At 43.2% G+C, this 72,089-nt stretch overlaps 1 protein-coding gene across 2 annotated transcripts; it reads right to left on the reverse strand.

Moving 5' to 3' along the window:
• Positions 1–7,892: 7,892 nt before the first annotated feature.
• On the reverse strand, positions 7,893–55,314 carry LOC147884927 (uncharacterized). 2 transcript variants are annotated; one of them, XM_087397614.1, is made up of 6 exons: positions 54,982–55,314; positions 32,485–32,584; positions 10,017–10,118; positions 9,595–9,708; positions 9,205–9,337; positions 7,893–9,096 (listed from the first exon to the last, which is right to left on the reverse strand). In XM_087397614.1, the coding sequence occupies exons 1-6, from the start codon at positions 55,102–55,104 to the stop codon at positions 8,208–8,210; spliced, it is 1,461 nt and encodes a 486-aa protein (XP_087253740.1). In that variant the 5' UTR covers positions 55,105–55,314; the 3' UTR covers positions 7,893–8,207. The 2 variants fall into 2 exon arrangements, with proteins under 2 accessions (XP_087253740.1, XP_087253739.1); XM_087397613.1 differs by having other exon boundaries at positions 9,885–10,118.
• Between the last annotated feature and the right edge of the window lie 16,775 nt (positions 55,315–72,089).

Consider the following 72,089-nt stretch of genomic DNA (forward strand, 5'->3'; position numbering starts at 1 on the left):
ACAGGTCATTACTGCGGCTATGATATCTTTTATGCTGGAGAGCACTCTTTCTCAGGTGTAGTCATTTTGATTAAGCATGAGCTTCAGCCAGTTATTGCTTTAAATGACAATCAAGGCAGATGGATTATTCTTCAATGCATCCTTCAAGGCGAGGTGTTTGAATTTGCTTCTGTATATGCACCTCAATCTTCTCGAGATAAAAGTGCAATTTGGGATGACATACACCGATATCCATGGAGATATCAGGCCTTTATATGTGGGGATTTCAATAATGCTCCGCAATAGGGTGATAATAAATCAGGAAATACTCATATGTTAACCTCTGAAAGGATGCATGGTCTCAATTTACTGATTCATCTTGATTTGGTTGATCTTTGGAAGGAATTGCAGCCTTTGTCACCTGGATACACTTTTCAACATAATGCCCTTTCTTCTTACCAGGCATGTCTGGATCGCTGGTATAGTGTAGCCCCGCAATAAAATGATGATTTTACATGCAAAACGTGGGTGGACTATGCCTTTGTGCATTCAGATTATGCATCGTTATGGTTGAGGCTATCTTTTCATCATATCCCAGATGATAGACTACCTCAAAGGCAACATCTGATTGTGAACAATAGCTATTTGCAACATGTTACTTTCAAGGCAATGGTTACTAATGCATGTCAATCTCTATCTTCTCAAAGCCACTTTGATAATGATAATGCATGGGCTTCTTTTGTTTCCAAAATGCAAGTTGTAATTAGAGGTTATGGCAAGTCTTACATGAAGACTATGAGGGAAACTGTTGCTCATGCTAAATTGACTTGCCAAGACCTCACTGAACTCAATCACTTTCATCCTTTGTTCTTGCATGAGCAAACAAGACTATGCCGAGCTAAACATTGTCTCCAAATCAATGATCACAGGAAACTTGCCAAATGGGAGACCAGAGCAAGACAAAGAGCTTTCATAGATAAAGGTTGTTCTTCCAAACAATTTTTTAAAAGCTTGCATCAAAAGAGATTAAAAACAAACATTTGTAGGGTGCTTATGCCTGATGGTTCATGGACTACATCACGGTCATAGCTTGCTTCTGTTTGTGTACATCATTTCTCTCAGTAGTTTGGTTATGCAGATCCTCCTTCACAGCAGGTTTTGTCTCCAAGAAATTTGCTTCTGCAGTATGTTTCTCCTATTATCTCCAATACTCAGGCTTTGGAATTGGAAGAACCTTTTACTGAAAGGGAATTGTCAGATGCAATCAAATCCTGTGGTAGATGGAAATCTCCAGGATGGGATGGTCTTACAATTGAGTTTTTTTAGAATATTGGCTTCTTTTGAAGCATACTTTGTTGCATATGGTGAATTCTGCTTGGCAAAGTCAGAAAATGCCAGACACATGGAAGAGAGGTCTTGTTAAACTCCTTCCAAAAAAGCAACTCTATGAATCCTCAGCTGATTGGAGGCCTATCACGCTTATGTCAGTTATTTAAAAATTTACTACCAAAATGATTGTTGATCGGATAAAAGGCTATTTGCATGATAGGTTGCATCCTGCGCAATATGGTTTTGTTCCTCGTAGGCATATCACAAACAACATTGCTAATGCCTATGTTGGAATAGAATATGCCAAATATATGCAGCATGATGTTTTGCTATTGCAAGTTGATATTGCCAAAGCTTTTGATACTGTCTAATGGGACTTTATTTCACAAACAATGCAGGCCTTGGGATTTAGCACAAAAATGCAGCAAGTTATCAATTGGTTGTGTCAAGATAGTAAAGCTGCTTGCATACTTTCAGGGGATATTTCTACAACCTGAACTCTTGGTTGTTCTATTCGGCAAGGCTGTCCCCTCAGTGCTTTACTATTTGCCATAGCCACTCATCCAATGCTTCAATATATGGACCACCTTTTGGACATTGGCATGTTGCATGGATTGGAAATTCTTGGCAACTGTAGCATGATCGATCAAGCATATGCTAATGATTCTTTCTTTACCCCGAAAAATACTCATAGCAATCTCTCCTTGATTATGCAGGCTCTTTCCACATATGGCTTAGCTACTGGTTTTCATGTGAATTTTCAGAAATCCAAGCTATTGCCGTTGCATGCTAAAGACTGGCATAGGCTTTTGTGGCCTGGGAAAATTGTTCCACCTTCTCAATTGATTCGACATCTTGGCTATCCTCTAGGTTGAGGGCTCACTCATTCTCAACAAACTGATTGGGTGCTCACAAAGTTGAGGAAAAAACTTGAATATTGGAAGCTTGCAACTTGGCCATTATATGTTTGTTTGTGAATAACGTAATCCATTTTGATAGCATACATCCAATTTTATCTGCCCCTCATTATGTTTACTAAGGCAGATCTGGTTTCCTTTTTGTCTGCTATCATGGAGATTTTCTGGCGTTCAAAAAATGGCAAGAAAAGTCTCAGATTACTCTCTATGCATCGTCTCTATTCTCCAAAAATGCACAGGGGTTTGAACATACTCAATATTCAAGTGCATATACTTGCTCACAAGGGAAAAATGATGTTGCAATTTATGCAAGGGGATCAGCCTTGGGCTTTCATGATCTGCTCTCTTTTGTTGCATATTGATACTTCTGCTTTTGGGCATTAGTAGCCTACACTGTGAGATTTTCTATTTGGCTCTATTCAAGGCAAGATTAGAGGCTGCCCTTTTGTCTCTCGTTTGCTTCTTGATTGGAAGCATATTTTCTCCCACTTGGAATGGAATGGCAAGGATTCTTTATTGGGAGATTCCTTGAGGGCTAAGAATATTTATTGGTCCAAAGTATTCCACCCTCCTTTGGCTATACAAGAACCCAGGCGTTCTTATTTTCTATCTTTCAAAGGTGTTGCTTTTGTAGCGGATATACTTCAAGATGATGGCACTCTTTTATCTTTTTCTGTGGCTGCTAGCAAGCATGGTTTGGGAGCTCATTATTGTTCTTTATGGCACAAAATTTCAGAAATGCTTCGACCTTTCTTGCCAATACGTCGTTTGGAACTTCAGGATAGGCTTGAGGATTGGACTCTCCATTCTTGCTCTTCTTTGAAGCTGTCACATATCACAGTGCCTTCTCTATATAAAGTGTTGTTAGTAGTTACCTCCGTCTTGGGTTTCTGACAAAGCCAATTCTATTTGGCATATGGATCGCCCATCAAAGTGGTAGAGAAAATGGATGCGTCTCCTTTGGCATTATAAAGTCCCTCTTCGGCAACAGCTTTTCCTCTGGCGAGTCCTACTTGGCATTTTTCCATCTGGGTAGTTACTCGCGCATAGACATATTGCTACGGCTGTTTGCCATCGATGTCTACATTCTACTGAATCTATGCCTCACATTTTCTGGCACTGTCCACATACTTGTGACTTCCTCACTCTCATTCGTCAGGGGCTTGGAGTAAGATTTCCTACTATTACTTTTAGAAGGTTCTTCTGGTTATTTGGTTTTCATCCCGCTAGATAGGGGCTACTGGGCACTTTGGACTCTATGGATGGACAGAAATCATAGTCTTTGGTGATCCTACTTTTCCATCTTTCATTTTTTTCAAACAATCTATGCGGCAATCATTTTATGATTGCTTTCAGAGTCATTTGATTGATCATGATGTATATATGGCTTATACTGAGATTTTCGGTTGAGTAGTAATTACTCTGCTTTTTATGAATGTAATTATTTCACAGCAATAAAATATTTCTTCACTAAAAAAAAAAGTGTGCGCGCGTGCGTGCGTGCGCACGCACGTGTACGTGTGTGCATGCATGCTAACGCGCCTGCACATTAGAAAAAAGGATGGGCATATGAGATTGAATAAACCAGATATAATGATCTGAATAGGTGGAGCCACTATGCGTTCAAGGCAAATACAAACAAAATCGCATATACTAAATATATGTCCCATTGGAAGGATGAAAAATGTGCAATGTGGCATCATTATGGCAGTCCTTTGCATGTTGTTTGAGGAACCATGTCCACCCAAGTGGTGAGATTCGATAAGAGGCTGGTGAGAACCAAGTCCACCAGGCTAGTAAGAATCGATAAGAGGCTCTTGGTAGAGACAAGCTTCGATACTGATAGGTGTTGTGATGGCATGAAACTGGTGATAGAGCACTTAACGTCAATTGCTTAATGGTTGCTCTCCCCATCCAACAAGTTGCCTTCGACTGTGTCCTTGGTTTAGCAAACATGATGGGAAGATCCACAAGCCTCATCTGTGCATCCACACACTAATGGATCTATTGTGCCTCTCCCTTTGGGCCTCAACTATGTCACCTCCTTGGGGACTACTAGTCCATGCTATACGACTAAAAGAAATAGCTTATTAGGCTCTGGATATCTGGATGAATCCCTTGATCTCGTCCGTGTGTCATGAGCAACTAATATTTGTGTCATACAGCCTCATGAAAGATCGCTAAACATCTCTACTGATTTGGGTGAACAAAGAGGCTTGAGAGGGGCCCGTATCTATCTCTGAAAGGATAGTAGAGACGACCTTCAATCTCATAGCTGATAGGGCATCTGAAAGTAAAGTGCTCCTCTAATTCAATCTCTTGTAGATCGCATAGGGTGCAGATGCGGCTCTCTCTGTATATGCCTTTAGCTCGTATAGTCTCAATACTTAATCGGTGAGAGGAAGCACAGAATTTCCTGATCAAAATTCTCAAAGAGTGGGGGAGGCGGATCCATGTGTAGCCTAGTGGATTGATGAATCCCTCCTCTAATATTCATTAGTAGTTACCTCTATAGATGCTGAGCTTCACAAAAAGTTTGTTAGGGGCTAACAAGGTCATATATGTGTGTAGTTGTATGAAATTCTCTTGAATGAGTTGATTAGCCTTGTGACAGGTGAGCGAAATAGATTGGGGATCAAGGCTGTATTGAAAGGGACACAATTGCCCATGTGGAATCCCAAACTTGTAAACCATGTGCATGTACGAGCATACAACACCTCTAATCATCCTTAGCTGTTGCTAATGTTATGGATGTGGATAAGCCCAACCATGGTAACCTACATCAGCTTGAGGTAAAGGAACCAAAATCCTTGACTCAGTGGAGATACGTGATCGACTAGAGTGTTGTGTCAAGCGAGAGTGGGAAAATCCCAAACTCATCAAAAATGATATGATGTCGATCTCTTGGCTTAATGTGGATGATCTTTGCCATTAAGAGAACCTAGAGATTCTCTACTCGAGCTCGGTCTACCTTTGATAGATTAAGCCCACAACATGGGCTACAAAGAATCGACCTAAGGATCCTAGAAGTGAAATTAAAAGCATTATTGCTCAAGCTTAGCAAGTGTGGTGTATTCCTTAGTCACGCTTGCATCATTGGTCTCTTCCTGAAAATCAAGCCAAAGCAAAGAACTCCTAGATATGTGTGAGATGCGACGACCTTCACCAATAATGCATGAAGGGTGATTTGCTCTTTGAGCATCACTGCCCTGGATGTGTTGAAGATCATAACCTTGGTTTTACCAAGGTTGACCTTCAAATCATGTGTCTCGTAGCAGAAGGTATGGAGCGCATCCAAGTCTCATTGGAGGCCCTCATTTGAAGAGGAGAGTAAGACCACGTCATCTACATAAGGAGGATTTGAATCAAGGAGCCAACAATAGATGAGCATACACTTCCTAGTGTCTGATGAAGGTCTCAAGCTCATCGGTATAGAAGCCACATAGAGTTCATGATAATGGACAACCTTGTTTGACCCTGATAGTGCTCTTGGTCTCCTCTGTCCACCCTCTAGCCATCTGAACCTTCCCTAAGACCCCCTATAACCTGTCATGACTACCCAAATGATCTCCAAACTAAACCCTAGATCCTACAAGCATCTCGTGAGGCAATCTCTTGACACTATATTAAAAGCCTTAAAGAAATCCACAAAGCAACTATAAATCCTCTGTCTCGGCACTCTATCCTCCACCTTGAATTGTGAGGACATGATCTAGGGTCACCACATGGTCAACTCGAAACCTTGTTTAACCATCAACTCCAAGTCCTTGGAGCTCTCTAAACTGGATAATGTGTGTATCAAGCACAAAGGCATAGATCTTGGACATAACATGCCCATTTATAATAGTTTTTCCAAGCTAATGGGATCCCCTATGTTTTGAATGTGACAAACATATAGAGCCAGAAAGAGAGAGAGAGAGAGAGCATCTATACAACATGTGTGTGTGTATGCGAGCGCGCGCGTGTGTGTGTGTGTGTGTGTGTGTGAAAGAGAGACTATGTCTATAGATATAGATATAACATATTCATTATATCTATATCTATATCTCTATTTATATTCCCAAAAAAGTGTTTGGGACTATGTCGATGTCTACAAATATAGATATAGATATAACATATTCATTATATCTATATCTATAGACATAGATAGTTGCACACACATGCATGCATGCAAGCGTACACACTTTTTTTGGGTGAAATACTGCCATTATGTTACAAAGAACAGTCCCAAACAAAAGGACAACCAGCGACAAACATCAAAATATGTCATTATATGACAAGAAGGCAAGATAATAGATCCCGTGCATGTAGACAATCATAAAATGATTGTTGTAGAGATGATTGGAAGAACTGATCTTTAGCCACAGAGGGATCACCAAAAACCCAATGATTGTGGTCAGTAACGAACCCAATAAAAAAGATCATAGGCAACCCAAAATTCTTGCCAAAGGAAGCGCGGACGCAAGAGAGAGAGAGAGAGAGAGAGAGAGAGATTTGGTAAAGTTTTTTCAATACAGGATATTTTCACCACAAACATCTCCTTGATCAAGAAAATTGGCACCCTTATATCGTTGGTAATTATACCACCAGACATTAAAACAATGAATTGGTTAGATATTCACCCTATAGCCATCTGAACCCTCCCTAAGACCCCCTATAACCTATCATGACTACCCAAATGATCTCCAAACTAAACCCTAGATCCTACAAGCATCTCGTGAGGCAATCTCTTGACACTATATTAAAAGCCTCAAAGAAATCCACAAAGCATCTATAAATCCTCTGTCTCGGCACTCTATCCTCCACCTTGAATTGTAAGGACATGATCTAGGGTCACCACATGGTCAACTCGAAACCTTGCTTAACCATCAACTCCAAGTCCTTGGAGCTCTCTAAACTGGATAATGTGTGTATCAAGCACAAAGGCATAGATCTTGGACATAACATGCCCATTCATGATAGTTTTTCCAAGCTAATGGGATCCCCTATGTTTTGAATGTGACAAACATATAGAGCGAGAAAGAGAGAGAGAGAGAGCATCTATACAACATGTGTGTGTGTGTGTGAAAGAGAGACTATGTCTATAGATATAGATATAACATATTCATTATATCTATATCTATATCTATATTTATATCCCCAAAAAAGTGTGTGGGACTATGTCGATGTCTACAAATATAGATATAGATATAACATATTCATTATATCTATATCTATAGACATAGATAGTTGCACACATACACAAACACACACGCAGAGACACACACATGCACGCATGCAAGCGTACACACTTTTTTTGGGTGAAATACTGCCATTATGTTACAAAGAACAGTCCCAAACAAAGGGACAACCAGCGACAAACATCAAAATATGTCATTATATGACAAGACGGCAAGATAATTGATCCCGCGCATGTAGACAATCATAAAATGATTGTTGTAGAGATGATTGGAAGAACTGATCTTTAGCCACAGAGGGATCACCAAAAACCCAATGATTGTGGTCCTTCCATAGGGTCCACAGTGCCCAGTAACGAACCCAATAAAAAAGATCATAGCCAACCCAAAATTCTTGCCAAAGGAAGCGCGCACGCGAGAGAGAGAGAGAGATTTGGTAAAGTTTTTTCAATACAGGATATTTTCACCCTGATCAGGAAAATTGGCACCCTTATATCGTTGGTAATTATACCACCAGACATTAAAACAATGAATTGGTTAGATATCCTCCAAATCTGCACAGCACTGCCTGACATTTCAGAGTATTTGAAGATTACTTTTTTTCAAAGTCTGGCTACTCTCTTTAGTTCCAAGTATGGTTTCAAAATTTCTACATATTCGAGAAGAATCACGACTGTTGCAAAATCATGCCAATCCATGACAGCACAGGAGTACCTTATCTGCAATAACATACAGTAGAGAAGAAGAGGGGAAAAAGGTAGGACGTAAATGTGTCAAATGGAAGCCGCCTTTTTTGAAGCATAATCTAATCTGGATCTCTATGAAAATACGAGGTGAGACTCCTTTGTCTGCTTTGAAATCCAGAGGCTGCTAAGTTTGAGACCGATTTTGATTCAATTTTGTGTGTCTTGGATGCAGGACTCTTGGAAGGGGCCAGGCTGGCATTAGCTTTTTGCCTCTTCACAACGACACCATCTGACTGCTTACCTGATCCAGGCAGCAAGGCTCCCACTAACTCTTCATCTTTGAACCTATTGGGTGCTTTCCCAACTAACGCAACATCCTCCGTTTTCCAAGCTTCAGAACTACAGCACCGAATACTTCTGTCTCTGCTACTGGAAACGGTTTCGCTTGGTTTACTACCTGCGTCTTCATGGGCTGGCATTAAAGCAGTGTTCCCATTCTGAGCTTGTCCAAGGCTACCACTCTCTCCTTCTGATTGTACCTCGTTGATCTCAGGTTCATGACTTGCTATCAGGCTACGATCCCCAACCTCTGAGATCAAACCTGTCTCTAAAGTTGTAATGTTACCTGTATTAAAAGAATGCGCTGCACATCTCTGACATATTTCAGAACTTTTATCACCCTTGATTGCAGTTGTGGCACCTTGGAAACTGCTGCTTATGCCAATTTGAGATCCTTCATGTCTAAGTTCCACAGGTTTAGCTTCTGATCTTCCTTTTGAAGGAGGAGAAGAAAAGAGCATTGTCAATTTCTTTTGTTGGTGATCCTCTTGAAATCGTTTCATGTTGTGTGAGCTTATTGCAGGCCTAGGATGTGCTGCCAAGGTTGGCTGTTCTTTCAAAGTGAGCATTACAGCAGCATGGTCACTCCAACTTTTTGGGATCATCTTCACAATGTCTGTACATATTACTTGGGACAGGAATCCTTTGTCACACACCGCGTAGTCAATTCTGTGATGATGGGAAAAATATGACATGAAACCAAATACACTATTACAATCTCTAACTTTATCAGAGTTCTGCAATCTGCTAAGTCGAATACATGGACTCCTTGCTCACCTCACTCCTTCATTATGAATCCTTGCTTCTTTTTTTTGGTTCCACACGGAAAAGACATCCTCAACATCTGGATGAAAGTACCGAAAGAGATCCACATACTCGGTGAAGAAAGTGTCCATAAAAGCAATCTCTTCTGCAACAACAATCCAACACAATATTTTTCGCAGCAAAAAGTATGTTGATAGAAACTATCATTTGCCACAAAAGAGTGAACCATATAAAAGCCCTGGATATTCACAGACAGCAACAAGTGATCACATATATATGAAGATAGTTTCCTTGAAGATCTCACATAAAGTGTGGCATCATAATGCTTAACCCAGCAGAGTTTCCAGTTGACCTTCCAGGTGAATACAACGCATATCATTCCACCTTTCAATATGTCAATACCTGGTGAATAAATGTCCTTGATATTCCATGTTCTGTGTACATCTTTATCCTTGTGTGCAACATTGAAATCACCAACAACCACAACATGCCTCCCCAAGCAAACAAGCTGATCACCTGAAAGTTGAATACTCCAAGTTGAATACAAGACAAATCTCTGTAGGAAAACTTGTTGGAATCACAATTCCTCCCACATCACTAAAGTTCATAGGTAAGTTCAGTTAACCCTAAAATTAAATAACATTTCTATCTTAGAACAAATCACATCCAGTAAATAAGTACGCTGTGCTCACACTTTCGTTTCAGGGCTTCTAGAAACTTAAGTTTAAAGCCAAGACGAGGACGTCCCTGGTCCTTTTCACCAGCATTTGGAGCATACACATTGATTAACACAAAACTTCCATGGTCAGTGTCCATTAGGCGACCTTCATTACAAAGTTCTTCAATTGATGGATCGACAAAATCACCCAAACAGTCTGCTTTGGCATCCAAAGGTGAAAATTCCTCTTTCACATACGTGACAACACCTGAAACATAAACGTAACGGTCATCAGAGAACTCATTCAAAAACCATCGGTGCAAGCTTACTCATCATGCATACACGAACAAATGCATGTATGCATATAAAGACTAGAATATATCCAATCTTACAAATTAAGTTTTTTAATTTTATAAAACAATCAAAATAACAAAGTAAAGAAGGGAGTTTGTAAGAAACCTTAGGCAAAATTATGAGTAAATGAGAAAATCAATTTAAAATTTTAGTAAGCAAAGCTATGCTTATGTTCTCATCAGTACAAAAGCATAAGCTGCCATCTAGATTTCGAAGATTCCAAAATCTCCCAGTGCTACTAAGCTTTGAAATACCAATAGAACGACAAAAACTTTGATGCAAAAAGAAAGAAACAAAGCAAAAAATAAGAATAAGAATGTGAAGAGAGAGACAGAGAGAGAGAGAGAGAGATGTAGATGTATTAACATTTGCGGGAGGCCTCGCGGGCCTATGAGACAAAGTACAAACCAAAAGTAACTCATACAAGCCGTTGTCAACTGGGCTCACTAAGGCCCTTGCCGAGTGCTAGAGTGCTAAACTAGTAACAACAAAATAGCAAAATAGCATCAGGTGCTCAAAGCAGAGAGAGAGAGAGAGAGAGAAAGAAAGAAAGAAAGAAAGAAAGTTTATTAAAGTCTTCGGAAGACTGATGGGTCTATGAGACTAAAAAACCTGATACAATGAGTTGTGGTAGTGGAGCTACTAAACGAGCATCCACACCAATGCAGAATGCAAAAATGCAAAATGGCAGCACTAAGTCTTAAGTACAATCATACGGTCGAGCCTAGGAGGGCTAAGGTGCCTAATATTGCCAATTATAGGCCAGAAAAGTATCTGGTCGGATGTCTGACCGTAGTTCCGATATCATAGAGACCTGGTTACACAAATGGGACGAGGCCTTCGCCATTTGTGAAATCAGGAATGATATGAAGAAAATCCGCGAGGCCACCCATATGTTTAATGAGGAAGCGGATAGGTGGTGGATAAAACAGCAGAAAGATGGAGTGGCATCCACTACTTGGGAGGGGTTTTAAAAAGAATTTAGAAAACACTTCTTACCTCCTGACGAAGCATCCCGAGCTTGGGATCAGTATCGAAACCTTCGTCAGAGAAATTTATCAGTGGCAGAATACACTGATAAGTTCAGAGAAAGTGTAATGAAAGTTTATGAACCTCTACCTCAGTCAATCCAAGTAAAAGATTTTATCTTTGGATTGAATTATCGGATCAAGATGGAAGTTCGGGCTAAGTATGCGAGCACGCTAGATGAAGCAATTGCTATAGCCCTGAACTATGAGGATGCAAAGGGGAACAGACCAAGTGGGTTTATGCAGGTTGGGACTCGATATGAGTACCTGAAGAAAACTGGGTTTAAGAAGTGTCGGGATTGGGTAATTTGCGCGCCTGCTGCCTTCCTTGGATGTGGTAGCCGTTTCTCAGGCTCCCTCTCCGGAATCGAACCCTAATTCTCCGTCACCCGTCACCACCAAGGGAGTGTCTCACAGCCTAGTGGTCAAGCCAAGCACGCGAAACCAGTTGAGACTCCTAAATCAAGTACCACCTTGGAATGAAAAGAAAAGTAACACCAATGGCAGCCCGGGCTTGGTTGAAGTCTTCTTTAAACCCACAGAAAAGAGAAAAAGCGAGGAGAGAAGGCTTGTGTTTTGGATGCCTTTAGCCTCATTAGTGGAAAGATTGTCCACGAAACAAAGATCGTCGGATGGCTGAGATGATGATCTCAGAATGCGACGTGGAAATGGAGGGAAGTCCCAGAGCAAATAGATGCAAATTCAGCTCGCAGGATCTTCTCAAAGGTCAGTACCTGTTTTGTTATGTGTGTCTGTTGCTAAGCTAGTAACTAGTGCACCTGATAATGTCCTGTCAAAGCCCGCAGTAACGGGTTATACAGCCTTTAATGATGCAAAGTTAATTAAGATGAAAGGGCAAGTAGCTAATCATGATGTCATTGTGTTGTTTGACTCAGCGTCAACGCACAATGTAATTAACTCCAAGCTTGTAAAGAGGCTGAAACTAAAGACTAGCCCATCTGACTATGCATATATAGTCAGAATGGCAGATGGAAGTTCAACTGAAGTATGGAACCAAAGGGTTACCCAGTTGGAGCTTCGAATTCAGGACTATGCTAAGAAGCTTAATTTTGAAATGACAAAGCTTGCTCATGCAGACATAGCCCTGGGAAAGGCTTGGCATTCTAGGAAGAATCCTGCCATAGATTGGAAAAAGCACATTTATCAATTCAAGATGAATGATGTGCTGTATGTCTTACAAGGTGAAAAAGATATACCTCAAGGACCGTTGGTTTCCGTAATGGAAATTCGAAAAGCTCAAGAAGAGTTTTTGTTTCTTTGTACAGCATCGGTAGAGCCAATTAATGATTCTTCGGCTACACTGATGTTGCCCAAAATGGAGAGATGGCCAAGCGGGTTGATCAAATAGCAGAGGAGTTCTCTGATTGTTTTAGGGATGAGTTACCTTATGGGTTACCTCCAGAGCGGAATGTTCAGCATAAGATTGAACTAATCCTGGGGGCAAAACCTGTAAATAGACCTCCCTATAGGTTGAGTTTTACCGAAGAAGCGGAGGTACGAAGACAACTGGAAGAATACCTCAAGTTGGGGCAGATTCAACCAAGTTTCTCACCTTTTGCTTCGCCAGTGATATTAAAGAAGAAGAAAGATGATACTTTTCGCCTCTGTATAGATTACAGAGCATTAAATAATATCACTATTAAGCACAGGTATCCGATGGCTCGGATCGATGATTTGCTAGATGCGTTACATGGGGCCGTAATTTTCAATAAGATAGACCTTAAATGTGGCTACCATCAGATCTGTATTAGAGCCGAGGATGTGCATAAAACCGCTTTTAGAAGCAGGTTTGGACATTATGAGTTTTTGGTAATGTCCTTTGGACTTACCAATGCTCTAGCTACATTCGTCATGCTTATGAACGATTTACTACGTCCGTATATCGGAAAGTTTGTAGTACACTTTATTGACGATATTCTTATATTCAGCAAAAGTATTGCTGAGCATTACGAACACTTACGAATAGTGTTCAGTACTTTGAGGAAAGCCAGTCTTTATGTAAATAAAAAGAAAACTATACTGTGTATGGTAAGACTTGAATATTTAGGATTCATAATTACTCCTGAGGGGGTGGAAATGAATCCAAATAAAGTCGCTGCAATACTGGGATTTGTCCAATTTTATCGAAGGCATATCAAAGGATATTCCGAAATAGTATCGCCATTGACTGATCTCACCTCAGATAAAGTGGCTTTTATATCAACAGGAAAGTTTTAACACCATAAAACAAGCTGTGGTCTCAGGCCGGTTTTAAAAATAGTTGATCCCCAGAAACCGTTTTTTCTTGAAACCGATGCAAGTGGCATTGCGATAGAAGCAGTTCTGCTCCAAGAGGAAAGGCCAGTAGCCTCTGAAAGCAAGAAGCTTTCTCCCTCTCAACAAAATTAGCCAACTCATGAAGGGTTGTATGCTATTGTCCATGCTCTGAAAACATGGAAACATTATTTATATGGGTCAGAGTTTTACGTTGATGTTGATCATGATACTCTGAAACATTTTTGTAAACAACCTGACCTGAGAGGCCGCCAAGCTAGGTGGGCAGAACTCATGCAGGAGTTTAACTTGACGATTCGGTACCGAAGAGGGAAGGATAATAAAGTTGTTGATGCGTTGTCATGCATTATGCATAATATGAGTTTCACGGTATTAGAGAGTGCTCTAATGACCGAGATTAGAGAAACTCAAAAGGTTGACAAGTTCGTCCAGTGCCTTTGGCCTAAGGCTCATGTGTTCAAACCCGGGGAAAAGGATGACCTGGCATCCAGAAAAGACCAAAATTATGCAAGATATGCCATAAGGGATGGTATGCTGAAGAGAAATGGCAAGGTAGTAGTACCTAATCAGAATTATCTCAGGCAGAGAGTCATTCAACAATGCCATGATAGCCCATGTACGGGACATCCAGGAGGCGAGAAGACATATGATCTCGTGAGACGAGATTTCTTTTGGCCAAAGATAAAAAAGCATATTCATGAAGATGTGACACGTTGTTTTTCCTGTCAGGTAAGTAAGGCAGAGCAGGTGAAGCCACCCGGACTTTTACAACCCTTGGAAATACCACTAGGTAGGTGGGAGAGCATTTCCATGGACTTTATTGTAGATCTACCTACGACACAAGGTGGATATGATTCTATCCTTATAGTGGTTGATCGTCTTACCAAGATGGCTCACTTCATTCCAACTACAGAGTCTGTTAGTGGCAGATTTGTTTATTAGACATATATTTCGTTTGCATGGATTACCCAAATCCATAGTGTCAGACAGGGATGTCAAATTTACCGGTCATTTTTGGACTGCGGTATTTGAGACACTAAGGATTGAGTTGGGAATGAGTAGTGGGGATCATCCAGAAACGGATGGTCAGACGGAAAGAATCAACCAAATTTTAGAGGATATGCTTAGAGCATATGTGTCATTGAGGCAACATACATGGGACAATTGGTTGCCATTGTTAGAATTTGCCTACAATGATAGAAAACATTCCTCTACAGGGTTCAGTCTGTTTGAACTGAACTATGGTTATAGACCAGCGAATCCAACTATAGTTGGAATACCTCAGAAAGTGCCTAGTGCCGTGAACTTTGTGGTTCAGATGCGGTAGATGCTAGCACTTAAGAGAGCTAACATCCGCCAAGCTATGGATAGAGCTAAGGCGTATGCGGATGAAAATAGATCCGTTAGAGAATTTAAGGAAGGAGAAAAAGTTTTTCTTAGAATTCCTTCGCACTCTAAGTCTTTGACTGCAGGAGAGTGTGCTAAGTTATCACCTCGATATTGTGGGCCATGGTTAATTCTAAAAAGAATAGGCAAGGTAGCCTATAAATTAGAATTGCCATAGGGTTGTAAGGTACACCCAGTGTTTCATGTTTCTCGTTTAAAGAAATTTTTGCATACAAGTGACTCACTAATCGAGGGTGTTGTTTTGTTTCAGGAGATAGAGGATAATGCAAGACGCAAACCAACAGGAATCCTGAACCGAGGAACAATGCAAGTACGCAATCAGAAGATACCCACGGTGTTGGTTGCATGGCATGGTTTACCTCTATCAGAAGCTACCTGGGAATCCGTATACCAGTTACGGAGAGTGTTCCCAGACTTTATCATCGAGGACGTTGATGCCTAAAGAGGGAAGGAATGTTACGCTCAAGTTGAGGTAACATGATCTTGGAAGAGTCAGTCGACATTTTCCTTTAAAGGATCAATGTTTGTATTATATTTGTTTGGGCTTCATGTAAATTATCAAAAAGGAATCAAGGTCAAGGTCCTTGGTGAGGGTAGACTAGGTGGATCTAAGGTTAAGGAGCCTAAATGCATGTAATGTGCCAAGGGGGAAATGGTTTCAATGATATCCCAAGAGAGGGATAAATGATGCATTTAGGAGGGACCCTAGAATGAAGACATGTGGCATACTAGATCCATCTAGGGAATTTTGGGGCTTGGTGGAATTTGTAAGCAGGAGCCTTCACGTAGCGAAATATATAGAGAGCTTACTACCACCAAGGGTGGCTGGGAGGATAATCCTTGTGCCTATGCCCGTGATTGAGTAAAAATTTAGGCGTGGGATAGAATTTCACGTATCACACCATATAGAGAGAAAGGAGATGAGGGTAGAGAGAGAGAATGGAGTAAACAACCGATTGGGTCCCTGTACCCATTGAGGGCCCCCTCCCCAAATTAGAGGAGAATTTGCTTTATACTTGGAGAACTAAAAGATACAAATAACACTATTTGAGAGAGTACGGAAACACGCTTTTGAAGTGTACACTGTGCACATGTATTGCAGACCCAAAGACCTGAGAGGCAACTCCAACCAATACTGAGACCTTGATGCTGTTCACATCGACGATGTAGGGCAATTCTGCAAGGCAAGGAAGAGGCTTGTGCTGTCCACCGGTATATGGGGTTACTACGTGAGTGAGAGAGTGAAAGCTAGGAGTAATAGATTCTAAAATAAAGCTGAGATATGATTGAGATATAGAGCTGAGGATTGAGCAGTGCACAACTATAAAGATCTGCTGAGACAGTACCCAAACCTTACTCCGTTTGCCGGTCCAAATCCCTGACTGTTGTGCTACGCAGTCACCTTCCAAGAGGGCTAAACTGAGGCCAAGAGCTGAGGCTGATCAGGAGCCAATCTCTGGAAGTGTCAGGGCTGCACAAGGGAGCTGAAGAGGAGTTTGTAGGAGTGCTGAAGGCTGGGAGGCTGAGTGAGAAATGAGGGCATGGAGCCCCCCTTTATATAAGGGGCTGGAACTGAGCCAACCAGCCCCAAAACTCGCCAACTTTTGGGTCGGCTATTTTGGGCTCTTGGCCCCATAAATGCCTCACTTCTATAAAGGCATCCCTTCCCCAACCCATTCCTCTTCAAATGTTCCAGCTCTGAGGGGACCCAAAAGGGCTCCTATCCTAGGATGGACCTAGACCTACCTAGAATCCTAAGATGGAAACCCTACCCTACCTCCAGTGGGTACCAGTGAGCAAGGACTGATGTTCGACTTGATCTAAGGCTGAAAGACTGACCTACGTAGCTTGTGCCTGGCTGTCCATCGACAAGGGGTCACAGCATACAACAAAATCTACTATTAGGAAACTATAAAGCACTTGTCGATGTAGCCAGTGTGTCACCTTGCACCCAAGTGTAGGGGTGCATGTGACATTCCCTCCTCCTTAACTTGGCAGTAGGTTCCTTGCCTCCAAATAGTCTGCCAAAAGTTGTGGGAACTCCTGGAAAAAGTCTTCGTCCAACCACCAACCACACTGCTTCATGGGTACCTCAATCACGGAACTTGGTATAAAACTCCCGGATCCTGCTGACCCATGCTTCCATTTATGAAGAAGGATCTGCTCTGGCAGCAAAACTTCAGCTTCATCAAGGACTTCAGGTTGCTCCTCGTCGGAAATCTCAGTAAGAGGAGGTCCAAAATACGGCTTCAACCAAGCTACATGGAAAACATTGTGCATGGTCCAACTGTCTAGTAGTTGTAACGTCATGGAGACATCATTGATCTTTTGGATAATAGGGAATGGTCCAAAGCTCGTGAAAGACAGCTTCGGGCATCCCTTTCCCATCTACTTCAATCTTTGCTTGATGATTCTTAAATACACCCATTGGCACTCTTTATACTGGACATCTCGTCTGGACTTGTTGGCCTGGCACATATCCAATGCTTGGGCTTTGGTGATGCGGACTTTCACTAACTCCGTAATCTTTGCCATTGATTCAGTGGTTTTGTTGGCTTCCAGAGATGCAGACACCATCCGGGTGAGTGATGTAAATCGCCTTCCAAACGCCGCTTCATACGGTGTGCGACCAATGCTTAATGAATAGATATTGTTCAAATGGCCTGCACAAGCGGAAGAAACTGCTCCCACTTTCCCTGAGCATCATCACAATATGATTTTAAAATATCAAATGCCATACCATTATACTTTTCCGTCTCTCCGTTCGATTGTGGATGGAATGCACTGGACATCTATAGCTTAGTACCAAAATTATCTAACAGGGCTCACCAAAAATTAGATGATCCCTGTCGGATGTGATGGTCCTTGGCAACCCTCCAATGGGATACTAATACTTTATGAACAAACGAGCTATGTCTTCAGCGCTCGCTATCTGCTTGCAGGGAATAAGCATACAATATTTACTAAAGTAACAAACAATAGTAATACATTGAGTGTTACACGTACCTGTGGACGCTGGAGGTGGTTCCACGAAGTCCATACCTATGTCCTGGAAAGGACCATCGAGTATTGACAATGGCATAAGTAAGCCGGCTGCCTCTTGTGGGAAGCCTTGACCTTTTGGCACATCTAACAATTCTGAACATAGCCGTATACACTTGGCCAATAGAAATAGTGCTCTAACTTCTCCAAAGTACCATTGGTAAGGGCGTCGTGGGCATCATGGAGAAGCATCTTGGAGTACACATAATCTTGAAAAGCCAACCATTCTCTAATGAGTAATGGCTTGGTTCAAGAGTGGTGGAGAACTGGAACTGGGTGCCAAACTCTGTTGAATCCGCATAGTGTGCCTTCATACTATCTACATCCTTTCCCTGGATTTCGAGCACAATGGCCTTCTCAATGGTCTGGATTCAACCTTTCTGACTTAGAGCGTCGAGAATGGGGTCGTTTTTTCTGGGGATGTACTCAATCATTTCCCCAAACTGCTGGAATATCTGGCTCCACCATTCCTACCAATCACTCCATTGTGAGCTAAGCATCGTATGAAGCCACTTAAGCGCTTGTTGATCTGTTTTGATTGTGAAAGTCCATCCGTAGAGGAAAGGCTTCCAATGTTTTAATGCCTAAATGAAACCAAAGATATGCCACGGGCCTATCCTCTTACTGTAAAACTGCCCCGATGACAACATTACTTGCGTCTATGATTACTAGAAATGGACCATCCCAAGAGGCGATCTTCATGACTGGTGCTCTTGTGGCCAACCTTTGCAACTCATGGAAGGCTTACAAAGCTTTGCCAGTAACTTGAATCTTTTGTCTGCATGTCTTTATCCCCTTTAATAAATCCGTAAAAGAGGTTGCGAATGTTGAGAATCCATCCATATGAGAGCTATAGGCTTGACACAAACCTACAAAGGACCGGATCTCTTAAACTGTCGTGGGGATAGCCCAACTAGTGAAAGCTTGAATCTTCTCTGGATCTAATCAAATACCTTGAACACTGATATATCTCAGATACTGGATCTCCATCAGTCCAAACTCACTTTTCTTTGCGTTGAGATATAGCTGATTATCGCGCAATAGCTGTAGGGCACATCGCACATCCTTAATATGCTGCTCTGCAATAGTGGAAAAGATAAGGATATCATCCAGAAAAATGAACAAGCACTTTCCAATATAATCTGAAAATACCAGAGACATCATCTTTTTGAACGTGGGTGGTGCATTCTTCAGACCAAATGGCATGACGAGGAACTCGATGATCTCGCTCTATTCGAAAATCCATCGCTGGGATGTCAGCTTCAGAAATTCGCACTTGGTGGTAGCCACTCTTGAGATCGATTTTTGAGAAAAACTTTGCACCATTGAGTCTTTCCACGATATACTCGATACAGGGCATAGGGAACTTGTTACTTACTGTAAGTTTAATGAGTGCTCTGTAGTCCACACATAATCGTGCGGACTTATCCTTCTTTGCCACAAAAAGAATAGGTGTAGCAAATGGCAAAGATGACGGTCTTATAAACCCAGCGAGCAGTAACTGAGACACCTGCTGCTCTAATTTTCCCTCCATAGACTTGGAAAGTCAGTAAGGAAACTTACTTGGAGGTGTGGAGTCCAGAATCAAATCAATGTGATTGTCTTCCGGTCTATGTGCAGCTAGGTAGCCGAGGTGGCAGATCATCCCATAGCATAATGTCTTGGAACTCCTAGAAAAGATCCACCATTGCTTCGAAGGAGCAGTTTGAATTGAAGAGATATGACACTGGACATAAACAAGTGCACACATTATGCCTTTGCAAACGACATAACCTGCTTGGATATGTGACATTAGCGGAATCCCTGGTTTGCTCAAATCACCGCGTATCACGGCATGCTCAGGTAAACCTTTCACAATCGTGAAGGTGTCTTGGCTCCTTCCACCAATCAGGCATCGGTACATGCTCACGGAAACACTAACTCCCAAGGATCGTGTCGCACCCCATCAAAGGTGTTAGTATTAAATCCCGTGTAAAAATGGCCTTTTGAACTGAAAAAGTAAAATGGATGGCCTTATGTGTGATCTGTACGTGCAAGCCAGGTGTGAACCCATCCACTGCAAGCTCATGAGGCACCAAAGTGCACCCCACTGTCTTGGCAAATTAAGGGAAGATGGCATCTTCTGAACTTCCCATTCTAAACAAGTGGTCTACAAATTCGTGAGCCAGCTGAACAGCTGAAATATTTGTTTAGTAGGTAAGAATCTAGCCATTTTTGTCAGACAGTCGACTATGACCCAAATGGAGTCATGACCCTTGCGCGTTCGAGGCAAACCAGTAATAAAATCCATGGAAATACTTTCTCATTTCTTACTTGGAATCTGCAATGGCTTTAATAAACCTGCACTTCTAAGGCATTCTGCCTTAGTAACCTGACAAACCCGGCCACCTACCACATAGTTTTCAATAAATGCACGCATTTTAGGCCAATAAAAGGTATGCTTCACAAGAGACAAAGTAAGATGTATACCCGGATGTCAAGCACTAGGAGCATCATGACACAGCCAGAGAATCTTGGATCAAAGTTCTAGAACATCTGGCACACAAATCTTTCCATTCCCGAACAGCAAGCCGTTCCTGATCATCCACTGACCTCCCGCCGCCTGTACCGTAGGTGGCACAATCCCTAAGTCCTGGTCAACCATGGAGCTCCCATCCTGGACTTTCTGCCAATAAGAACTGAAATGACTATCAATTGCGCAAAGCCCTCTCAAGGATTGAAATAGGTCCGAGGATATTTCCGTAAATGACATAGCATTTACAAACTTGACTCGACTTAAGGCATCCGCCACACTATTCAACGAACCCTTGCGATAACGTATTTCAAAATCAAAATCTTGCATTAATTCTGGCCATCTAGCTTTCTGTCCCCTCAATTCAGACCCATCACACACATACTTGATTGACTGATGATCGGTTAATACAAGAAACTTCAAACCATACAAGTAGTGTTTCCAAACCTTCAGTGCATACACGACTGCATAGAGTTCTTTTTCTAGTGTGGGCCAACGATATTGGGTGTCGTCTAGCTTCTTACTCTCAAAAGCTACAGCTCTGCCCTCTTGGAATAAAGCTGCCCCAATCGCAAAATCACTCGCATCGGCCTCTAAAACATAAGGCCAGGTAGGATCGGGTAATGCAAGAACGGGTGCTTCCTTGATAGTTGACTTCAAGGTTTCAAAAGCCTTGTTCAATGCGTCATTCCAAGAGATCAGTTGGGTAGACCTGCGTCCACGACCTTTCAATATGTTTGTCAGGGGTGCCGTGATGTGTGAATAATCACGCAGACTTCCGTAGAAATACCGTAAATCCTAGGAAAGAACAAAGTTGTTTCACAGTCCGAGGGATAGGCCATTCTAAAACCTTCAAGATACGATCCAGATCAATGCTAATACCTTCAGAAGAAATCTTGTGTCCTAAATAAATGATCTCCTTCATAAAGAAGTCACATTTACTCATCTTGGCATAGAGCTTATGCTATCTTAGAATAACTAAGACAATCCGGAGGTGTCCTATGTGATCCTCTAGCGTTCGGCTATATACCAAGATGTCATCTAAGAACACTGCAATGAATTTGCCCAAAAAATCTCGGAACAAATCTTTCATCATTTGCCAGAAGGTGGCAGGAGCATTGGTCGAACCAAAAGGTAATACAAGAAACTCGTAGTGGCCATACCTCATTCGGAATGCGGTTCTATCTATGTGTTTAGCATAGATATGGATTTGGTGATAACCCATTCGCAAATCAATCTTAGTGAAATACTTCGCTCCGGCCAAACGGTCCATTAGATCATCGGAACGAGGTAGAGGGTATCAATTCTTGATTGTCACTTTATTCAATCGTTTCTAATCTATACACATTCTCCATGTAGAATCTTTCTTCTTTCTTAAGAGGACAGGTGCTCCCCAAGGTGATTTACTTGGGCGAATCTAGCCCATATTCAAATAATCATGTAGCTGTGAAGCTAACTCATCCTCCTCAAGTTGGCTCATCCTATAAGGTGGAACACTAATAGGTTGAGCCCCAGGTACTAAGTCTATGCGATGATCTACTACCCATTCTGGAGGTAAACCTTCCGGCAGTTGAGCAGGGAATACATCCATGAAATCATCTAACAACATTCTCAATTCACGGTATTCAAACACACTTAAATCATTCTTGTTATTAACAGAGACAACAAATGAAGAAAGCGGAATCAAAACACACTGATAGACATCATAATGAGAAGTGTTTAATATATTTCGAAGCTGCATTGCAGATACAATAGGTCCCTAAGAAGAAGGAATATTATCACACGGAATACAAAATTGGGTGTCCTTTTCCAACAATGTTCCTTCCATCCAATCCGAATATCATGGGTTTTAAACCACTCTATTCCGATTAACAAGTCCACATGCTCCAAGTGCATGACATAGCACGTAAGAGCCGCTGTGTATTCTTGAATCCGGATAGAAAGGACTTCAATCTTGCGATCCCAAAACTGCTTCCCAGCTGGAAGCTGCACCTCATAGGTGTGATCGCTAGGTATCGTGGACAGCCCCACCTTCTGCACAAGTTTGTAATTAACAAAGTTATGAGAGCTGCCCGGGTCAAAGAGAATGTGAACTCTTTGGTCCTTAACTTCTCCATAAACTCCGAAAAGATCATGGGAACCAAATAACGAAGTATTAAAAGTGCAATTACAAGAAAGTGGGCAGGTAATGACATTTACAGAAATACTTGTCATCGAAACCTGATTAGCTCCCTTAGCTTTGGTACCCGGACCTGCCTGGAGCTTCGGTCCCGGCGCTTGCTTCTGGTTCTTGCGCTTAGGACAATCAGTCTTAGTGTGGCCCCGCTCCTCCCAGAAGAAGCAACGTCCATTCTTCTTTAGCTTCAAGGTACGAAGGAAACAGACACGACCATTCTTCGCCTGAGTCAAATGTTTCTTGGAGGCGTTGTCTATAGACTTCGTCTCCCCGATACCAGTGGTAGACTGGAAGAACTTCCGCTTGTTCTTCCCACCCGTGTCGGCAACTGTGGTTCCCTTTGCACTGGCCATGGTATCACCATAAATACGTGTGTAATTCATGGCCTCTTGCAACGTGGTACACTTGTTGTTCTTGATCTGTAACTTGTACGAGTCAGGCAAACCATCCACAAAGAAACCTAACAAGGTCACTGGATCCATCTTTGTAGCTCTGGTTTTGTAGCTCTGGTCTGCAGATTCCGAAACCTCTGAAGATGAACCGCAAAAGTCAAATTCAGCTTGGACATATCGAGGGCTTTGAGCTTGCCTACGATATCGTAATCTTCCTCCTCCTTCAGAAACTCTTTCCTGAAAACCCCTTCGAATTCTATCCATGTTGCACGCTTGGGTTGGAGTTCCTTCCACCACAATAAAGCCTTTCCTGACATAAACCCGGCTGCAAGCTGTATTTTCTTGTCATCTGTGTAAGGGTGAAACTGGAAGTGTACTTGCCACTTGTGCAACCAAGTGCCAACAACCTCCTTGGTACGAGACTTATGATCTCCGGGAAAGGGATCTGGAGTGATGTTCGGACCTAACACTGAAGCCATGGCATCCACATGCGTGAGCGCCTGAACAATGCTAGTCAAAAGTGTGAGTGTAGTCTGAATCCCTTGGAGTTGCTGTGTCAACCCCGTTTGATTCGTGTTAACTTGCTCAAACTTTCCATCAAGAGCAGTGGTGAATTCACTGAAGGCTTTTTTCGTAATCAGATTATCATAGAGACCCTGGTCATCCTCCGCATGGTAGTTCAAATCCTAGTCTCCCATCGCAAGCTCAGGGTCTACAGAATCAGCCATGACTGAAATCTGATCTAAAAAGAAGATAGGCTAGAGAAGAGAAACAAGCAGATGGCCTCGGAGCTAGGAGGTAGAAACGAAGTGAAAGCTGGCCAAGGAGGCGATGGAAGAAGGGAAAGCTGGTCGATGAAGAAGGTAAGCTGGCTGAGCTGAGCTGACAATTCAGCTCAGATTCTTGAACCTGGGACTCCGCTCCTGGCTGTCCGTACGAAGGACTGTAGCAGGCCGTACAAGTATTTTGGCTCCCGAGCGTGAAGGTGTAGAGGGGCTGGAATTCTGTGCAATCTACAAGCTATGGGAGAAGGCAATGTGGCCGTACTAATAGCGGGAGAGCAGGCTTTTAGTAAAGCCCTGCTTTTCCAAAAGCTCACCCTCCAAAAACGGAGGGGTAGCGCTTTTTTAAGCCCCCAAGCCCCCCCGAAAAGCAACTGGCCTAGTTGCAATCTAACCCTATCCTGTTGCGCACCTTCCTACGCTCCCCTTCTACCTGCCATCACAACCCCTGAGCAGCCAGCCGACATGCGGTATCCCCTTTGGTTCGCCCCAACTCTACGCTCTCTCCTGACTCCCTTCTGACATCTCTACCTAGACCCCACTACTTCCTCCTAACTACACCTCTCTCCCTCTCTCACTTCTTGCAACGAAATCACCCTGCACTCTCTCTCTCTCCTTCCTTCTATCCCAATCTAAAACCACTTCCCTTAAGCGATGAACCAGCAGACACTTGCAGGGTTTGAGCACGAATTTTGAAATTAGGACATACCTGGAGAAAGAATCGTCCAAAATTTTCGCAACAGAAGTTCCTACCTTAGGAGTTGGCTCTGATACCAACTGACACGTCCCCAGCACTCCTGAAACCTCTGATCTGAAAGCAAACACAAGAACACACCAACGTGAGGAAACTGAGCAGGCTACTGCTCACCACCCAACCATGACATCTACGGGATGTGATCCCGAATCAGGAGATGTCCCCTCCGAGCCACGAGCTGAGCTACTCGCACGAACTCCCAACCAGATCCTAACCAGCCTGGTGTCCCATACCACCAGATGGCGCTGTGAAGCCTAGGATCTGATGCTGGGCCTTGGGCTACGCTATGATGCAGGCATGCGTCCGCAATCCAGGATCAGACCTAGCACCTGGGAACGAAACTTGCTCCCATCGGCTTTCCTAAGAACTAAACCTCTAGGCCCCTTATATAGACTAGGGCCCCAAGCGCCAAAAATAGCGAAGATATCTAACTGGTTCGTACCCTTGCCACTCAACCTGAGAATCAAGCCTGCCTAGCTCTAAGCCTCCCAAGGCTACCTGAGCTAGTCTTGTGTACCCAATACACACCGAATACCAATCCGTGCACATGACAGGCGGGGGTTACCGTTGGAGGAAACCTGCTTGCAGCCAATACCCTGCGCACCCTTTGTTTAGGGCTTCTTGCACCCTTTCTTGGTTCCCGTGCCAGCCCACACGCTCTCACACTGCAACTACTCGCCCATACTCTCCCGTTTTTTTCCCGTACAAAATCCATTTCCTCCCTAGAAAATCCGTACGAAAATTCGTACAGTGCCGGAAAATCCGTACGGAAATCTGTACAGTGCCAGAATTTTTGTACAAAAATCCATCCCATGTCAGAATTTCCATACAAAAATCTGTACTTTGTCATAATTCCATATAGTTTCTCATGTCCGTACTGTTCCTACTGTCCGTACTGCCCATACTGTTCCTGCTGTCAATCTGTCCTCTTTGTAAAGCCTTTCTGCTTCCAAGCCTTCTCAAATGGCGGATTATTCCTATGAGAAAACCTTTCGCAAAGACAAGTTGGTTTCCAACAAGAAACAAAAGCAGGTTATGGATTCAAATGATTCCCTTCATGACTTTGCTGAGGCTCAGCTTGTTTATGAGGTTATGCATGAAGGGTTTAAAGACACCCGCAAGGGTTGGAAAGATCCACTTCCCACCACTGGCATTATGGTGGAAGTGGATGATATATTTGATCCAGTTAAGGAGTGTGCAAAACATTTTCTTCCCAGGACGGATGCCTACTGCAGCAGATGTTGGGAATTGGTTGACTCGAACCCTGGGTGGTCCTTATCATTATGCAGCGAGGGATTTTTTTGAGATCATCAAGGCTGATGAGGAGCATCGTCGGGTCTTGTTGGAGCACTCTCCTCTGTTTGGGTGGAAGTTGTGGATTTTCCTCAATGCTTGTCTTCTCTTCTATCTAAAATTGCACCTTCCCTAGGTAAGGTGGTATGTCCACCACAACCCAATGGAAACTTGAATCGCTTCGGCATTTTGTGGGACACAGATCATCCCACTCCAACTTCATATTCGGTTACTGTGAATAATGTTTCCATGGGCAGTGCCTTTTACAAGCTCAAGTGGGGGCTGTTTGCAGGTGCTTGCTTTGAATGCAAGCAATTTGGGCACATGGCTTCACAATGCCCTTCCCGAGTTCCACGGATGCCAGTGCAAGCTGAAATGGTTCAGCCTTTGAATAGGAATGCAAATGCCTCTTCTGTGGTCAAAAACAAAGGGGTCAAACAACTTTTCTCTGTTCGAGACAAAGGCAAAGCCCCAGCTGTCTCAAATGGTAATGCTTCTCTTCCTGTGCCTTTGTCCTCCCCACCTCAGGGGAAGGAAAAAAATTTGACTAACAGATGGCAAACTCCTCGCAAAGTGATCTCCCCCAAACGACCTTTGCCTTCTCGGACTTGGAGTAGTGCATCCTCTCATGGGAAAACACCTACTAAAAACTCTGGTGTTGGCTTGACCTGGGCTGCTCTGACTGCAAATTGGACCTTGTTTCCTGAAGAGGAAGTTGCTGCACTTTTGTCCTCTCCTCAGGCCGATGCTTCATCCCAGGGCAAAGGCCCGGACATTAAGGTGGAAATGCAGACATAGACAGCCCATTAGTTGTTGTGCATACCTATCCCATAACTGTAAATATGCTTGATCATCTGAAGTGTGTTACTCTCAATGTACAGGGAATGTGTGATGGTCGCAAATGGAAACTGGTCTGGATGTATATCAGCCAATTGCAGCCTGATATAGTTGCTTTGCAAGAGCATAATCAACATATGTATGCTGGTCAAATAGGCCATTTTGCTGGTTATGATATCTTCTATGCTAGAGAGCACTCCTTTTCTGGCGTGGCTTTTTTGGTAAAGCACGACCTTCAACCTGTTGTGGCCCTCAATGATCGCCATGGTAGATAGATTATTGTTCAATGCCTTGTTCAAGGGGAAATTTTTGAATTTGCATCGGTTTATGCCCCCCAATCTTCTCGTGATAGAGCTTTGATTTGGGCTGCCATGCATAGCTATCCATGGCGACAACATGCCTTCATTTGTGGTGACTTTAATAATGCCCCTCAATCAGGTGATAACACCTCAGGCCACACTCATATGTTGGCTTCTGAAACACAGGCATGGTCTAATTTTTTGCTTCGGTCGTGCCTAGTTGATCTCTAGAAGGAATTACAGCCCATGCTTCCGGGCTATACCTTTCAGCATAATGCTCGATCTTCTTATCGGGCACGCTTGGACAGATGATATCAGGTTGATCCACAACATTGTGATGCCTTTACTTGTCAAATTTGGGTTGATCATGCTTTCACACATTCGGATCATGCTCCTCTTTGGTTGAGGCTTTCCTTACATGAATTTCCCACTGACAAATTGCCTTGCCGAAGGCTTTTCCTGATTAATAATAGTTGCCTGGAGCATGCTGACTTTAAAGCCCTGGTCTCTAATGCTTTTCAGCCTCTCTCTTGTCAGATACGCATTGGTTTGGATTACGACTAGCAGGCTTTTGTTGCTCGGATGCAAGCAATTATTCAAGATTATGGCAAATCCTATATGCAAGCCACAAGGATGGACTGTAGCACATGCCAAATTCAGAGTTTGACTGAGCTTGCTCATCTTCACCCTTTGTCTTCACAAGAAAGCATGCTCTTATGTCAGGCTCAATTCTCTCTTCAATCCAATGATCGCAGAAAGCTTGCTAAATGGGAAACCCGATCCAGACAACGGGCTTTTTTGGATAAAGGCTGCTCTTCCAAGCAATTTTTTACAAGCTTACACTACAAAAGACAAGCTGCAAATATCTGTCGGATCCGGATGCCTGATGGTTCTTGGTCAACATCTCCTTCAGAGCTTGCTGATTTATGTGTGCAGCACTTCTCCACTCATTTTGGGCATGTGGATACTCTTTCTCCTCAGGTCGTGTCTACACGTCAACTTCTTTTGCAGCATGTTCATCCAATTTTGTCTGATGCTCAGGCTTTGGAACTTGAACATCCCTTCACTGAAAGGGAATTGTCTGATGCACTGAGATCCTGTGGCAGATGGAAATCTCCAGGATGGGATGGTCTCACTGTTGAATTCTTTCTTGCTTTCTGGGATCTTAAATTCACCTTGCTACAAATGGTAAATGCAACATGGCAAAATCAGCAAATGCATGTGTCATGGAAAAAGGGTCTTCTCAAGCTGATTCCAAAAAAGCAGCTATGTGATTCACTTGGTGATTGGAGGCCAATCACGCTCATGCCAGTCATTTACAAGATCATTGCCAAAATGTTGGTTGATCGTATTAAAGGTTATTTGCATGGCATCCCTCCCAATATGGCTTTGTTCCACGTCGCCATATCACAGATAACATTGCCAATGCTTATATTGGGACTGAATATGTCAAATACACATAGCAGGATGTTCTACTCTTGCAGGTAGATATTGCAAAAGCCTTTGACACAGTTCAATGGGATTTCATCTCGCAGACTATATGAGCTTTGGGGTTTGGACAAAAAATGCAGCAGGTTATTTACTGGCTTTACAAAGATAGCAATCCGGCTTGCATTCTTTCTGGGGATATCTCTGATGAGTGGACTCTTCGTTGTTCGGTCCGCCAGGGATGCCCTCTCAGTGCTTTACTGTATGCCATTGCTACTCATCCTATGCTGCAATATATTGATCATCTTGTGGCTACAGGATCACTTCATGGCTTGGAATTGGATGCTAATTGCACATGGTTGCTCAAGCTTATGCTGATGATTCTTTCTTTAGCTCGAAGAATACGCCCCATGATCTTGGTGCCTTGATGCAGGCCCTCTCTGTTTATGGTTTGGCAGCTGGTCTTCATGTTAATTTTCAGAAGTCTAAGCTGCTCCCTTTGCATTCCAAAGACTAGCATAGTCTCTTATGGCCCGGGGATATCATTCCACCCACTCAGTTTATTCGTCATCTTGGTTACCCTTTGGGGTGGAAACTCACTCGCCGACAACAAACTGATTGGGTTTTGCCTAAGCTTCGAAAAAAGCTTGAGTATTGGAAACTGGCAACCTGGCCTTTGCACGTTCGTCTTTGAATAGTGCAGTCCATCCTTGTGGCATATATTCAATTTTACTTGCCATTGATCATGTTCACTAAGGCAGATCTTACATCTTTCATGTCTATCTTTATGGAAATCTTCTGGCAATCCAAACATGGCAAAAAAAGTCTTAGGCTGCTTTCGATGCATCACATTTGTTCTCCCAAGATGCATGGTGGATTGAACATCACAGATATTCACGTGCATATCCTTGCCCACAGGGGGAAAATGTTGCTGCAATTTCTGCAAGGCGATCAACCTTGGGCTCTTATGATTAGATCTCTAGTTACTCATATCAGTATTTCTGTGTTTGGTCATTGGCATCTCAATCAAAGGGATTTCCTTTTTGGCTGCAATGATGGTGCTTTGCATGGCTGCCCTTTTGTCTCCCACCTGCTTCTTCACTAGAGGCATGTTCTTTCTTATCTAGAATGGAATGGTCGACAGTCTTTGCTTGGGAATTCGTTGAGAGTTGAAAGCATTCACTGGTCAAAAGTCTTTCAGCCTCCCTTGGCTTTACAGGAACCTCGATGTTCCTACTTTGTCTCGTTTAAAGGCATCAGCTCGGTTGCTGATGTTATTGATGATGGTGGTATTGTGCTTCCTTTTTCTCTAGCAGCCACCAAATATGGATTGGGCTCTCATTATCATCCTTTGTGGCAACAAATTACTTCTATGCTTTCGCCTTTTGTTCCGATTCCTCCTTTGAAACTTCAAGACCGGCTGGAAGATTGGACTTTGACTTCTCCAGGGTCCTCTTCTCGTCCTTTGAGGCTATCTCAGATTACTGTGCCTGCATTGTATAAAATCCTTTTGCCTCAACCTTGGGTTTCAGAGAGAGGTGATTCTGTTTGGCGGATGCATCGCCCAGTCAAGTGGTGGAGAAAAAGATTACAGCAACTTTGGGCCTATAAAGTACCGCTTCGGCAACAGGTTTTCTTTTGGCAAGTTCTTTTGGGAGTGTTTCCATCTGAACAGCTATTGGATCATTGACACATTGCTCCTGCACTTTGTCACAGATATTATGCTTCTTCGGAGACTCTGCCTCACTTGTTTTGGCATTGTCCGTGCTCTCGTGAGTTTTTTGATCTGCTTTGACAGCGCCTGCGAGCGAGATTTCCATCTGTTCCGTTTGGGAAGTTCTTCTGGCTATTTGGGTTTCATCCATCCAGACCGGAGTTTCATCTTTTCTTTGTTTGGGTTCGCTACTGGGCACTATGGACTTTATGGACATATAGGAATTGTAAAGTCTTTGGTGATCCTACTTTCTCTCTGTTTGGCTTTTTCAGGTGTTCTCTACGGCAATCTTTCTTTGATTGCTTGCAGACCCGCTGCATAGATCATGAGGTCTTTTTGGCATATACTGAAATTTTCAGTTGATGTAATTGTAGCACCTTGTTTTGAGGTTGCTACTTATGTAATATAATCAATCAAAGATTTCACCAAAAAATGTGTGTGTGTGTGTGTGTGTCAGTTTTTCCGGGCATTTCTATGGCAATCGCTTTATGATTATCTACATGCACGGGATTTAGCTTATCCCACTTTCTTGTCATAAAATCTTATGATACTTGTAACTGAAGGTCCTAGCTTTTGGGACTGATTCTTGGAATATAATCTTCAATGGATTTCACCCAACAAAAATCTCTCTCTCTCTCTCTCTCTCTCTCTCTCTCTCTCTCTCTCTCTCTCTATATATATATATATATATATATAGAGAGAGAGAGAGAGAGAGAGATTTTTGTTGGGTGAAATCCATTGAAGATTATATTCCAAGAATCATATATATATATATAGAGAGAGAGAGAGAGAGAGAGAGAGACAGAGAGGAAGAAGTTTATTAAAAGTCTTCAAAGGACCAAAGGGTCTATGAGACTAAAAGAACTTGATACAATGAGCTGAATGGGTGGAGCCTCTAAGTGGGCATCCACAGCCAAGCAAATACCAACATAACCATAGAGATACTAATACATCTAAGCGATGCAAAAAAAATTTTGCAATCAACTGATCCATAAATTGATGGAATTGTTATCTTACAGGAACTAATGGAAAATGCAGCACGCAAGCCAGCAATGCTAGATCAGGGAGAGATGATTGTTCCATACTGGAAGATACCTACAGTGCTGGAAGGCTAGAAGTATTCTCGGGACGGTAGTCTTCCTCTATTTGAGGCTACCTAAACATCTATTTAGCAGATTGCCAGATTTTCATCATCAAGGATGCTAATGCTTGAAGAGGAAGGAATGTTACATTCCAATTAGAATGTAGTAGGACCTTGGATGCAAAACGTCCTTAAAGAGACCAATGGCGATGTATATAAATGTCAATAGTTGGTTGTTTAAGTTGTGTTTAAATGTTTCTGTCCAGGGTTTGTGTCTCAACATCTTTGATGACGGGGTTCGATATGACTAGAAGGTTTTGAGAACCTCATCCAGATTGATGTTGTTAATTTTTTTACCATGCATCTAGCGGTAAGTGCCTAGGGGCAAGATGTGGTTAACAAATTAGTGAAAGTACCAAAAGGGGCTTAAGTTTAATGATGCATGGGGAGGGAAGATTAGAACCTAGCAAGTGGCTAGGAATTGAAGGGAGCCTTCTAGGAATTGGAGTGTATCCTACACCCTAAAAAGAAGGAAAACGGGATTGTAGTCATGAACGTAATACTGAAGCACCCAAGGTGGGTTTAGGCAGTAAGCATCTATCAGGATACTATGGCTGGGAGAAGAATGCTGTACCAAACCCTGTGATGGTTTGCAGGTGCTAGTGATTTGGTAATTTACATTTATGGAGCAGGGGCCTCATTTATTTGCATAGCTGGACATCATGGTTCATTTTTTTGGGGGGGGGGGAAATGCTTAAGCAAGGGGAGTGTCGTGTGCTTCAAGATCTATTATATTTATGGCACATGAGTTTCTTAACTTCAAATGAAACGGCTCCAATTGAAGATAAAGGGTCCATGTACCCCTGAGATGGGTGACTACAGTTAATGTAAAGATGCCCTACACTTAGGACACTAAAAGTGCCAGATGCTTACTTCATTCTCACTTTAACATCTCTTGATATGGAATCCTATATCTAGCTTCCATTAACACAAGTTTATGTGCCTTCCTCACATAAGAGTTGCCAGCACTCTAGCCTCAGGCTTCATCTTCTGAGCTTGATTTCTGCAGCATTCTTCCACCTTGGAGTTTGAACTTTACTACCCTTGCAATGAGGTAGCTTTGCTGTTACAGTGAGTGAGGCATGTGACAAAATATCCCATTGCAGTACACACAGATCATCTTCTCAGTACATCCAACAGTAAAATTGCAGCATGTATTTAGAAAGATAAAGGATCATACCACTGTAGCCTTTTTTCTCCTTACTGAAGGCCCAAAAAGACTCATAGCCAGAAACACAAGCCATCCATTTCTCTAGTTTATCTTCTTGTATCTTTGCCTCCTAAAACAGTGCAGCAGGTAACTTTAATCATTACAGCCTATTTCACTTCACTTTGAGAAAAGATCGAGGAACAACCACAAATCACGGAACTAGTGCTTTCAAAAAAATTCCAGAAACTTTTACACCAATGAGATAAATCCAATTTGTAAGCCTTGCAACATCGAAAATGCAAATCAGGCATGCCATTCATGTCAATTTTTTCAGGAGGGGAGGAGGCAACTGGTGTTAAGTGCTTGGGGAGCAAGAATGACACCTCTCAGTGTCTCATTTTTTACTAACTCTGTTCAAGTCACCAGTACTCCGGGAAAAAAAGTCCAAGACACTATTCAACGAGAATCATCTCCACACCTTATGCACAGAAAAAATACAAGCTAAGAGAACTGAAGTCAATAAATCAAAATACGCAACCAAAACTGATACGAAGAGGGCATGATACTCTTATGCATCCCAACCATGACACCTCTGAATCACAGGTAATACTAGTTTCTTTGGTTCGTGGAGCCTTGAATCTCCTGATCATCCAAAGGGAAAGAAAGGTGAAGCTAACAAATTTTTTAGCAATCCTCCATATAATACTCCACATTACAAATTTAAGATATGGTTGTAAACCAAAGTAGATACTCACACTACAAAGTAGTGAATCAATAGTCCACATTAGAAAATGTAACATGCAATGGTGAATGATCGTGTAATGCACAGCAACACCTTCTCTAAACCTTTGTGTGAGGCGTATATGCACCATAAGAGATAGAGAGAGAGTAGGGTTAGAGAGAGGGTCCCTGTACTCACTGAGGGTCCCCCTCCCCAAATGGGGAAGAATATGCTTTATATCTTGGAGAATTGCAAAAGAATACAACTGACACTCCTTTAGAGAGTTCGAGAGACAACTCTGAGGATGACCCTTCGATACGGAGAGCTGACCCACAAATGCCTGAGAAGCAACCCAAATCTCGGCAAAGACCACGCTGCCCACATGGTAGATGTGGACCGCTGTACAAGGCTATTGAAGAGGCTTGTGCTGTCCCAAGGCATGCAGCGGAGCTGCGTGAGTGTGATACATGAAGGGGAGATGGAAATCTAAGAGTAATGGAAGCTTAGAGAAAGCAGAGGTAGAACCTAGAGCTGAGTGATAAGAGCTGTGAGTGAGCTAAGAAAATTCTCACGAGAGCGTGATTTCTGGCGCATGCATGTTGGCCTGCATGTGGGTAGGACTCTGGGAAAACAAGAGGCAAGGTCAAGGTTTGCTTGATGTGCTAGAATCTCTTGTAGAATCCCATAGGATAGAATAGATACATCTTGCAAGAGGTGTGAGAGCACAATGAAAGAAAGATGGTAGATCTCTATTATGATTGTGAGAGAGAGGACTCTCTCTTATAGAAAGGGGGAGAAGGTAATACCTTCCCTACATAGTGGCAATCAGCCCCTACATCAGTGGGAATCAATCCCTACATTAGTGGGATTGCCTTTGTCTTACATCATCACTTAGGTCACACACTAGACACATCATAGCACTTGATGTGCCTTTACAACACACACAAACACACATGTGACTCCCCTAGATGCACACATGCACCATAGAGCAAGCCCTTGATCATACTTACCCCAACAAACCCCCCCTCAAGGGGTTGCCTCTTGCAGTGTCAAGGATACATCTAGTCTCATAGTTTCTCAAGCCATCTCATGGTGGTTAAGGATTAATCCATGGCTAGGATCTCATGCTAGCAAGGGTTCCCAAGGGTGTGAAGTAATGGGACAGTCAAAACACATATCACATGGCCTACATCATATGGTGACTAGAGGTGATTTACATAACATATTCTTTTTGGAGTACTACTCTAGGCAGAGAACCTCAAAATTTGACCAAGTGATGATAAACAAAAAAGACAAAGTGCCTAAAAAGCATAGTCTTCATTTTCTTCATTTGCTGATGGAGTTCTTCCTTCACGCATATTTGCTTTGTTGTTGAAGTAGTCCTTCTTGTCTTTGATCAACCAATTAGCTTTTTCTTTTGTAGACTTCTTTCCATTCACAACATTCCATATCTTCTTTTTCATAAGCATAAACTTGGCTTTTGTTTGCCAAGTATGGAAACTAGTTCGATCCAACTTCTCAAAAAAGGTCTTAGCTTCCATGGCAAGGTCTTACCCGAGGGCAATGCCTAGTGTCTTACAAGTGAAATATGAGTAATAAAATAATCCTTCAAAGTACAAGCATTTAGTGTAGCAAAGGCTTGCAACCAAATTCCATACTACAAAACATAATGGTTATGATGATTTCAATTGCATGCTTCATAGGGGTGGCTAAATGAAAGTATTCCAAGCAAATCCAGGTATAGCAACTTAAAGCAAAGCTGTAGCCATAGTTGTACTGAAGCTATTCAACACTTTAAAACATCAGAAATGCTAAAGTAGCATCTAATGTAGCATCAAACTCACAACCTTGTCAAAACTATCCAAAACAGAGACGAGAACTTAAAGTGTGCAATTCTTACAGCTCATAGCTCTATTCAAGGGGATTTTTATGCAGGAAGAAAGGCCTTATACCAGAGAAGAGCTACCAGTAAGGAGCGGCGCAATGTTGCGCCAGGTCGCCATAGCCAGGCTTGAGAAGACAGACTGGTTTTTCGTCGTTTTCTCCTCCATCTCTTGTCCAAATGAGCTCAGATTTCAGCAACAGCTTGCCCTCAGTGTCGTCCAGCATGGGCTCAGAGGAATTTGCAGATAGGTAAGTACAGAGGCGGCATTGCACAAAATTTCGTCAGAGAGTGTGAGTGTTGGCATTGCGCGTACAGTCGAAATTTCTATGATTGCTTGCAGCTGGAAGTTCGCCCATACGTGAGGACTTTGCAGCTCAAAGGGTTTGGGCAATGGTCGTTTGTAGGCATAGAACAGAGCTCTCAAAGATTTGGGAAAGAAGAAGGAAAATGGAGAAGATGAGAAACTAGTAGTTTATGCTAGAGATAGCATCTAATGCTAAGCTAGGCTAGATCTAGAACCTAAAGCTCTGACACCATTTGTAGAATCCCGTAGGATAGAATACATGCATCTTGCAAGAGATGTGAGAGAACAATGAAAGAAAGATGGTAGATCTCTATTATGATTGTGAGAGAGAGGACTCTCTCTTATAGAAAGGGGGAGAAGGTAATACCTCCCTACATAGTGGCAATCAGCCCCTACATCAGTGGGAATCAATCCCTACATCAGTGGTGTTGACCAACTACGGCTTAGGGGGCAAACTAAAACATGGGCTGCCAAGTGGCAAGCCAATGCAAGGCCCTCTTTGGAAAGGAAGGCCTTAGAAGGCCTCTTCAAGAAAAACAGCAACGGGGACTTGGAAAAAAAGGAGTTGGTGCCGACAGGAGACAGGGGCTCATGCACAAGATAATTCGCGGGGTGAAGAAAAGCGGGGAAGGACCTGAACCATCCGTGGTACGGCCGCTATACAGTTTCGTGGTGATGGGCTGCTTGTACGGGCTGACAGGTACGGCTGCTCTTGTACGGACTGTACAGACTGTCCGTACGTAGACATTGAAGGCGCTTGTACCGGGCTGGAATTGTACGGAAAGATTATGTTGTTGCAGTGCGGACTGCACAGGTTCCAAGTGCAACGTTTACAGATTACAGGCTACTACATTATGGGCTGAGTGTGTGCAGGCTGTTTTCTGACTGCTTTGTACGGACAGTTACACGTGTGTACGGTCAGCTATGAATGGAGAGTTAGGCTTGTCTTCTAGTTGCTTTGTACAGGCTCGTGGAGGTTGCCCTGGGCTGTGTGCACAAGCACTAGAGCCAAGGTTGTACGAGCAGCGTGGATAGAAAGCTCTCTGGGCGTATACTTGTGCATAAGCTCGTGTATGAGCTGAGTCTATTGCTTTGGAGAACTGTATGGTCAAGTGTGACTGCTGGGAACAGCTTCGGGCTGTGTGTAAGTCTTGAATGCCTTTGAATTGTTGTTGAGGCAGCATGGGAAAGGATGGGAATGCCTTGAATTCTATTGTGGAAGCTTGGACAGCTTAACAAACGACAAGTGCATTGAATTGGATGTCTTCTTCCATGATGATGTCGAGCAGAGGATTGTAAATGTTATGTTTTGGGCTGGGAGGCCTTCTAGGTTGTGAATTACCCATGGAGCAAGTGATTTCAGCCTTTGTGTAATTTACAATGGAGTTGCTCGAGTTGACTTAATTAAAGAGGTGAATGGCTAAGAGGGCACTCTAGGCAACTAAGGGACTCTGTGTGACCAAGTATTGGTTGCTATAACAGACCTAAGCTGAGTGCAAGTGTTTTGGACCTAAAATGGATGTTCTTTAGCTATGCTTGATGGAGGTCACTTTTAGTAGAGATTATGCTTTGGTTTCTTTAAGAGATGGGTCACATGCAGGCAATGGTTGCTAGGCAGATGGCACATCTTGAGTACAGCCTCGTTGCTGCGTAGGCTGGGGTCAGGAATCCATGCTTGGAATGGGAAGTATTCCTGGAACCCCAAGAGGGATGCTACAAGTGATTGCCATAGTGTTTGCTGTGTTGTGATGCCAGTTCTCTTATGGGAATCAAGTTGATGCGTCAGGATATGTGTAACACACTTCCCATCATCTATTCCTACACTAGTGCAATCACGGGCGATGGCAACTTATTTTTCCACCCAGCCAAACTCTAAGGATAGGATTCGTCTCATTACGTATATTTCTTCATGATTTTTCCTCATCCTTATCCTTGAGACCCCAATCTCCCTAGATAGTTCCCGGCCACATGTCACATTTTAGGCCCTTACTTAGATGCATCCTTTTTCACCCCTCTCTTGGAGTTCCCTTTTAAAACAATTGCCCCTTGGCAATTTACACATTAGATGCACCTAGGCCCTAGCCCTATTAGAACTATCTAGTCAATGCCATTACGCCCTCACCTAGGACCTTGGCAGTTACTTCTCTTGACCATTTAATTACGCACATTAATTATTACAAAAGTTGGTCATCTAAGAGAAAATGCCCACCGATCTATCCGAGGTCATGCTATCTCGGCTAGAGCATAACATTCCTTCCCTCTTCAAGCATCAGCGTCCTCGATGATGAAATCTGGGAATGCTCTCCGCAACTGGTACACGGATTCCCAGGTAGCTTCCGATAGAGGCTGACCATGCCATGCAACCAACACCGTGGGTATCTTCCGATTTCGTATTTGCATTGTTCCTCGGTCCAGGATTCTTGTTGGTTTGCGCCTTGCAATATCCTCTATCTCCTGAAACAAAACCACACCTTCGATTAGTGAGTCACCTGTATGCAAAAATTTCTTTAAGCGCGAAACATGAAAAACCGGGTGCACCTTACACCCCTGTGGCAATTCTAATTTATAGGCTACACTGCCTATTCTTTTCAGAATTAACCACGGCCCACAGTATCGAGGTGATAACTTAGCACACTCTCCTGAAGTCAACGACTTCGAGTGCGAAGGAATTCTGAGAAAAACTTTTTCTCCTTCTTCAAATACTCTTATAGACCGATTTTCATCCGCATACACCTTGGCTCTATCCATAGCCTGGCGGATGTTAGCTCTCGCAAGTGCTAGCATCTCCCGCATCTGAACTACAAAGTTCGCGGCACTAGGCACTTTCTGAGGTACTCCAACTATAGTTGGATTGGCTGGCCTATAACCATAGTTCAGCTCAAACGGACTGAACCCGGTAGATGAATGTTTTCTATCATTGTAGGCAAACTCCAACAATGGCAACCACTCGTCCCATGTATGTTGCCTCAATGACACATATGCTCTCAGCATATCCTCTAAAGTCTGGTTGACTCTCTCCGTCTGACCATCCGTCTCAGGATGATCCCCACTACTCATTCCCAACTCAGTCCTTAGTGTCTCAAATACCGCTGTCCAAAAATGACCGGTAAACCTGACATCTCTGTCTGACACTATGGATCTAGGCAATCCATGCAGACGAAATATATGTCTAATAAATAACTCCGCTACTTGCGGGGCACTAATAGACTCTCTAGTCGGAATGAAGTGAGCCATCTTGGTTAGACGATCAACCACCACAAGGATAGAATTATACCCTCCTTGTGTTGCAGGTAGTCCTACAATAAAATCCATGGAAATGCTCTCCCACTTACTTAGTGGTATTTCCAAGGGCTGTAAAAGTCCGGGTGGCTTCACCCGCTCGGCCTTACTTACCTGACACGAGAAACACCGTGTCACATATTCATGAATATGCTTTTTCATCTTTGGCCAAAAGAAATCTCGCTTCACGAGATCATATGTCTTCTCGACACCTGGATGTCCCGCACACGGGCTATCATGGCATTGTCGAATGACTCTCTGCCTGAGATCATTCTGACCAAGTACTACAACCTTGCCATTTCTAACTAGCATACCATCCCTTATGGTATATCTTGCATAAGTTTGGCCTTTTCTGGATGCCAGGTCATCCTTTTCATTTTCCCCGGGTTTTAACACATGAGCCTTAGGCCATAAGCTCTGGACAAACTCGTCCACCTTCTGAGTTTCTCTAATCTCGGTCATTAGAGCACTCTCTAATACCGTGAAACTCAGGTTGTGCATAATGCGAGACAACGCATCAGCTACCTTATTGTCTTTTCCTCTTCGGTACCGAATCGTTAGATTAAACTCCTGCATGAGCTCTGCCCACCTAGCTTGGCGGCCCCTCAAGTCAGGTTGTTTACAAAAATGTTTCAGAGTATCATGATCTACATCCACATAAAACTCTGAACCATACAGGTAATGCCTCCATGTTTTCAAAGCATGGATAACAGCATACAACTCCAATTCATGAGTTGGCCAATTCCTTTGAGAGGGAGAAAGCTTCTTGCTTTCAAAGGCTACTGGCCTTCCCTCTTGAAGGAGGACTGCTCCTACCGCAATGCCACTCGCATCGGTTTCTAGGAACAACGGTTTCTGGGGATCAACTATTTTTAACACCGGTCCTGAGACCACAGCTTGTTTTATGGTGTTAAAACTTTCTTGTTGATTCTGTCCCCAAATAAAAGGTACTTTATCTGAGGTCAGATCAGTCAATGGCGATACTATTCCGGAATATCCTTTGATATGACTTCTATAAAACTGGACAAATCCCAAGAATGATCGCAAACGCGGTCAGACTCTGAGGGATTGGCCAAGTTAGTATCGCAGCCACTTTCTTCGGATCCATTTCTACCCCCTGTGGAGTAATTATGAACCCTAAGTACTCAAGCCTAACCATACACAGTATAGTTTTCTTTTTATTCACGTAAAGACTGGCTTTCCTCAAAGTACTGAACACTATCCTTAAGTGTTCACAATGCTCAGTAACACTCTTACTGAATATCAAGATATCGTCAATAAAATGTACTACGAACTTTCCAATATACGGACGTAGTAAATCGTTCATAAGCATGACGAAGGTCGCTGGAGCATTGGTAAGTCCGAAGGGCATTACCAAAAACTCATAATGACCAAACCTGCTTCTAAAAGCGGTTTTATGCACATCCTCGGCTCTAATCCGGATCTGATGATAGCCGCACTTAAGATCTATCTTGCTGAAAATCACGGCTCCATGTAATGCATCTAGCAAATCATCAATCCGAGCCATCGGATACCTGTGCTTAACAGTGATATTATTCAATGCTCTGTAATCTATACAGAGGCGAAACGTATCATCCTTTTTCCTCTTTAATATCACTGGTGAAGCAAAAGGTGAGAAACTTGGTTGAATCTGCCCCAACTTGAGGTATTCTTCCAGTTGCCTACGCACCTCCGCTTCTTCAGTAAAACTCATTCTATAGGGAGGTCTATTTACAGGTTCTGCCCCCGGGATCAGTTCAACCTTATGCTGAACTTTCCGCTCTGGAGGTAACCCATAAGGTAGTTCATCCCTAAAACATTCAGAGAACTCCTCTGTTATAAGATTAGCCAGCTTGGCCATCTCATCACTTTGCGTAACATCAGTACTAGTCGAAGAATCATTCACCGACTCTACCGATGCGGTGCAAAGGTACAAAAACTCTACTTGAGTCTTTCTGATTTCCATTACGGAAACCAACGGTCCCTGAGGTATATCTTTTTCACCTCGCAAGACATAAAGCACATCATTCATCTTGAATTGATATACGTGCTTTTTCCAATCAATGGCTGGATTCTTCCTAGAATGCCACGCCATTCCCAGGGCTATATCCGCATGAGCAAGCTTGGTCATTTCAAAATCAAGCTTCTCAGTATAGTCCTGAATCCGAAGCTCCAACTGGGTAACCCTTTGGTCCCATACTTCAGTTGAACTTCCATCTGCCATTCTGACTGTATAAGCATAGTCAGATGGACTTGTCTTTAATTTCAGCCTCTTCACGAGCTTGGAGTTAATCACATTGTGAGTTGACGCTGAGTCAAACAACACAATGACATCATGACTGGCCACTTGCCCTTTCATTTTGATTAGCTCCGTATCATTGAAGGCTGTATACCCCGTTGCTGCGGGCTTAGATAGGATGTTATCAGGTGCACTCGTCACTAACTTAGCAACAGATACACATAACAAACAAGGTACTAACCTCTGAGAAGGTCCCGCCAGTTGCATCTGCAAATGTTCCGCACTGGGACTCTCCTGCATTTCTACGTCGCATTCAGATATTATCATATTAGCCGTGCGACGATCTTTATTCAGTGGACAATCCTTCCACTGATGTCGCTGAAGGCAGCCGAAGCACAATCCTTCTTTCCTAGCTTTCTCTTTTTGTTCAATGAGGACTTTGACCAAGCCCGGGCTGCCATTGGAGTTATTTTCCTTTTCACCCCAACGGTGGTACTTGTCTTTACTGGTCCCTCAACCGGCTTCACCTGCTTGGTTTGGCCACTTGGCTGCGAGACACTTGTCTTTGAAACCCATTTCCTCTGAAATCCCCCTTTTCTCGGGTGCTCATACTGAGTCCCTGCCTCCACAAATCCACCAGACCTACCTCTGGCATCCTCATAGTTCAAGGCTACTGCTATAGATTCATCTAGTGTAGTCACATATTTAGCCCGAACTTCCATTTTTATCTTGTCGTTCAGTCCATAGATGTAGTCTTTTAACTGAACCGACATAGGGAGAGGGTCTGTTATTTTCATAACACATTCCCTAAATTTGTCAGTGTACTCTGCCACTGACAAGCTCCTCTGACGAAGATTTCTATAAGCATCCCAAGCTCGGGATTCTTCATCAGGTGGGAGAAAGTGTTTCTTGAATTCAGTTTTGAACCCTTCCCAGGTGGTTGGAGCAACTTGATCCTTCTGTTGCTTTATCCACCATCTATCCGCTGCCTCAATAAACAAGTGTGTGGCCTCGCGGATTTTCTTTAGATCGGATCTAATCTCACAAATGGCGAAGGCTTCTTCCCACTTGTGCAACCAAACCTCGATCACATCAGAGCTGCGCTCGGTCATCCGACCAGCGTACTTCTCCGGTCTATAATTAGCGATATTAGGCACTTTGACCCTTGCGCGCTCTAAGGAATGTACACTGGGCTCTGGCTCTGCTGGAGCTTTGCCCTTGTCAATCCTAGACGGTCTAGCCGACAAGGCTTGCACCATCTCCCTGATCTCATTTTGACCAGCATTCACCTGAAGCTGCTGGTTCATAATCTGCTGTAAAGCATCCTCTAATATTGAGATCCTACCAATCAATGTAGGTGCTGCGTGATGTGACATCTGTTGTGTAGATTGAGCTCTAGACTCGCTAGGATTCGCCCTTGAACTCTGCCCTTCTGCTTCCATTTTGTTGAAAGGGATTTTTTTTTTTTTTTTTTTTTTTTCGCGGAAACTCCAAAAGTACAGCACTTCAAAATCCCTTTCTGTACAGGAACAACTACTGCAAACTGAAAACTTGAAATATATATAATAAAGGGAAAGAGATGCCCCCTGGATATCCTCGAAACTCGCAAAATGACTCTGCCCTATTTTATATACGGTTTGCAATCTTCACAGACTGAATCCCTTCAGAATTCCCAGTCCAAGTGCTGGCGACAGTCCTGTAATTTCTTTCGATTAAACCTGTTCATACGTAGCCAGACTGTCACGTATGATCTTCTGTACAATTATTTCCGTGACCAAACTGTATAATTCATACACGGATCGTGACATCTGTCATCTTTCCTCCAATTTACTTTTGTAGAAACGTCAATACGTATCCCGTTTTTATGAAACGGCAACTGTGCAAACAGAAAACGCCTGTGCCAGATTAACGTCGTGCTATTGATGGCTGATCTATTTGACGGACTAATTCTTCACTGAATCATTAAGCGGAATACTCCATTGACATCCCATTATACGCTGTTCAACCAAATCCTCTCGTGCGCAGTCTGTTCCGATAAGCGCTTGTCAACGTGATAACCTGTCCACGTGCTCCCCTGTGCAGCGTCCTAGCACACACAACTGTCGATTCGAATATGGGTCATGCCCATAAGCTCTTTCGACGTCAATCTTCCAGAATCGCTCACTAACCTCTTCATTCGACCGTCGAACCAACTGCGCTGTCCCAAGCTCAGCCATCCGTTGATTAAAGTCCTTCGTAGACCACGATGGCCATTCCACAACTCAGCACGTCAATAGGCGACTCGTCAGCGACGGCTTTTCTCGACGTCCATTACCAACTTCCGTCGGTCTCTTCGTCAACGCCTCACGGGCAGCCAACGATCCTCCCATGATCTTTTTCTTGCCTAATGCTCTGATACCAAAATGTAACACACTTCCCATCATCTATTCCTACACTAGTGCAATCACGGGCGATGGCAACTTATTTTTCCACCCAGCCAAACTCTAAGGATAGGATTCGTCTCATTACGTATATTTCTTCATGATTTTTCCTCATCCTTATCCTTGAGACCCCAATCTCCCTAGATAGTTCCCGGCCACATGTCACATTTTAGGCCCTTACTTAGATGCATCCTTTTTCACCCCTCTCTTGGAGTTCCCTTTTAAAACAATTGCCCCTTGGCAATTTACACATTAGATGCACCTAGGCCCTAGCCCTATTAGAACTATCTAGTCAATGCCATTACGCCCTCACCTAGGACCTTGGCAGTTACTTCTCTTGACCATTTAATTACGCACATTAATTATTACAAAAGTTGGTCATCTAAGAGAAAATGCCCACCGATCTATCCGAGGTCATGCTATCTCGGCTAGAGCATAACAATATGTACGATCCATAGGGTGAGAGACTATTGGTCATGGCAATCCTGGTCAGAGGAGAAAGCTTGTGTATGCTTTCCCTTTCTACTTTGGGCAGAGAGATGGCTAATTGGGCATTGGTAACAACAGCTATGGGGAACTGTATGGCCAAGTGTGGTTAGTAGTGACAGTTCCGGGCTGTGTGCAAGCTTCCTGGACTATAGGAATGGAGACCTACTGCCAGGAGTGGTGAAAGCAATGAACAGTAAAGGCTATGCAAGGTATGTGGAATGCCCCAGTTCTAAGGAGTGTATCCTTTATGTAGCCTAGATTTCAGGGCCTCTCACTTAATCAAAGAAATACCGAAAGGGGTGCCAAGGTTTGGGGCCAATCTGTGTCTTTGTCTTGGTGCAAGGGCACTCTAGCTCCCAATTTGGTGGTAATACTTTTGCTGAATTGTTAACGTAACAATGTTGATTGGTTACTTGTTAGTTTTACTGCCCTTCGATTTTATTGAAGGCCCATTTCAAAAACTGTAAAAACAGCTGCTGAAACAGACACCAAACCTTATTCCTTTTGCTGGTCCAAACCCTGGCTGTAGTGCTGCGATTACTCCTCCCTCACTACTAACTCTTGCTGCTGTGCGGGGGATCTCTAGAGGTGCACCGGGCTGCACTGGAGGGCTGGTAGAGCTCCTGGGAAGGCTGGAGCTGAGTCAGGATTGAGGGCTGCAGCCCCCCCTTTATATAGGGGGCTGTGGGGCATAGTCACAAGAAACGTTTCGTCTGTTTCGTCATTTCGTCGTTTCGACAAGTTTCATTTCGTTTCGTTTCAACTTTTCGGACGAAACGGCCGGGTTTCGAATTGATACTTAATATATACCCTTACAGGGGCGAATAAGATATGTTATATTTAAGTTAGGTGAACAAAGAGAAATACTAGTCAAGACACTAAAAAGGAAATTCAAAACACCAACACATTCTTCAAATTTATTTAAATTCAATCTCCTTTCTCAAGTTCGGATAGGTTTTGAGATGATACTGAATGTATATAAGGATAGGGGCAAATAAGATATGTTATATTCAAGTTTAGAGTGAACACAGAGAAATACAAGTCAAGATACCTAAAAAGCAAATTCAAACCACAAACACATTCTTCAAATGTTTTTAAATTCAAGTGTTCAATCTCCTTTCTCAAGTTTCAGCTTAAGAACATTTAGTATTTATAGAGTCAAAACTTAATGGCATATGGATTCTAGAAAAAACAAGGCAAAAAAGTATACTTTGATTTGGGCAAAACAAACATTTCGTTGAGAGTGTTTCGAAGCGTTTCATCTGTTTCACCTTTCAAGGTTTCGAACAAGACGAAATGGGTTTTCATGTGACTATGCTGTGGGGTGAGAGCCAACCAGCCCCAAACTGACCGACCAGCTGGTCAGTTGGTTGGGCTGGATGGTTGGAGCTCTTTGCCCCATAAAAGCAGCCTAGGGAGGGGCACAGGGCAGCCTATATAAGGCAGCTCTTCCTCAGCCCGTTCTCCCTTGATGGGAGCTCAATAGGCTGAGACTGTTTGAAATTACCCAACAAAGGGTACGCACAGCGGAAGACTGACAGTAATGCCTAGGAGCTCACACAGTGTGGTGTGGGGTGTGGAATCACAGACTTCTCAACTTAATGTGCACAGATGTGCAAGCCAGTAAATAGACAATGCTCAGAAACAAATATAGAAGCAACTCTTTATATTTCCGTCCGTCCACAGCGTAGGACAGGATACAATACCAAAAGGTTCTCCTTATTCAGCAACTAAACAGTCCCCAATTTATTGGGCAATCTAACAGCTCACAGGCCAGCCAAAAGGCCAGCCATCTCAACCAAACAAGTGGCCAGAAAGACCAGCTGGTCTGGCCGACCAGAACTGGCCGACCAGTTGGCCGACCAGCTGGCAGGCCCACCGACCAGCTGGCCGACCAGCTAGGTCTGGCCTATAAAAGGCATCTGCCCCCACACTCCTTCTGACAGGACAGGACCTGCAGCTGCTCCTCTTCTCCTCCACGCTTTGCTGCAGCCCCGCCTGCTCCACTTCTACATCTCCTCTTCAGTTCTGCTCCTCTCTGCCTCCTGGCTGCTGCCTTCTCTCTGCCTCTCCTTCTCTACCTCCTGGCTGCTGCCTTCTCTCTGCCTCTCCTTCCTGCCTCCTGACTGCTCCATCTTCTCCTCCAGATCTGCCCTAACTTCTGCTCCTCTGCTCCAGATCTGCTCCTCTACTTCAGCTCTGTCCCATCCTGCTCCAAATCTGCTCCTCTGCTTCAGCTCTGTCTCTTCTGCTCCTCTGCTCCAGATCTGTCTCCTTCTGCCCCAGATCAGCTCCTTTTCTTCATCATGTTGCTATTCCAGATAGCCTGAAGGTTCCTTCCTCATAGCATGCTGGTTTTCAGCCATTTCCTAGGGCAGCTCCAGCCCTTCATCATCTTCGTCATCATCAAGCTACACGGAGGACTGCGTTTCGCTCCCTCTGCTGCTATCATTTTCTACTGTTTCTCTATATGGAATCATCTTTCTGATTCACCTCAACCACGGTCTTTGAGACACGACGGCTTGAGGTTCTTGTATTCAGTTATTACCGACAGGCACTATGTTTTCTGAGTTCCGTTCTTCAGTTGTGTCTGAGTATTGTCTATTTTTTCATCGCTCTACTGCAAACCCTATCGTTTCTCTATACTCCTACTAGATGTCAAGCACTTCTAGGTCTCTAAGCCCGCATGCTCCACCTCGAGCGTATGTAGACTCTCTGTCCAGAGTGTTCTTCTCCACCTTACTGCCTGTAAATCAGCCTAGGTGGGCAGCACCTTGCTGAGCTAGGTCTGCAGCTCTCCACACTGTATGTCCTCCTAGATGTAGGCTCATAGGCTACTGGTCTGCTGCTCCTTCTGCTCCCTGAAGATATTGATCACAACACCTCGCTGCCTCAGTCTGCAGCACACCTTCCACTCTCCTTCACCCCCAGTGTGAGGCCCAAGGGAGTGGCTTCTGGCTGCTCTTGGCTGCTCCTTTCCTGCTGAACTGTTGGATGTGAAATGAGGCCCAGGGCCTCTCCTTTTATAGGGCTCAAGGCCCCCTTGAACCAACCGACCAGCCAGCCCTAAATGGGCCGACTGGCTGGTCTGTTTGGGCCGACCAGTCTGCCCCCCCCCCCAGTCTGTAAAACCAACCTGGTTGGGGCTTTTCTTCAGACCCGCCTGGCCACGTGTGTAATGAAGGTGGGAAAATAGGTGGAAAATAGGTGGGAAATATGAGGGAGGATGATGGGAAGATTGGTGGACTATATAAGTCCACCCCCAAATCATTGTAAGGTACCTTTTGACGTGACAATCTTATCCTGTGCCTCCTGTTTCCTCCTACCCAACTCCTCTGTGTTCACTTCTGCTTCTCCCCCCCCCTCTCTCTCTCCTCCTTCCCCTTGCCTTCCGTGGCTTTCCTCTCACTTCCCCTGCACCCCTTCATTACATTGGTATCAGAGCCTCAATTTTGGCACCTTCACCTTTGCCCACGATTCCATTCCATTGTCGGAATTCCTTGGAGCGATGCTCTTCACATCAACAGAGCCTCTTCAGAATACACTTTTGCAGAACATGATTTCTGCATGAACTTTACCTTTCACATAGCGTGACTATCATCAGCGCTGGCAGAAAGCAACCACGAGAGACCTTTCACATAGCATGAGTATCATCAGCGCTGGCAGAAAGCAGCCACGAGAGATTAGCGTGAGTATCATCAGCACTGGCAGGAAGCAACCACGAGAGACCCAGATACAACCAGTGACGACATTGCTTGATGCTGGCCCTGCCCCCTCCTGCCCAACCTCAACAATTATGTCCTCGCCATCGTCGCCCAGCCTTCCACGCCTTCCTCCCTTACACCTCAACAGCGCAACAATCAATAATTCTCCTCCTCGCCTGTGTCGCCCAGCCTTTCCCAGCTTTCCACACTTTCCCTTGCAGCTTCTCTCGGGATTGGCTTCGCACGGACTTGTCCGTCATCGGCTTTCGCTCGATTGGATGGTTAGCTTCCTCCAACATTCCAACCATTAACGGCGATAGCCTTACGGGCTTATTCTTCAACAGGATTGGACCCGAACTAGCTCCCTTCCCCACGCCGATCCGCTCTGTCATCGCCCATCATTCTACCGCCTTCAACTTTTCGCCGCCCATGGTTTCGTCAGTTTTTTTTGGACGTTTTCATCGATTTATGTTTTTCTCTCTTACCTTAGAGTGCTAAGGTTATAGGCAAGCCTGACTGTACTAAGACAGTCTTTGTGGTCTTAGGGGGTCTTACAGCCCCCCCCCCCCCCCAAAAAAAAAAAAGGGAGATTGTTCCAGGCTTATTCTGCCTCCCTTCTCGGTCCTACTTAGCTCCCTCTTCATCAAGTATCTTCTTGGTTGGAGTTTTCCCTCTTTGCACACGGTGCAGCGTGCTTATGGGGTACACTCCCAGAGTTTGTGCAAGCAGCATTTTCTTCCTCGCATTATCGATCGCACCTAGATGTGCACTCCGTATTGAGGAGCTTCCCCATGACGGAGATGAGGTCACTCAACAGGAGCACATACCCGTCATTACCGAGGGTGCACCGGCAGTTGGAGCAGCTGCCACCTTGCGCCCAACTTCCCCAGTTCCCATGGATGCTTATTTCTTGGATGCTCTATCTACTATGCTCCAGACTGCCTTTCTACAGATGGGCCAACAGATTGGGCAGCAGATTACGCAGGCCATACAGGACAAGGGCAAGCAGCCTATGCATATTCCTCAACATGAGGATCACTCAGACAGTCGTGATGTCTTTTCTGGGCCATACATGGGGTTTATGACCGATGCTTGCCGTACGTCATACGTCCTCAGGAGGTCTGCATGCACCCCAGCATGGGGGTTTTTTAGATAGAGATGATGCCTTGCCTGTGCCACCGAGCACCTTTATGCAGGATGTGCTCGGGTCTCAGTTGTCTGTGTCTACCCAGGTTGGGCCATCCCTTTTGGGCCGACCTACGGGTATGCATCAGTCCAGTAAGACAAGACTTGGTTTTGGTTTGCAGGGTACTTTTCCATGGGAGAGAGGTCAAACCTCTACTCAGCCTTTTGTTATGCCGTCATTTCAGCGAGATGCTTATGGCAGGCAACCACAGCTGGGTGTGCAGATGCCTACTGCTCCTCCAGTGAGCACATACAGCTTTACACAGCTTGTACATAAGATGAGTAATGCTCATATGCAGCAGGATGTTAGTGGTGGGCAGCCATCCACTCTTGATGAGATGCCTTCAGATGCCTTGCAATCATACCGGGCCTTGCCCGAGGCCATACGTGAGGAGATGCCTTTCCATCAGTATGTCAATCTTAGGCGTGATGATGCACGCTCATCTGGTGGCTATCCTCATAAGAGCCTTGTAGGCAAGGACGTGAAGGATAAGCTCTCGGTGCATACATTCAAAGAGGATACCCGCAGCCCCAATTAGCTTGAGGAATGGCTCACAAAGCTGGAAGATTACTTCCGCTTGCATGCATATGTAGGACTATGCCCATACTTGGTGGCGGTATATGAGAGATTCACCATAGAAACCCACCGCTTGGAAAGGTTTCAAGGAACTGATGGTGCCACTGATTTTAGAGCAGTACCTTGCTGATTTTTATGCCTTATCTCAGACTAATACTGTCCAAGAGTACTTGCAGCGTTACTGGCGTCTTTCTTTGTTTGTGCAGGACATATCCGAGAAAGGCAAGCTGCTGCGTTTCATCCAGGGCTTGTATCCCTCTTTGGCTGCAGATGTGAGGGCTCATAACCGTCAAACTATTGAGAGGGCAGCCCAACTGGCAGAAGTACTGAAGCCAAAATATGCTGGCAAGCACAGGAATGCAGTGGGCAGCTCGCATGCTACTAGGTATGAGGCTGAGTCAAAGCCTAAGTTTGCTGATTGGACTGACAGGAAATCTGCAGCAGCACCATTTCCTCTCTTTCCTACTGTCTCGAGTAGTAAGATGCCTTATGCCCGGCCTTACAGGTATCCAGATGCCAAGCCTGGGGGCAAGCCTACTGCTGGAAATGAGCAGGCTGAGATAAAACAGCATACACAGGCAATAATGGACAGCAGGAAGAAGGCCAACTTATGCTTTAAATGTGGCGAGAAATGGACTCCTGAGCACGGGAATGTTTGCAAGATGCGCAACAGTGGTACTGCCAAGCTCAGCATGATCATTGACATCTCAGATGATGAGCAACTGTTTGATGCCCCAGGAGATGGCAGGAACACATGATGCAGATGAGGCTCCTCACAATGTAGCCATGAAGGGCACTGACTTTCCTTTTGATCCTGGTGGTGCTACTGCGCATGACACACATGCTTCGCATTCACATGAGATTCTGCCCACTAGGGGCATGAGAGGCCGTAGGCCTACACTCTTTTCTGTGTAGCATCACAATGCAATGCCTTTTTATGCACGTGAAGATGCAGGGGGTAATGCTCATGTGGATGAGGAGGTGGTTTATTGGGATGCCCAGCCAGCACTTTATACTTTTCCATGCATGCCCTGATGGGTGCCAAAAGTGCTGACACTATCAGATTAACAGGGATGATTAATGGCAGGATTGTACATGTGTTGGTGGACAGCGGTAGCACCCACAGTTTTGTTAACTGCAAGACCTTACCGAGGGTGGGACTGATTGCTACTGAGATAGACCATGGACTGAGAGTAGAAGTAGCCAATGGACAGCATATGATCAGTAGATCTTGCTACCAAGATGCAAAGATTAAGTTATCGGATGACTATACATTTGCAGGTGATCTCTTGGCACTTGATATGGGCCCAATAGATGTTGTCCTGGGCTGTGATTGGTTGCAATCACTGGGGAAAATCAGCATGGATTTCAATGCCTTAACACTCAGCTTTGTCCAGAGGGGTCGGTCAGTTACATTGCATGGTATTGCAACCCCTAAATTGCAGGTCATTTCAGCGAGGCAGTTGGCCAGAGAGCTCAAGAAGGGCAGTGCCATATATGCATTGAATGTGTCAGTGACCACGGAGGGTGGCACTCCCCATGTTGAGGATGTTGATATGCAGAGATTGCTCTCAGAATTTTCAGATGTGTTTGCTGATTTGCCATCGCAGTTGCCTCCAAGGAGAGATGTAGATCATGCCATAGTCCTGGAACCTGGCAGTAAGCCAATCAATAAGGCACCGTACCGACTCTCTAAGGTAGAATGGGAAGAAGTGGCAACTCAAATGAGGGACTTGCTCCAAAGGAATTTCATCACTCATAGCACTTCTCCTTTTGCATCCCTTGTGCTCCAGTGAAGAAGAGGGACGGTTCTTACCGTATGTGCATTGACTACAAAGACTTTAATGAGGTCACCATCAAAAACAGGTTTCCAATCCCCAGAATAGATGACCTATTAGATGAACTTAAAGGTGCTCAGTTTTTCACTAAGATTCATCAGATTAGAATGAAAGCTGGGGATGAGCGCAAGACAGCCTTTCACACACAGAGAGAGGACTGTATGAGTTCAAGGTGATGCCTTTTGGATTGACCAATGCACCAACTACCTTCCAGGCACCCCTCACTCATGCTCCTGTGTTGGTATGCCCTGATTTTTCACGTACTTTCATTGTGGAGGAAGATGCCAATGGCAAAGGATTAGGGGCTGTGTTGAGGCAGGAACACGGGGTAATTGCTTTTGAAAGCAGGAAATTGGATGCCAAGGAGCTGGATTATCATGTGTATGATCAGGAAATGTTGGCTATCCTATGTGCTTTCAAGAAATGGCACCACTACCTGTACGGTAGCAAAATCAAGGTTAAGATGGATCATAGGACACTCAGGTATTTCCTTACACAGCCCAACTTGTCAATGAAGCAGAAGAGGTGGCTGGCTAAGGTTCAGTCTTATGATTTCAACATTGAGTACAGGAAAGGGATAGAAAATGTGGTTGCAAATGCCTTATCCCGTATGTGGGCTTGCAGTTTATCTGCCATTTCTACTATCTATCAAGAGTGGATTCATGGGATCCAAGAGGAATACATGCAGAATTCCAGGACAGCTCCCATCTTTGTGGAGTTACAGGAGTCCTCAAGCCAGGGGCATGCTGAATTTAAGCTTTATAATGGGCTGTTATGGTGCAAGGACAGAGTTTATCTAGTGCCAGACTCGAAGTATAGACTGCTGATTTTAAAGGAAATGCACTCATCTCCTATGGCAGGACATGTGGGTATCACTAAGACATATGAAAAGGTCAAACGAAGTTTCATATGGGATGGCTTGTGGCGGGATGTTGTCAAATACGGCTCTGAATGCTTGCCTTGCCAAGAGAACAAAGTGGATAGCCAACTACCTGCAGGTCTTTTGCAGCCATTACCTATTCCAGAAGGCAAATGGACTCACATAGCTATGGATTTTATTACAGGGTTGCCTTCTGCACAGAGGGGATGGGATAGCATTTATGTGGTGGTTGACAGAATGACAAAGCAGGCCCACTTCATACCCACCAAGACCCGATACTCAGCATCACAAGTTGCTTGGCAATTCATTGAACATGTTTTCAAGCATCATGGTTTCCCTCACGAAATTGTTAGTGACAAAGATACAAAATTCATGGGTCAATTTTGGCAGGAATTATTTGCAGCAGTGGGTACCTCGCTCACACCGAGCACTGCTTACCACCCTCAGACTGATGGTTAGTCAGAAAGGGTGAACAAATGGTTGGAGGAGTACTTGAGGCATTTCTGTCATGACACACAGAAGTCTTGGGATAAGTGGTTGGCCCTTGCTGAATTTTGTTACAACAGCACCAAGCACCTTTCTATCGGCATGAGCCCGTTTGAGGCTATGTATGGATGCCAAGTTGGGATGCCATCATTGATTGCAGACATGGCTGTTAAAAATCAGCAAGCAAAAAGTGACTTGGAGAGAATGGATGCCCTTCTACAATTGGCTAAGAAGAATATGCAGGATGCCCAAGCCAAGCAGAAGTACACGGATGAGCGCAGGAGGTATCGGTCTTTTGAAGAAGGGGATTATGTGCACTTACGCCTCCATAAGAACCGTTATGCCTCACTGAAAGGTATTACCAACACCAAGCTTGCTCACAGGTATTACGGTCCTTACAAGATCATCCGCAAAGTTGGAGAATTGGCACATGCGTTGGAGCTACCACGCACCTCCAAGATTCATAATGTTTTCCATGTGTCCTTGCTGAAGCCACATGTTGGGCAGCATGTCCAAGTTCTTCCTGAGCTGCCACCTATGGTTCTTCCTGAGCTGCCACCTATGGACGAGGAGGGCCACATCATGTATGTTCCGGAGCGTATCATGGGTTTCACGGATCATGTGCTCCAAAATAAGGTTTATATGGAGTATCTCATCAAGTGGAAAGGACTCCCAGAAGATGAGAACTCATGGCAGCCTGAAAGTATTGTCCACAACAACCCCTATGTCCTAGTAGGCTGATTGTTAGCTGCTGTTTATTTGCACCATTTGTGGACAGCCACAGTGTAATTTTGAGGGAAATTTTCTTTGGGAAGGGATGGCTGTAATGAAGGTGGGAAAATAGCAGGAAATAGTGGGAAATAGGTGGGAAATATGAGGGAGAATGATGGGAAGATTGGGGACTATGTAAGTCCACCCCCAAATCATTGTAAGGTACCTTTTGACGTGACAATCTGATCCTGTGCCTCCTGTTTCCTCCTACCCGACGACTCCTCTGTGTTCACTTCTGCTTCTCCCCCCCCTCTCTCTCCTCCTTCCCCTTGCCTTCCGTGGCTTTCCTCACACTTCCCCTGCACCCCTTCATTACAACGTGGCAGCCCGCCATAGGCCCAGGCTCTCTGCTCACCTGCTGGCCCTGTTCGGGACCTATTGCAGGCTCCATACAAGGCCCAAAGGCCCTGCCATGCTGGCGCCTTTGGTCACTACAGATCCCGCCATCTGTCAGGCTTCCAGCAGCCCTATTTTCCATCCAGCCTCCACAAATGGAAGCATGGGTCAGAATGCCGGATCCATGAATTCTACACGAAGTTTCGAGATCAAGGAACCCATGAAGCAGTGTGGCTAGACTAAAGTTTCTTCCAGGAGTTCCCGCAAATATTGGTGGACTACTTGGAGGCCATGTACCTACCACCAAGTTACGAAGAAGGGAATGTCATATGCACCCTCGCACTTGGATGCAAGATGACAACCGGCTTCATCATCAAAGTGCAAGCAATTCCTATGATATGATATTTTGTCGAATGCCATGGCCCCATTCTGAGCCCTTCTCTAGGGACAGTCAGGCACGAGCTACGTAGGTCAGTCTCTCAGCCTTCGGTCGAGTCAGAAAGTCAATCCTTGTTCACTAGTACCCACTGGAGAACATTAGGTTAGTGTTTCCGTCTTAGGGTTCTAGGTAGGTCTAGGTCTCTGTTGGAGCAGCACATGAGCTGTCATGCGGACGACACGAGAGACCTTGTGCAAGAGAGATGGCGGGGGCATGAAGCCCTGGATCTGACCTGGCAAGACGGAATTGCAAAGCAGGCGTACGGCCTGCAACAGGGCCCTGTGAAGGGCGGGATGACATCAGCAGGGTACAAACCCACTGTACGGGGCTATACGGAGGCCTTAAATTTCATGTAGTGGTTATCCTAAAAGGAATGCCTCAAGCCATAGGTGTTGTCCATAATTGTGGTAAAAGGCAGGATAACAGCTGCACGCTGCTCACTTACTACCAGGAACTCAGCTTTTGGTAGGTCCTTCCAATTTATAAAGTACTCTATGTAAGCCCTATTCAAAAGACAGCAGCTCTAACTAATGTTGTAGGGGCATGTAATACCTGTGGAGCTTCGTCTCCTCATTATCCTTCAAGAATACATTGTCATTCCTTAAGATAGATGTCTAGAATGTAGCTCTACACCTATACAATCATTTCCAGTTTAAAGTTATCAGCACTGTTTATGCTAACCTGAATTATAAACAAAATTCTCTTTCATTGGAGCATCGCATGCCACAAAACATTGATTAAGTGTGAACATTGTGTCGATTGTCTTGTCGCATGTCGTAAGAGAGGCGAGGGTGGCGTTTAAAACGTGCAAATGAGATACGCTGGCATGTTTAGAAACGCACATACGAGCTTGAGAGTAATCTGGCCTCACGTTGGTCCATTATGGTTAAAGGATCGAAAGTCTTGGGTTGGGAGCTCAAAAATGGATATTGTCGAAATTACAGAATAGGGCAGCTGGGAAATCACAAACGGACCTGAAAGCACACAATGTCAGCCTTGAGAACTTCGTAGAAGTAATTGGAAGCGGAGGAGTAGCGAACAGAAGCGTCCTTGAGTGTATTGTAGAGGCCATTTACGTTCCAGATTACGATGCGCATGGCTGTCGATCGAGGTCTGCACAATTGCTCTTGTCCCAGTTAGCTTGATGATAATGCGTGTGCCTCTTGAGGAGGTTTTCAAAGCTCCAACGGTTCAAACAAGATGCATGACTTTAGTCATTCAAAGGCCTGCCCAAAATGTAAAATCACAACAACCACACACCCAAATGCCTGTAGTAGAACCTAAAGCCAAATGAGAAACTAGGTAGAGGAATGTGGGGTTGTCGACTCGGGAGAGGGCTGGGTACAGCAAGCCATACGTTTTAATATGCAAAGGGTCAAAGGCAAGGGAGTCCATTGATAGTCCTTGGGCATGATGAATTGTCCTTGTTGCACTTGGCTATATCAGGAATTAGTACCTGCATACACAGTTCAAGTAGCTTTTACCTATTTGAAATTCACCGTAATAGATGCAAACACATGGGAGGAGTGAATGACAACAGCAAGAAAGATAGCGACAGAGGTCTCTGAGGAGCACTTTACATTCAGATGCCCCCTATACTATAAGATCCATGGCTAATATCACTACCGTTTGCCCTTGGATGCGTTCGTCTAGAAGAGATGGAGAACCGACTCCTTTATAGGGAGTCATCGATAGTACGAGTGGTTGAGTTGCTCAATGTTGTGTGTAGTGTGCTCACCAACATGTATACAAATAAGTTGTTCGCTTGTGGCCTTGTCCACCTTAGTCATGTATGAGGTGCAATATGATTCGGCTCCATGGGGGTTGAAGACAAATTGGATGTATGTCTTTACTCCCCAAAGTTTGGAGATTGCTATGTTGCAATTGTTTGTGTAGATATCTTTTGGGTGTCTCTTGATGAAGAGTGTAGGTTGCATGACACATCTTCGTAGTGCATTTAAGTCTCTTCTTTTGACATTGCTAACATCTCCAAGAACGTGTCAAAATTTGCAAGTGCATGCAATTGTTTTCCAAAGCATAAGAAATCCGGTTGTAGTTCATCTTCAAGGTGTGCCTAGTTTCTTTGTCTTCAACCGGCACTTATATTGTTGTTTTTCTCATTGGTGGTCAAGGGAAGTGAAAATGGCAAGATTTATTCTTTTCTTGCACGTACTCTTATGCTTGTGCAATTAGATGTCCTTGGGCTCATGGGCAAACTTTGAAATGTTTGTGGTTATGTACTTGTCGACGAACTCCTCTATTTCTTCATTAGGTGCTTCACCATAGGTTGGTGCATTTTCAACTGGATAGCAAACCATAGTTGTGCTGACTACCTCAATTTTGGAACTCAAAGAAGAAGTCAACCCCTTTGCTAAGGATAGAAGGTCTCATTTGAGGAGATGTTTCATAGCTTAGAACTTGTGGATGTAGTATCTTGCAGTTATGACGTTGTCAAGGTGAATGAGTTCACGAGCAATAAGACCATCGCTAGGCATTGATGGTGAGCTTGAGGATGCAACCAATTTGCGCAGGCATGCAACAAGCATTTCCTATATCTTCTTTGTGGGCTAAACACGTGACAATTCAAGAAGGGGGTCCCAATTGCCGCAACATCGCAAAGAGATTTTTTTGTAACTTGTGCTTGTAGTGAACTGACGTCCGTATGCACATGAAGTTGTGAAAGCCTATGTGTGACTGTTGCAAGATGCGCTCGATGTTTGTGTCTTAGACAGCAACGATGGTCTTTCCTTGCAACTTGCCTTTCCTCATGTAGACCCACGTTAATGATAGAACTTGTGCAACTAGTATTTTCATTGTTTTGGAAAATAGCTTCTCTATTGAACGGGCAAAGTGTTAGTCGTTGTTGATAGCTCCCAGTGGGCTATTTCTTGGTAAGGTATATTGTCTTGGGTGTCCATAGAATATTGTAGGGAAAGCAAGCTCTCCACAATGTTTGTCTTTAAAACCACTTGATGTGCCATGTAAATCCCGTGTACCAACGTGTATGTTGCAAGGCTTCCTCGTCAGTGTCACAATCAATGTGTTGAGATTTTTTTGATCGTTGCTTTGGTTCAAGCTACGTATGTGGTCGGCCCAAAAGAGGGTTGCGCGACACGTTGTACTGATGGTATAGCAGAGTTTGAAGAAGTTTGTTCAAGGACTTCAAGGTAAGTGTGCAATGAATGAGTCCACTCATGCAGTTGTGCGTGTACATGAGCGTCTATTTCAATGTGACCATGATCGTTGCACTATCACGTTAAAAATGTGGAAGGACATGATGTGCCATGTCAACATCTTGACAACTATAGCACAAAGGCTGTATTGGCCATTGAATGACAACTCGCACATTTGCAAAGGGTATGTGCACTGCAATAAGGTGTGCCTCGATGGTGTTGAGCATGCTTGTGTAGTGAGTCATGGGCATCAAAACCATGTTCCTAAGACAAATCTTGGTCCTTCGCATAGAGTGCACATGAGTTCCTCTTCCCAAACAAAGTTTGTGGTGGCAAGCACATGCCTTTCCAGGAGCCTGTCTCACCGCACTGGAGACACATCTTGAAGTTTAGACTTGAAGCACAAAGAACCGCAACAAATGCACAAGTACGCCAGGGTGTCTTCAATGCTTTAAAGGTATTTGGCATGTGAAGAGGGCAGGATGGTTACATTAAATATTTCTCATACACCTACTATGTCATGACAAACAACTTTGAAGGAAGATTTCAACACTATACTAAAATCAAGACAAACAATCATGGACCAAGGAGTGTGAGTTCAATGTGTTTTTTAGAATAGGCGTCATAAGGTCAACAATGGATGCATTTGGAGCCATGGCATGAACATGGGAAAGAAGTTCAATCCAAGGTGATTTGAGGGTAGAACTAGTCATTAAAAGGACTCGAATCAACGAAGTTTCCATAAGAGAATGAAGGGAAACTCTCCCCCAGACACTAGACATAGCAACAAGTCTGTCTTGTGCAGGTGTTTTTCTTTGAAAGTGTTTTGCTTGAAGGAGTCAAATGCTCGAAGATCCTCTACCGCGTTCATTCTTTTTTTTAATGAGAGACATAAAGAAAAGATAAAACAAGTTTCGCTTTTGATCTTAATCACCCACCTTTCATTTCATGGTTAACCAAACTATAAGAGAAAGAGAAAGTCACATTTATAAGAGAAGTACATCATGTGAAATTTTCAATCATGCGTTCTCCTCAAAGGCAACCAAATGGCCGGAACTATTGATTGTGAAGCTTTTACTAGGCCTAATGCCAAAAAGCATGGACTTGATGTGAAGGACACTCTCACCATACAAGTCCAAAAAAAGTAAATCGAGACCAAGCAAGTTGTGACCTTGCTCATCGCGAATTTGAACTGTCACATCCAAACCATCGCGGAGGAAGATATGCCCTTTCAAGGGAGTTACTTTAATCCCATACTGAGGGGCCTTGCAAGAACAGTAGAAAGGACTTCATGGATCACGAGATGACATGAGCTCCTTCACAAATGCCACACAAGTACTCCACAAGCGAGGTGTTGAGGTTCATGAATTGGAGAATGCCCAAAACTTGCAATTACCAAGAGTGATATTAGTTACATACATAGAATTTTGGGTGAACTAAAGATATCAAAGCACTCACCTTTTGTCTGTATCTAAGATTAGAGACTTGGCTCATAAATGCTTGCTAAATTTTGTTGTGCCCCTCTCCGTCTAACACTTCAACAAGAATAGTGAAGTCATAGAAGCCCAATGCATTCTTTGATGTCATGTATGAGCAATTTCTCATCATGTACATAACAATGCCATCATTGTTGTACTCATGTATCAAGTGCGTGAGAACATGCTTGTGTTCACCAACAAATGAAAGCTGTACAAGAGATCATGTGACGAAGTTACAAACAATGCGTGTGAATTGAAAGAGAAAATCAGGAAAGAAGGGTCCTCGTAATAACTTGATCTTTGTCACTAGGACCGTTTGCTACAATTATTTGGTCAAAACCTCCATCAAGCTCTATGTTGATCACAATGAAACTTATGGTACCCACCACAATCGAGATGGTGCCCCTAAAAGAAGAAATCATTTTTGATGCCCCAAGGCACAATAGATCTATCAAGGTCTTGGAGATGAAGCGCACAGTGTGGCTCGACTTTCAAGATGAGAGTGGTTGCATCCACACACAATAAGAAGTGACAACTCCTACACTTGCTAGGTGCTCTTTTACGTGCAATAGCACCCTCAATTTGATAGAAAGTTTTTGGCACCAAGATATCCTTATATTGGTCCACAAAAGTGTACAACACAACTAAGGTTATGGTTTGATAGTTGTGGTGGTCTATGAAGTCTGCCAAAACCTTCTTGCATACGTTGCATTTAAGGTGTCGTACTTCACTAGCAACTTCCACTCACAAGCAAACCTATGCGGGATCACATCAGTCACTAGTTTAATGTCAAGCATGGGCAAGCTATTTACCCCCCTATGTACTTTCCTTTAGTGGGAACTAAAGCCTTATGCTCTGAAGATACTGAATGCTCTTCTTGGAAATTAGATTTGTGTTTGCCTTGGGGTTCTCAAACTCATTGCACCCTCCTTTCTTTTGTGAAGAAGACGTCCTTTTGCAAGGAAATATGTTCAATTCTTTGGTACTTAGGCCAAGTGTGGCCAAGTGCGAGAGAATGCAAACTAAACCCAATCTAATATCTTTAACTCCTCAAAGGTTCATACTAGAGCTTATTGCATAAAGTTCTATGATGAGGTTGTTTGCTTTACCAAGTGTCCATTATTTTGTTAGTTTTACAAGACAACATAGCGTGAATGCCAAATATTGGCGGTGCTTTGTTTGAATAGGAAAATTGTTTAAGTAATAATAAATGAAATAGTATGTTTCACCATATTAAAGATTTCACAGGCAACAAACACACCAAGAAGCTCCAAGAAAATCAACTCTCTTGTTTTGTACTAGGAGTAAATTATGTTGCATGCTTCAAAGAGTTTATGAATTTATCTACAATCTATGCAACAAATGCAACAAAAAATGTGTTTGTTTATTTCACGGTGCCATTAGCAGTTGGAAAGCATTTCCAAGTATTCCAAAACACACTATAATGCTTCCAAACATAAAGGCCTATCATGTTACCATAACAAAGGTGATGAATCTCTCAAACACACTATAATGCTACCAAACATAAAGGCCTATCATGCTTCCATAGGAAAGTCCATGAATTGCCAAGCTTTAATGAATTTCCCCATGAACTACCAAGCCTTAACAAAAGTATATCAATAGACTATGATTTTGAGACAAAATGATAGCTTGCCCACCTCGTCAAAAGAGAAGGTATTACAAAAAAAAAGACTAAAATACTTCACAATAGCTCCACTATTCGAAGTGTAGACAATAGACTCATTCATACCCAAAGTGACAAACTATTGGGTCAGCGGTTCTTGAGGTGTTGGGGGTGTCAAGCAAACTACAAATAAATTTCAAAATGATCTAATGGAAGATCGTTGGCTTACCCCCCCCCCAACCTGAGGTGGATCAAAAGAACTATTGAGATTCGAGAATCTATCCCTAAAGGTGGACTACCTAACAATATCCACCCACTGTTGCCACGGAGTGTCAATATCAATGTGGGGAGGGTGAAATTGGCAAGGAAGGGAAAAACTTTTCGAAGTAGAACCCGGTATCTATGCGAACCATTTTTGGGGGGTGGGGAGTGTTAAGGATCTGTTTGATATTTCCAAGAGTGTAGGGAAAACAAGACCAGTGGGTGGGTAATAGGGATTCAGGTAAGTCAGAAGATAGTGGAGCAATCTAGGGGAAAATCGGTGTTGGCTACCTAGGGATGCATAGTATAAACCCAGTATAAAAAGGATGTGTGTGGAAGTGGGGGGGGGGGGGGCAGAAGGTTTCGTAACCCATCAAATCCATGATTGGATGGGGAGAAAAGGATTCTAGTATCTGACATACTTACGAGCTCAATCCAATATAGGAAAATGAGCAGCTTACTAATATTCCCATTCAATGGTATACTTAATATCGAGTCCCCCATCTATCAATCATGTGCCTCGATGCAAGTGTATATATATCCTTCTCTCTCTCTCTCTCTCTCTCTCTCTCTCTCTCTCTCTCACACACACACACACACACACACACACACACACACTACTTCTCTCCCTCTCATACTTCTGAGCGATGTGTCTCTATCTCACTCAAATTGATTCTTTGGTAGTCGAATGCGTGAGCCTCAAACGAAAGATTCAATAAAAGATCCATCAATCGTCGGAATCCCTGGCTAGTTGGAACTAACATTTTTGCCAGGCTTCGGTTGCTAAATCCCATGAGTTGATGATGACAAGGATAACCACAAGATTGAATGGGACTTGATTTAGTTGGTGAGTCGGGGTGGGGTGTGGGATCTGAAAGATGGAGTGGGGAAAAAGGAAATGAAACTATTTGTTCTACATGTACAAATAATAATCGGATTTATATCTCCCCGAAGTAGAAAATGAGCCTAAAGATTCTTTTGAGAGGGACTCAATTATGAACAAGAAAACATTGGTGGGAGGGGGGGAGGGTACACCCCCCTAACACACCAATTGAGATATGGTTCAAGATGTTTGGGAGATTGAAGAGATGAACCTGAACCATAAATGGAATATTGAAAAATGGATTAGATGGGGAGGGTGAAAGAGGTTTTCACTACCTGTGATACATGAAGTATCTCTTCCTAAGGGATGTAGAACCTCTTTTGCTCCTTCTCATACTGGACCCATGCTAGAACTATACCGGAACCACTGGAGCTATATGCTTCTAATGATGCTCGTACAGTTCCAGAGGAGGGGGGCGTGGAAAATCCTAATCAACCATCTCTATCGAGAGAGGCTTCTTTTTTTGGGTCAGCAAGTGGATGACGAGATTGCAAATCAACCGATTGGTATCATGATGTACTTGAATGGGGAGGACAAAACCAAGGATACATATTTGTATACAAACTTTCTCGGTGGGGCAGTATTATCAAGAATATCTATTTATGATGTTACGCAATTTGTTGTACCAGATTCACATACTATTTGCATGCATGGGATTAGCCGCTTCAATGGGATCTTCCATTTCAACTGGAGGAGAAATAACCAAATGTATAGCACTGCCTCATGCTTGGCACCAATGATTTGTATGGGTCAAAACTATGCCTCCGCCCGATTGCGGCAATATTAACATGGCACTTAAAACTTGGTGGAATTCTAGGTATGTGTGCAAGGACCAAAGTAGTGAAGCACCGAGATAGTGAAGTGAGTTAGGAAATTCTTTGGTAGGGATTCACCACCAATAAGTGCATCTACTCTAGCATCGCATAAATCCTGGATGAATCCCTACAATTTATCCCGAATCAAAGGATCTTGATTCTATCTCCCATAGAGAATATCCATATAAAACCTTGGGATTGCTAGAAGGGATGAAGCAACAAAAACACCATAGTACTTCTGGGAAGAAAGGGTGGTATATGGAATTTCTAAGAAGCTGGTTCTAGATAAGAGATAAGAACCCCACTCGATTTTTGGAATTGGGATTCTTCCACTTGCAAAATATTTGGTAGTCAGACATGGACCCGTATGCAGAAGGAGTTGCCCATACGGTTGTCTTCAGATTGAATGGCAACGATACTGAATTAGGGTTATGATTCATCAACCTGCAAGTTCCCATTATGATGGATAGGCGGATGAATGCATTATGGAAGCAGAAGAAGTATCAAAACCTTGTGATTGTATTACTAGGGTTCATGTGTAAAGAACTAGCAAACCTTTATGGATGATCTCCGAAGACACGGAAAGAGATGTTTTTCTGTCAGCAAAAGAAGCTGAAAATCATGGTATTATAGATCCTGTAGCATCAAAAAACTCTCCAGATTCAAAATTAATTTAGTAACTTCTACTTCTTGGTGGGGAATGTCTGAGACTCACAAGGAGTCTCCCGATATGAATAGGGGAGATCCCTACCTTCCGATACTTTAGGAATCGATAATATTTGGGTGTGGGTATTTCCCAAATCTCATTCACGAATATTGATTTGCGGGGGGGGGGGGGGAGCAACACCCAATTCCTCTCTCTCCCAAGTTTATAACGTGTGAATCAGCACTATCTCCACGACTTATTCCATCTCCCATATTTTCTATATGAGGTTGCCTTGGAGATAAGGATTCTACTAACTCAATGATTGAGGTGTCCTCCATGGTTAGGAATAGTCCGAACCCGAAAGCCCTACATCTTTTGGATATGCCAACCAATCAACAACTTATTAGGAATTCAAGACAACCAATGGAGATTGGAACAAAATCCCTTGGCCTTTAGGGCTACCCCCAATGCAGAGGGGTATGTACCAGGGTGTATACACAACATGTTTGAATCATAAACCAAATGATATTTGGGGGTCGGTGTCGCAGAAAGATCCCTTCACTGGAATTAGGCAAAGATTCATCATTTATATCCTTTAGTGAGAGATGAAAATTCATAGTTCTAATTGGTGCAAATCCGATCATCTTAGTGTGAGATGAGAAGCAACTTATCAGTGATACTAAAAACATCACTAAGTGATGTGGGGATGAGGATATTGATTCCCATATCTTTGCTGGAATCCTTGCAATGGCGGTAGCTTTGGGTCAACCATCCAGCCAACTACCGAAGTGAAATACCGTTACTATACAAATAAGTCTTTCTAGGATGAAACTCTTTACCTTATCTCTCAAGTCTTGAGTGGAGTCGGGGATTGAAAACTACACGACTTACCAAAAGTAATTCCTTTCCCCCGTCATCTAGAAATCATAGGCTCCGGTGTACAGGAAGGACCCAACTGTCAAGGAAGATACTACAGAAACTTTGGAATCCATAACTCCCTCTGGTGCAACTTCTTTATCAAGAGGCATCTGATCTCGAGGATTTGTGGACGGGAAGGTTAAGGTAGCAAAAGCCATTGGAATCATTATTTTCTACATCAGATAGGAAAGTCTTGTGGGAATTGTTCTTTCGAAACAATTAAGTGACCAAATTTAGATTCTATTTCAACTATTTTTGATCCTACTAAGCCGAATAATTCGGATATTAGGAGTTCAGGAATTGAGAGTTTTGGTGTGCCACCGTGACTATGCATGCCAACAAATCTCCACTTAGCAATTCTGTCTGCTTGCTAGAAGGATGCATCCAGATGCTTTCGATGATATGAGAGAGCTGGGATTCATTCGGGAATGAAGGGGGGGGTATCACTAGTGTGATAGAGAGAGTCCTCAAAGAATAATTTTGATATTTTGTGAAGGGTAAACACTCAACGACTATTGTAAAACGTGGATCTATGGCTCGGAAACATCACAAAAGTATTCCTAAAATTACATCTGGAATTAGGGGGGCTCATTCAAAGCTATTTAGAACGGTGAATCAATGGGAAATGAAAGCATTGACTTCTGCTTATTGAGATAGGAGTAATTAAAAGAGCAAAATTTGTCACTTACGGATTGCCTGAATCAATGCAGTAGCACGAGGGAATGGAATTTCTCATAATAGGATGATTCACAATTTATATGAAAATCGAGTTTATCTGAATCGCAAAATACCTGCATAGATAGCTATCCTAGATACTCACTATTTTTTCGAGATTGCACAACTACCTGTACACGAATCTACTGGTTGAAAATAAGAAACCTCTCCAGATATTGTCTCCCAGAGAGGCGGAACGGACGGTAGTAAACTATAAATCTTCCACCTGGAGTATTGGTTTCATCTCCTATTCATGTCTCCATTTAGGGTTAATAGGATCGAATAGTCAATTGAATGCCAAATCTTTCAAACTAGAACTTAATTGTCTAATCGCTAGCAATGCAAGGTCTAATTCTTGTTATCTGAGAACGGTGGCAAAGCTAAAATACGAGCTCTTTTGATTGCAACAACTATTGAGTGTTGTTGTTTCGAGGTCAACCTACTCATTCATCTGGGTGAAATCCTTCACTGTTCACTTACAATGTTCACTTACAAATCGATGGAGTAAATTTATATTTCTGTAGTCAATAATCTCATCAGATCGGATGGATGGAGAACGTCACTACATGAAGCCTACTTAGATTTATTCGTGATACCTTTCATGACATTTCTGAAAACTATTGATTATTTTGCAATTGATTAGAAACAGATCACTTATTTCTTCGACTCTTTGTGAATGGTATGTTTGTAGCAGTAGGGACAATATCTCCTCGATTCCAATCAAGTAGGTGTATTGCGACGATTCTTACGCATAGTATATCAAAAAATACCTAGAGATTTGTCATCAGTCCCTTTTCGGGTGCAACTTGTGCATTCCAAAGCAATAGTTACTCTCGCATCTCTACTTTTAGCCATAGGATTCTTTGAAATAAGTGAAGGAAATGGGGGAGGATTGGATGGGAAGATACATCTCAGTAATAAATCATTAATAGAATTCCCGATTTATCGATTTCCAGTAATGAATGGATTGTTCATTGCTCCCCTCACAGAAATTGATATATTTCTCCCACCTTACTTTTGTTTTGCTCAACCCCCGCCTCCCCTCGACTAGCCAAATGGAAATATCAAGGCATTTGGAAAGAATCTATTTATTTCTATTAGTAAACTAGCTAGCAGCCCAAACCATATCATAGCCAACACGGGGGCCATGGAAAGATAGATTTTTACATCTTGCATTGTGAATTCTCCTTCTTCTTTCAACCGACTAGGAAGATGATGTGTCTCTTCCAGTATTTTTACCACAACCAACCCCAATATGGGAATCGGATTCTTTCGGTCTAGGAATGAGTCAGAGGCGACATCCTCTCGAGACATGGTTACTTCTTAAGTGGGTAACAAAGTTCTATGGCTATCAGTTATAATTACTTGGATCATGCATCTCAATACCAAGAATGCCAGTCGAGGATCGAGACCAATAGGGATGTAGCACAGTTTAGTAGTGCATTTGTTTTGGGTACAAAATGTCATAGGTTCAAATCCTACTATCCCTATTGTTCCCCGTACATCCCAAAATGATATTGGTGAGAAATTGGTGACAAGAGAAATCCATATGGGTAGATTGTTTGTATTATTCAATAGATTCCCCCACAAGAGACATTCCATTTATCTTCCTCACTCCTGGTCGGTGAAAGAGCCACTTCGATTAAGAGTCTGATTCTATTCCCGTGTCTGAATGTCCGTAGATTCTGATTAGAATGGAAACTAACTTACATGGGGAATGGAGCGCCCTTAGTTTAGTTCGATATAACACAGGTCTCCAAAACCTGATGTCGTAGGCTCAAATCCTATAGGGCGTGTTTCTCCAACTCAAGTCGGTATCAGTTGGTTCGACCAATGCCCACACATACTAAGAATTTGTATTTCCCAATCCCTTTGAATTACCAAAGAGATATTAGGAATGGGAGAAGGATATGGCATCCAATGAGTCTCCATCTTCTACCGAATATCTAGTTGGTCACCGCATTGATATTGCAAATATGCAGTTACAAATAATCGAGCTAGAGTTATTCGGATCAAACCCAACACAATTCCAGATAGTAGTGCTTCAACCATTTGGGTTCATAGACATTTAGTACAAATACTTATCGAAAGAGATTCAGGTATTAATTGTTTGGTAATAGGTGATTGGTAAGTGTGGCAGATCAGTAAGTGCTAATGGGTACTCCTCGTTCCTTCTAAGCTGATACTCTTGTATCGTATAAGCTAGATCTTATTCAATCCAACAAATAATACTGAAGTTGAGATTGGTGCTGTGGACGATAGAAAAGTGAGGTGACTCGGTGGAGTAAGCATCGATTTAAGTACCAAATCGATTTAGCAGATAGGTTAGTAGAAAAATATTCAAAGTGATTGGTTACTCGGAACTATCAAAAGGGGATTCGAAGCTTGGTAGACATATGAGAGCAGTTTATCCAACAAGAAGATTGCATTTGAGAAGCTGGGAATGGGATCGACAGTTCATCGAAAAATCTCCAACCTTTGAATGAGTGGAAGGAATCAAATCTTCCCAAAAAGAGGAACAAGACAAGATTGGATATTAATATCTCAATTATATGTATCAGATACCCCTACATGACCAGGTTCCCTCGAGTTCTCGATGGAGAATCCTATAGTTCTAATGGCAAGATTTGATACGGAAGTCATTCGAAAGAAACTTAGACGGGGTGGGTTGACCACATGCGTTGAGACTCACCGGAAGCATCAGAACCTCTAATTGAACAATCAAGGGGGGGGGGGATCATATTCTTTCCATAGGTTCTCTTAAAACACGGGGAAAACACTAATAGATTTGTAGACTTGGGGGGAGAGGGGGGAATTATGGTTTCTCCGCTCGGTAATTTACAACTCATTTATTTATCCAGCGAAATAAGAGGAATATTGTTCCTTCAAGGGGGGGCTAGCTATATTAATCCAGTATGTTTTGGGTATTCCCTCGGTATGATAATGACAACTTAACGGGGATCACTCAAGTATATTGATAGATTCTCCATCTACTGGTACTCACACCTCTCGGCAAGCAATCCTCCTTAATCCCACAGAGATATACGGAGTTGAACATGTCTGGGAATATGGGAGAATGTCCTTTTGCTGACATTATTACTAGTATTCGATATTGGGTCATCCATAGCATTATTATACGTTCTCCGTCTATTGCAGGTTGGTTATTCGCCAGTACAGGTTTGGCTTACAATGTTTCTGGAAGTACCCGCCCGAATGAATATTTTATAGAGAGCCAACAAGAAGTTCCTCTGGCCGCTTCGATTCGCTAGAACAAGCTGATGCATTTACTAGATTTCAGGAGGTACCAACGACTCTAGATAGAACTTATTCGATTTTCACCATTAGGTGGCTAGCCGGACTAGTTGTACCTACAGTTTTTTTCCCAAGCTCTATATCGGCAATGCAACATTCAATGATAATCCCTATATAAGCTATAAATCCACAACACAATCGAACCCGAATTAACAGAGTGTGGAATTGAATCGTACAAGCCTATATCTGGTTCTTATTGATCTTTGTACTTGCTGTCTCATTTTCCAACTACTTCTTCAATTAGAAACTGAAGAGATTTGATAACCCCAATTGGGAAAAATTTGTGACTGTTCGTGTCTCGAGTCATGACTAAATAATGAAATCAAAAAGGGAGGGGGGTGGGAAAATTGGCCAATACCACTCGAAGGATTCCTCTGTGGCTTATAGGTACCATAGCTAGTATACTCGTGATAGGTCTACTGGGAATATTCTTTCATGGAGCCTATTTGGGATTGGGATCATCCCTCTGAGAATGAATAAGCATTGGATAATTCCTCCTACTCATATGTGAAAAGATGTGCTGAATCCCAGGGGTTCATAGGTCTGAAAACAGGTAAACCCCCTCTTTTGGAGTCTATTCTACTACTCTGGGTGTGACAAACCCCCAGCTTTATATGCTATTCCGCCTTAGTAGAGTCAAATTCTGGTACCATACTCGAGTGAGTAGGTTATTCGATCGATTCTCTCCTAAAGATTCGATCGCAATTGGATGAAAGGGCAGTAATTATTGCAATCATTTGATAAGTATGGGACAAATTCCTACCGAGATTGGGAGGGTGCATATGCTTCTGATAATAAACCAACCCACGAGTCACTCATTTGATTCTTTCAGAGATCGAGGAATGGGGGGAATCTTATCACATTAAATATCTAGACTCGGGAGGAAGAAGGAAGGACTCGACCTAAGGTTTTAATCCAATTCTAGGTCCATTTCCTCATAGTAAATCGGGGGGGAGGGAGGGGGGTACACAGCGGCGGTGGCTCACCTACCACCATCGATATCAAAATAGGAAAAATAGTTAGCAAAATTGGATATGTTTTCTGATATTTGTTGGGGAGACTATAATTGAAAACTTGATTTCATCACCGAAGATGTTTTTGAAGAATTCTATTTATTCTTACTACCAAATGGACTCAATCGGCTCCGAATGATACCACAAGAATTGTACTTATCGCTTTGTTTAGATGTATAGAAGAGGTAAAAATCTAGAATTTGTCTTTGATTCGTCGAATTTCCAGTCCATTACCAACCCTTTCTCGATGGTTCACATCCAAAAACTATGGACTCAAAAATTCATCTCGCCAATTGGACTTTCTCGAATTGCTTCTTCTTTGACAATGGGAATAGTAACCGATGCGAGAAAAAGTAGAAGCTCATGAACACATAATGGATCCTGAATTACAATCTCTGCCTCTGCTTGACCGAATCCACCGACGTTAGGGTTGTTGGTCGATGGTTAATCAGCTTTAATATATTCACACTCTGAAACGATAAGGTTGGGACCGGGATGTACAGTATCAACTACTTCATGACCCCCTAATGTCTCTTGGTAGCGATTTTGTATCCACCCCCCCTCTTCCTACGTGCTATTCTAGTTATCCTTCCCATCGTCAAAGCATTGTAAATTGTATTATTGCTTTTCCTTCCATCGGGATAGATCTATCCCCTTCCCCTATTACCTCCCACATATAGGTGGTATTTTAAAAAGTGTACCTCTTTATCAACAGTGGGATTAGGTGAGAGAATCGAAAATATGATTTCACTATACAGCTCTGCCTCTATCCTTTATGGGAATCGAACGAGGGCCGCTGCCCTAGTAGGCTGGCACCCTACCACTGGGCTGCCACGGCTTCCTCAAAATTCACAATTTTTAGATCTCACACGAAGCTCTCAGACTTTCACACATAGTCCTTTTTGTCCACCACTCCCAAATACCTCTCATAAGAAATTACTCGATCATGATGCTAATGGGAAACCTAGATTGGTCACGTCAACAAGTATTGTAGGCTCCTTCATCCTATCTAGAACTCTCAAATCCACGATTCATCCAACGCTTTGATTTTGGAAAAAGCACATTTGGAACCCTCAAGGAGGGCTCTGTTTCATCAGCTTTCTCACCCCATCCTCCTACATCTGCTCCTCCCATTGCTTTTGGTTTTGAAGCTCTTCTTAATGAGCATCCAATTCTATTGTTAATTGACTTTGGCAATTCTTTGATGATGTCCTTTAGTCCTTTCATCCAAGACCACAAAATCCCGATCTCTATTATTTACCTCAGAATATGATCACTTTTGGTGATAATATTACTGCGATTTCTTCTAATGCTGGTGCAACTATGGAAGTCCAACTTGGGAATTCCAACTTTGTCGTTCATTCCACAGTTTTGCCTGACCAAATTTTCCTATTACCATAGGATGTGATTGGCTGCTACACAACTATGCTTTAATAGATTTCAAAAATCAGTGCTTACATTTGTTGAATTCTAAGAAAATTCCGTGGTTATACAAGATCAATCATCCAACATGATCAAGAAATTGGGAGAATCTAGCATGACAAGATCAATCACAAGAGGCTCAACAATGGGCTGATTTCCTAAAAAATGTTTTATCATTCATACAACAAAATGTGGCAACTCATCTGAAGAAAGCACAGAGCTGACAAACATTTCTTTACAACAAAAAGCATAAGTTGGTGAAGTATTTGCAAGGGGATTTGGTTCTATTATACTATCTGATTAGGAAGAAAGGCGTAGCTAAGAAATTTGTGCCTAAATGGGTTGGGTCTTACAACATTCTGAAGCCTATGGGAAGAACTACATATCAAGTGCAACGATGGACCAAGGACAAGAAATAGAGCAGGATGACACGCCATGTTATGCGCATCAAGCCATTTCATTCAAGCAAGTTCCTCTTTTCAAAGGGGAAAATTCATGACAACATCCATGTTGGATAGTGCCATATCAGTTCTTGTTTAGGCCGCACCTATTTGGTTGCCTATCTTGATCATATCCAAATGACCGATTGAGCCCTTGAGGCATTCGCCTCTATTGTACAAAGATCCATTCCTTGGATGAAGAAGATAACTCAGTTCTGATTCCTCTCTCTACACTCTTTTCTTGCTTCATTCAGCTCTCTACACTCTTTTCTTGCTTCATTCACTCTTCGTTTCCTTGTCGCTCATGATCTCGCTCAAGCGATAGTCTTTTTGATAGTCATGATATTATCAAATGAATGTATACATACATACATACATATGTGTGTGTGAACGCACAAGAACTATGTGCAAGCATGCTCACTCACATACACACACACACACACACACACACACACATAGACTTTATTTGGTGCCGAATATCAAATGGATATATATGTATATACATACATATGGGTGCGTGTGCGCACACGCTTACACACTATTTATTCTCTGACAATTTCTTTTTGTGTGCATACATACATACATACAGACATACATGCATATATGTATGTAAAAACTCTATTGGTTTAATTGTAGTTTACTTGATGACTTCTTTGTGCATACATACATATTACTATATATTAAGGAGACAAATACCATACCTGATGACATGTCATGGATTCGGACGTTTAGGGGAGGAGGGAGGGAAGTTCGAGGGAGGGGGATGGAGGTTCGGCACTCGAGAGGAGGGATGATGAGGCCACGTGGTAACACGCAAGTTGCCAGAGGTGATAGACTATAGAAGGGATTGAGGTCAGGCGAGACAGGTGGCAATGGGTAGATAGGCAAGAGGGGCGACGTGGTGGCATAGAGACACAAGCAGAGATAGCCAGTGTGTCACATGGCACGATTGGGTAGACAAACATGGATCAGAATGACATGAAATACGCATGATGTGGTAGCGTAGGTCCCACGACAAATAGGCGCAAAGAGCCACATGGTAGTTGGGAAGCAAGACATGATAGCACGAGTGCCACATGGCCGAATTGGCACGGGGTGCAAGACAAAAGGGCAAGGAGAGAGAGAGAGAGGTATATGTGTGTGTGTGTGTGTGTGTGTGTGTGTATGTATGTATGTATGTATGTGTGTATATATGTATACATATGTGTATACGTATATATATGTATATGTATATGTATACATACATACATATATATATGTGTGTGTGTGTGTGTGTGTGTGAGAGAGAGAGAGAGAGAGAGAGAGAGAGAGAGAGAGAAGGATATATATAGATATATATATATATATATACTTTTTGGAAGCTTGAGAGAGAGTTCAGCTTGC

The sequence above is a fragment of the Dipteris shenzhenensis genome, chromosome 26 (assembly GCF_047967505.1).
Source record: "Dipteris shenzhenensis isolate YYH24624 ecotype China chromosome 26, Dip_SZ_1.0, whole genome shotgun sequence".
Classification (NCBI taxonomy): domain Eukaryota; kingdom Viridiplantae; phylum Streptophyta; class Polypodiopsida; order Gleicheniales; family Dipteridaceae; genus Dipteris; species Dipteris shenzhenensis.

What these genes read in the sequence shown, in the direction of transcription:
- LOC147884927 (XM_087397613.1), bottom strand. Translation starts at nt 55,104, where the DNA reads ATGCGCATCGTAATCTGGAACGTAAATGGCCTCTACAATACACTCAAG. An exon ending in GGAGAAAAAAGGCTACAGTG is followed by an intron (nt 10,119 to 32,484) that starts GTATGATCCTTT and finishes TTTATGTTTCAG; the next exon opens with GTGTTGTCACGTATGTGAAA. An exon ending in CAAGGACATTTATTCACCAG is followed by an intron (nt 9,338 to 9,594) that starts GTATTGACATAT and finishes TTGTTGTTGCAG; the next exon opens with AAGAGATTGCTTTTATGGAC.